At 40.0% G+C, this 72089-nt stretch overlaps 3 protein-coding genes across 5 annotated transcripts; 1 reads left to right on the forward strand and 2 right to left on the reverse strand.

The window, feature by feature from the left end:
• The first annotated feature begins 6213 nt into the window (after positions 1 to 6213).
• LOC133806092 (serine carboxypeptidase 1-like) lies at positions 6214 to 22734 on the forward strand. The gene is made up of 8 exons (XM_062244226.1): positions 6214 to 6625; positions 20289 to 20396; positions 20504 to 20775; positions 20954 to 21193; positions 21326 to 21432; positions 21848 to 21934; positions 22130 to 22235; positions 22362 to 22734. Exons 1-8 carry the CDS (start codon positions 6214 to 6216, stop codon positions 22500 to 22502), a joined length of 1473 nt encoding a protein of 490 aa, XP_062100210.1. The 3' UTR covers positions 22503 to 22734.
• On the reverse strand, positions 22634 to 28287 carry LOC133806093 (uroporphyrinogen-III synthase, chloroplastic). Of its 3 annotated transcripts, none has more exons than XM_062244228.1 (10): positions 28032 to 28287; positions 26523 to 26610; positions 25885 to 25954; positions 25509 to 25627; positions 25025 to 25120; positions 24232 to 24287; positions 23931 to 24016; positions 23496 to 23630; positions 23118 to 23183; positions 22634 to 23047 (listed from the first exon to the last, which is right to left on the reverse strand). In XM_062244228.1, exons 1-9 carry the CDS (start codon positions 28227 to 28229, stop codon positions 23138 to 23140), a joined length of 894 nt encoding a protein of 297 aa, XP_062100212.1. In that variant the 5' UTR covers positions 28230 to 28287; the 3' UTR covers positions 22634 to 23047; positions 23118 to 23137. The 3 variants fall into 3 exon arrangements, with proteins under 3 accessions (XP_062100212.1, XP_062100211.1, XP_062100213.1); XM_062244227.1 differs by having other exon boundaries at positions 22634 to 23036; positions 28032 to 28284; XM_062244229.1 differs by having other exon boundaries at positions 22634 to 23036; positions 25885 to 25951; positions 28032 to 28278.
• Positions 28288 to 31838: 3551 nt separating this feature from the next.
• LOC133806077 (uncharacterized) lies at positions 31839 to 33257 on the reverse strand. Its single transcript, XM_062244212.1, has one exon. The coding sequence runs from the start codon at positions 33255 to 33257 to the stop codon at positions 31839 to 31841; it is 1419 nt and encodes a 472-aa protein (XP_062100196.1).
• Between the last annotated feature and the right edge of the window lie 38832 nt (positions 33258 to 72089).

Here is a 72089-nt window from a genome sequence, read left to right on the forward strand (position 1 = left end):
TCAAACCTGATTGCGCAGTGAAATCGATGCCCCTCTGGCGTTACCAATATCACTCCTGCCCCAGCGTGGCACTCGTTAGAAGAACCATCTGTAAATAATTTCCACGTGGGAGCTTGGTTTTGACATTCAGGCTCATTAGGCTCTTCAATCTGCTCGCCATTCGTAAGTTTAGTGAATTCTGCAATGAAGTCAGCCAGGGCTTGTCCTTTTATCGCTGCTCACAACAAGTAAGATATATCGAACTGCCCAAGTTTGATTGCCCATTTTAACAATCTACCTGCAGCCTCTAGTTTTTGCAGGACTTGTCGAAGAGGCTGGTCGGTCAAAACTGTAATTGGATGAGCTTGAAAGTAAGGTCGCAGCTTCCTGGAGGCCAAAACTAGGCAATAGGCTAGCTTCTTGATGGGCAGGTACTGCTGTTCTGCTCCAATTAGCCTTTTGCTTACATGGTAAACAACCTTCTGCACGCCTTCTTCTTCCCTTACTAAAACGGCACTAGCAGCGTATTCCGTGATCGCCAGGTGGATGAACAAAGTTTCTCTATCGACCGGCTTTGACAGGATGGGTGGTTGTGCCATATGTGTTTTTAGTGCTTGAAACGCCTGTTCGCACTCCTCCGTTCATTCAAACTTTTTATTGCCTCTAAGTCGATTAAAGAATGGGACGCATTTATCTGTTGACTTTGAAATGAATATACTAAGAGCGGCAATTCTTCCGGTTAAACTTTGAACATCCTTATTCTTTGCTGGTGATTTCATGTCGATCAGGGCTTTAATTTTCTCGGGATTGGCTTCAATTCCTCTCGAGTTAACTATAAATCCCAAGAACTTCCCTGATCCTACTCCGAAAGAGCATTTAAGGGGGTTTAGCTTCATCTGATATTTGTTCAAGACGTTGAAGCACTCCTGCAAATCCCTTACATGCCCTTCTGCTTTCTTCGACTTGACCAGCATGTCATCAACGTAGACCTCCATATTTGTGCCGATCAGCTCCTTAAACATGTGGTTGACGAGTCGCTGGTAAGTCGCACCAGTGTTTTTCAAACCGAAGGGCATCACTTTGTAACAGTAGAGCCCTGTATCAGTCTGAAAGCTAGTGTGATCCTCATCAGGGGGATGCATACTAATCTGATTATACTCGGAGTACGTATCCATGAACGAGAGGATCTCATGTCCTGCAGTGGCATCGAACAGCTGGTCGATTCTTGGGAGTGGGAAACAATCTTTGGGGCAGGCTTTATTTAAGTCTGTAAAATCCACGCGCATACGCCACTTGCCATTTGGCTTGGGAACTAGCACGGCATTAGAGACCCATGATGGATAAAACGCCACCCTGATGAACCCATTCTCCTTTAGCTTCTCGACTTCTTCTTTTAAGGCCCCTGATCTATCTTTGTCGAGCAGCCTTCTTTTTTGTTGTACCGGTGGAAAACTCTTGTCGATGTTTAGGACATGGTTGATGACTGCAGGATCTATCCCGACCATGTCTTTGTGCGACCAGGCAAAGACTTCTTGGTTCCTCCTTAAAAACTCCACCAGTGCTTGTTTTGTTGTTGTCTCTAAGTTTTTACCGACTTTCACAACCCTGGTCAGATTTTCTTCATCGAGTTGGACCTCTTCAAGGTCCTTGATGGGCCCCACTTCTTCTTCAAAATCCCCAAAGCGAGGATCTAAATCCCTATCCTCACTTTGGGCAACGCCCTATTTGGTGACATTATCACCCGAGTGGGTCTGAGCATCAGTTGCCATTTGCAACTCTTTCCCGCGAATATCTCTTGATACACCCTTCTTCGCCTTAGTGATCGAGGCGTTGTAGCACTCCCTCGCTTCCCTCTAGTTTCCCAATACGCAACCTACTCCTGCGTCTGTTGGGAATTTCATGGCGAGGTTCCATATCGAGGTGACTGCTCGCAGGTCGACCAGAATCGGTCTCCCAATTACAGCATTGTATGTTGAAGGACAATCAACTACTATGAAAGTAGTGAGTAATGTCCTATTAGCAGGCGTAGTTCCTGCCGTAACTGGAAGCCTAATCGACCCTGTTGGGGCGAGCCCTTCACCAGAAAAACCATAAATGGTTTGGTTACATGGCTCCAGGTCTTTGACGGACAGCTTCATTCATTCCAGTGAAGACTTGTATAGGATGTTAATCGAACTTCCTGTGTCGACCAACACCCTTTTCACCATCATGTTGGCAATTTGTACGTCCACGACTAACGGATCGGAGTGTGGGAATCGTACGTGCTGGGCATCGTCATCAGAGAAGGTTATCAATTCCTCCTCTATACAAGCCTTTTTTGGTGCTCGATCTTCCACACTCATCATCTTGATGTCCTGGTCATGGCGTAGGGTTCGAGCGTATTGTTCCCTTGCCTTCCCATTGTCTCCTGCAGGATGTGGGCCTCCGAAGATGGTGAGTAAAGTGCCTGCCACAGGAGCTGGCTGTAGAGGTGGCGAGCGTTGGCGTGCAGGTGCCTTCTCGTTGCCACCTTGAGCCTCTCGCACATATCTTCTCAAATGTCCCTGCCTTATCAGGAACTCAATCTCGTCCTTCAACTTGTTACATTCTTTGGTGTCGTTCTTGTAGTCGTTGTGAAAATGATAGAACTTCATTGTATCTCTCTTGGAGATATCTTTCCTTATAGGTGTTGGTCGTTTGTATGGCACGCTTGAGCTGGTCGCCTGGTAGACTTCAGCTCGGCTTTCGACAAGGGCAGTGTAGTTGGTGAATCTTGGCTCATACCGATTGCCTTTGGAGCGCTTACTCTCGGAAGTCGAGGGTTCATTGTTCGCCCGCTTTCCACCATTCCTACCATTGCCATTCCCGTTGCCTTTGCCGTTGCCATTGGATTTTTCCGACCCGTTGGCGGCTTTGGCGGGTTCTTTAGGTCCCTTGTCTTTATTCGGAGATTTCCCTTCGTTGGCAATCACATCTTCGAGCTTGATATAACGATCAGCCTAATCCAAGAACTCTTGGGTACTTCTAACCCCATGCTTTCTGAGACTACTCCAGAGGGGTGAATGGCGTCTAACTTCAGTAGTTAGAGCCACCATCTTACCTTCATCGCCCACTGTCTTGGCTCCAGCTGCAGCTCACATGAAGCGTTGGACATACTCTTTCAAGGGCTCTCCCTCTTTCTGTCGTATCTCGACCAGCTGGTTGGCCTCTGTGGGATGTACACGACCCGCATAGAACTGTTCGTAGAATTCCTTCATAAACATTTCCCAAGATACTATACTGGCAGGAGGGAACTTGAAGAACCACTCCTGAGCGGTATCAGATAGTGTCGCAGGGAAGATCCGGCAGCGGGCATCTTCCGACACTTTTTGTATGTCCATTTGTATCTCGAACTTATTAACATGAGATACTGGGTCTTCGTACCCGTCGAAGTTTGGAAATGTAGGCATCTTAAACTTACTGGGGGTTTCGACCGCAACAATCCTTTGTACGAAGGGGGTGCCCCTCCTCCTATCGTACTAGATATGGGACGTTCGTCCCCCGACCAGTTGCTGTACTGCCTGGTTCAGGGCATCAATCTGAGCCTGAACTGCCTCCAGGACTACTGGGGCCGCTGGTGCCGGGGGAGCGTACTCATCGTGCCTCTCACGGCGGTCGTTAAGTACATCCCTAAGATCGTCGTCTCTTCGTCTCTGCTCACTATCTCTTAGTCGGCTAAAGGCGTTCGGCTGCTTAGGCTGCCCCCCAGCATTGAGACTAGCTGGCCTATTTTCTCTAGGTGGGGGGCTTCTACCTCCACCTTTTTCTTCATTTCTCCGGCCAGCATTCCCTCTGCCGGAATCAGCTTAATTATAGCCACGACCATCTCTGAATTGTGGCTGACTATGGCGCGGCCGTCTGTTCACGTTATTTCCTCCTCGGGGTGGCATCTCTCGAGCGTCAGGGGGAGGCCTGCGCTGGTCGTTGGGTCCCCGTGCATTGTTATGCCGTGGGGGGCCCCTGACCGTAGAGCCTGACTCTGTGTTCCTTCTGTTGGTAGAAGGACGCTATCCCCTGCTCGGTAGATTCGGCTCGTCATCCCCTGGGCGTCTAGGGCTGCGGGGTGGTTGCCCGACCCTATTCTGTCTCGGGAGCTGGGGATTGCCTCGACAAGACTGGGAAGGAGGCTGCTGCTCAGAATCCCTAGGTGGGACATCATCCTGGGCCATAGGCGGTTGCTCTGGCCTTTGAGGGCTTGTTGGCTGGAGCGGAGGGCTTGGATTGGGACCTCTTTGAGGTGGTGCGCTTGGTGGCTAATTTAGCTGGGAGGCTGGTACAGCTTGACCCCTCGCCAGTTGGATGGCTGCTTCAAGGGCGGCCATGGCATCCCTCTGCCGACGATCCATCTCAGCCTGCCGCTCACTTAGCTCCTGACGCTGGCATTCTATTTCTCTTTGCTGTCATGCCACCGTCTCCGCAGCATTCTCCTGATTGGCCCTCAGATTGGCCAACTCATCTTGCAACACTCCTAGTGTTGCCCTCAACGTTTTGGAGTCTAGTTCCTCCTCATCAAACTCCAAATGTGATTCATTCTCGGCCACATTTGGGGGAGGAGGTTGGGATGGTGCAGCGCCAGCAACCTGTCCAGTCTTCTTGGATGTTTTCGCCATTAGATTCTTTCACAATTCTTTCCCAAACTCTTAATGAAAGCACCATAATGTTGACCCTCGATTTGGCCAACGACACGAAGTCAAATGTACGACAAAGTATAAAGCAAGAATGAGAAAAATGATCTAACGGAAAGGAAGAAAACACCAAGGAATTATAGTGGTTCGGTCCTAAAGAATGGTAATAACCTACGTCCACTTAGTGATATTGTTATTATTGAATCTCAAAGCAGTGATCAAAGAACTAGGGTCCTTTGAGTTTCACAAACCTTGAATGTATTACAATCAGACGATGTACAATTCACTATAACTCTTTTTTTTCTCTATAGTTAGCACAAAGATTCAGGAATCAAAAGTTCAAAAGTCCCTTCCTTGGGCTATTTCATGCATATTTATAGGCTCAAGGAGGATTACACATGGCAGCGTGCCCTATCTTTCCTTAATAATCACGTATCAAGATTATAATGAAGAAATATTCAACGCAGTTATTATAAGATTACAGCTTAAGAAGGAAATAACTTAAATTATACGACCAGCCTAGTCGTATAAGAAATTAATCCTGACGATGTGGTGTGCTTCTGGTCGATAGTCGAGCAATACTTTCGCCACGTGTCAACCACATGTGATAAATTATTGCCACATCATCAGCAACCGTTTTTTGGGTAAACAATAATAAATACAAAAATGAAGAAAAATAGAAGGAAAAAATAAAAAAGAAAAGGAAATAAAACTGAAAAAATATGAACAAAAAAACAAAACAATACAAATGAAAGAAAAAATAGATAAATGAATAAAAATGAGAAGAGAAGAAGACGAAGAATAGAAAAATGGAAGGAAAAAAAAGATGAAAGAAAAAATTGGTAGAAAAAAAATGGAAAAAAAAAAGTAAGGAAAAAAAGAAAAAAAAACTGAAAAAATAATTTAAAAATGAAGGAAAAATTAAAAACAAAATTACCTTCAAAATAAAAATAAACATAACTAATGATAAAAAAATATGATATTTTCATATTTTAGTTAGCTACTAATTATAATTCTCATACTTTAATTTTTTTTTAATAAATTATTTTATACAAATTAAAAAATATATAATTACCATATTTTTGCGCATTAATTAATAAAAATCATAACTTAGAAAAATTCCATTTTCCAGAAGAAAAGAAAAGCCCACATAAGCGCTTAGCTTTGATAATCATAAATTACTTGATCTCTTCAATAACATTTCTTCCACGTAGGAAAGCGAGCTAGCTAGCTAGGAGGGACGCCATCCAACGAAAAATGTCCCCAAGAAAGTTCCGCCTGCTTTGTGAGAATTATTAGATACCATGACAAAAATTATTTCCTTGGTAAATCCTACATTTAGCTGTAGCGTTAATTTACACATTTATTAATATTCCATTTAGCTATGTTTTTAACGTAATGTTGTTTTGAAAATTTTCATATAAAATACCAATTATAAAAAGCCAGCTAGCTCTCTCTACAATATATATATATATATATATATATGCAGTACTACTCGACCCAAGGCAATTACTACACACATACATACATGTGTATAGATCGAACTCTAAATTTCTAAAGCTACGGTATTATATACAAAAGAGTATTGACAATGAAGCGTACGCAGCTCACATGGCTGCTTCTTCTCTTCTCTTGCAACCAAATTTTGGTTTCTTTTCACAGCTACCACACGTGCGAAGCCAGCCAAATTGACAACCTCGACAAGTTATTGATCAAGTCTCGGAGATCTCGAAACGGGACTCCTCCTCGTACCACTTCTTCGTGGGGTGATCATTTGAATAAGAACCAATTTTATACTCCTGTTTATGTTGGAAAGCAGGAGGGTCAAAAGGATTTGGACAAGATCGAGGGTTTGCCAGGACAGCCTCAGCAAGGAGTTGATTTTGATCAGTACTCGGGCTATGTTACGGTGGACTCCCAAGCTGGCAGAGCCTTGTTCTATTACTTCGTTGAGTCACCTCAGGATTCTTCGTCCAAACCCTTAGTGCTGTGGTTAAATGGAGGTAAATAATATGTTACAATATCACATATTTTGTTCTCTCACACGCCGTGTTACTATTATGGACATATATACCTTCACACACATAATATAGCGAGCGTGCATCTCCTGTATATTTTGACAACACTCGTGCATGTGTTTTAAACATCTCGATAATTTTTTTTCTAATTTTTTTTATATGACAGTGTACATTGTAATCATTTAAGACACTCTGTAAATTTTCAAGAAATTCTAAATAATTTACAGTATCAAAAATAAGAATGCGTGCAATAAGTTGTTTGAACCCTGTTTTCGGTACCATAATTTATTCGAAATTTCTTGAAAATTTATAGGAAGTTCTAGATAGCTACAATGTACACCGTCATATAAAAAAATTTGGATTATATCTCAGGTGCCGAAATAGAAAAATGATGCACCGGTATTATTAAAAAAGTAGATGCATTATAGTCGCCCCCTATATATATGATAGATATGTTTGTATATAAATAGTCGTCATACATATATTATACATATATATAATATCTGCATAATTAGTAGGCTTATAACTCTTAAGATTGGTTAAATACATTGTGACATTGTTTAAGCACGAAGAGGTACTAAAACAATAACGATATCACAAAAGTCAACATGTGAAAGTTGACTTTCAGTATAGGCATTTATAAATCAACTTTTTTGGGTCCAAAATATTTATTTTGAGTATATAAGAGTACCCAAGAAGTTTGGGAGCATTTGGAGGTGTTTTAAGACAAGTCTTGGAGTGCCAAAATAGAGGCGCTGGCGATGCGTTGTGTCACGGGCTGACATTTTGACAGCAGAAATGCCCGTGCGGCACCTTGACTTCTCTGAGCCAAGTTCAAGCTCCCAACCATTCGAATAACAATGGGCACATTTTTCGCGCTACCGTGTGCCTCTGCGCACTTCCGTCTCTCGAACAACTCCCGCTGAGTGATGCTCACAAGCATCTATGAGTGCAACCATGCATCAAGGCTATCTAGCCAAGACACTCACAATGTCCATAGGTTCTCACTATGGCAAGGAAAATCCCAACATTGATGCTCACCCAGACATTCGCAAGCCAAGGTAGCATGTGTGACCAAGAGCCAACACCAAGCTGACGTGTCAACACCTCTTATCATGCCCCATTCGATATTATCTGAATAGCTCACGTCACAGACCAAGGACTCCCATACGTCCATGGTCCATTCCTCAAGGCACTATGCCTTCACGCATGTTGGTAGGCCCTCGAGACTAGCTGCCAGACTAGTAGCATACACTGGACCTCTGTCAAGCATTGCGTACTCTTCAATGCCTATATGCTAGTAAGTCCCACAAATGACTTCCCGTGTCATCTCATGTCAAGACTCGTGGCCATGGCACGCTAAGACGTCTCTCAGAGGTTTGGGTCACGTTCCATGCAAGCAGCATACCGGCAAGCCAAAAGAACCATACCCATAAACCTCTAACAACACACTTCAACGCACTACCGGGGTAGCTCAATAATGTCCATGAGTACTCCTACTCATGGAGACATATGAGTCCCCTCGTGGTCCTCATATGCCCTCCCTTCTAGCCCTCCTAACTAGTAGTAGGTCACTTGATGCACATGCGCCAGGGGGTGGAGGAGAGCTAACACCAGGTGCTCTCCCTACAAAGTGCCTTCTGAGCTTTTAGCCTTCTACCAGGAACATATATGATTTTTGATTGGGAGACATATTTGGCTCTGAGCTCGCCAATTCTCCGAATCTCCCAAATCCGATTGCACCATTGCGTTCATTGACCCTTCAATATGGAACCTACCAAGTCCCGTCCATTTCCGGGCAATGTTGAAGATATTTACGAAAATGTCACTATCGTACAAACTAGGTATCAACATACTCACCAGCCTGCACCCTCACATGCGCACCTGACCTAGCACCAACCTACCTTGTAACATGCCTTCAAGGCTGGCATGTTACACTCTCCCCCACTTCAATTGTCAATGCCCTCATCGACAGACTGCTGGCCAATCTTCCTGCCTCGACTCCTAAGCTCACTCCATGCTTCTTCTGAATCTTAAGTCTGCACTAGTCCCTCTACCACTGTAGAACCACCCACTTGGTGATGATCTCCCACGTCCACCCTTGGACTCGATCAAAGACCCCATGCAACCGTCGCTATTCAGAATTATCCCATGAAGTAGTGCCTCTATACTTGAATACTCCTTGCACACATGAACTCCTCCGAGTCCATCACGACGTCCCTCCAGTCAACCAAGTAGCCCTTGCAACATTGACCCCGAAGCCAACACATCCTCTGAATGAAGCTTCCCCGCCAACTGTCCAATGCAAACTCCTATTGACAAGGAAAAATTTAAGGTGCACCCCTCAGGGTGAGTTTCGCAAACCAATCGTTCCCAATGGCACCTACGAAACATCCTTCATCTGAAGACATGTCTCTCTTAGAAAAGTCCCTTTGGACATGTTGTAAGCCAACTCCATGGCAAACTCAAACCTAACACTCTTGTCATGGGTCAAAATTATGATGCGTCTCTCTCGAGTGCAGCACTTGTGCCAACTGTAGCCTTTATGCATTATCTAGTGCACCCTTGCACACAGACTTTGCGAAGTAGTCTCTCAGGCTTTTGGCCCTCTGGCCTTACTACATACCCATGGCTTGATGCGAAATGGCCACTCTTGACCATAAGTATAACTACTCCTCTGAGCTTCTACAATGTGGTCAATGATCTAACACCATTCGAAACCACTACATTTCCTTTTGGCTCGTGCTCATGTTGACTCTTAGCATCGTGCCTCAAGTTTTGCCCCCAAATCAACATTGCCTAACTCTAGATGTCCTGTTGAATCTTGACCAACTTGACTGCACTCTACCTCACCCTTGATGTCTGAAGCCCAATCTGCTATCTCCCTTCGGCATATGTTCTCTGAATCATTCGGCTTGTGTTCCCATAAACACGTGTCCCCATAAAACACTAAACATGTCCCATAACATGCTGCAAAACATGCCCAATCTTAGTCTCAGCCTATGCCCATGCATACTGTCTATCTGTAGCTTCACTTGGTCACCAGACCCACTCGCATCAGTCATGCATGTCTTCGAACTGTACAACTCATCTATTGTTGTGTTTCCCCCTAGATTCACACACCAAAACTTAACAAGTACGCTGACCCTTCGAACATATGAATTAGTGGGCTCCCCCACTTCAACTTGGGAATAACTTCTCTTCTCGAGGTGTACCTCTCAAGGTATAGCTCGCAAGCTAATCGCTTTCTCTCGTGCGATCCTTCATTCCGTTTATCACTTTTGAAGATGATGTTGAACTAATGCCTCGGTCATTCTGACTCTTTGCCCCTCGACATCTCTACGTTGCCTAAGTACTTGAGTCCTGCTGACTTTCACCTTAGGCAAACGTTGCACTGATGTTACCTTAGTACCTGAGTCTTGACGACTTTCACCCTAGGTAACTGGCTTTGTCTTTGTCTCCGAGTCTCCTTGACTTTACATCCTAAACAACTAACGATCTTCATGATAACTCATCCCGATGCTTTTGTAATGGAACATTGGTCTGCTATTTGGATGTTTGAACCGTGAAGGTCTCTCCCCCACTTCAATTGTTGGTGTCCTTGACAACTTTCCCACACGCAAGAACGTTTGACCACCCCAACTCTTCATGCACACACAAATCTAGAAGTGCACCCTGCAAGATGTGACTCTTGAGTCAACTACTTCATGTAGCACCACTGTTGATTCCCATATGTGTGCACTCTCCACTTAGCTGTCCATCTGATCCATTCTAGCATCTCGCCCCTCCGGGTAGCTTCTTTAGGATCCTATGGTCTCTAAGTCCCAATAGCAAGGCTCTCTAGCCCGCATTTATACTCAAGCAATATCTTGGCCTCCTTAAGCCCTTTTGCAATACTAAGTTTCCTTGACGCAGCCATCCAGCACTCAAGAAACTCTAGTACTATTTTGACCACTGCGCGCAGTTTACTCGGCCCTACTATCCTTTGATGCATATATTCCACAACTCAACATCTCCCACGATGCCTCAGTGTTGCTCACACCAGCTAACATCTCTGTGAGACAACAAGTCCCACTCAATTGTCTCGACACCTCCCTTCTTGGGTGAAACAAGATAACATGCAAACACCTCCAAGTACGACTGCCCTCTGACAACCGCGGCTACTGCCACCTTGGTCTCCATGTGATGCCATTTGGCACATGTTAGAATTTGGAAAGTGGTCTAGAAGTAGAATGGGGTACATGGTCAGAAGCATGAGGTTCCATCTCAAAACCAATTGGTGATGAGTGGAGTAACCCATGCTCTTATTGTTGAATGTACACATACACTTTCTATGTGGAATATTTTTCTCTAACATCCCCCCTCAAGATGGTGGCTATTTTTTCTCACAAATTTTGGACGGCTCAATCACAAGTGGCTCTTTGACTCATTTTGGCTCACTATCCCAGAATCACAAGTGGCTCTTTGGCTCTCTTTTTGGACCGGTTTTGGATTTGGATCAAATACATACTCGTTAGAGTTGTCTTTGGCTCTTGATACCATGTTAGAATGTGGAAAGTGGTCTAGAAGTAGAATGGGGTGCATGGTAAGAAGCATGAGGTTCCATCTCAAAACCAATTGGTGATGAGTGGAGTTACCCATGCTCTTATGTATTGTTGAATGTACCCACACACATTCCATGTGGGATATTTTTCTTTAATAGCACACAAGTAGCAACTGAAGCATTTCATGTTCATCTTTATCTATTCCCCAAAGTTCTCCACTCTCAACCACTGTCATGACTACCAAGCGTTTGACGACCACTATTATGCTTCCACACTCTTGTGTACAAGTTCCCTTTTCAACAACAGCACCCCATGCGACTTACACTGTCACTCAGTCGAACCTGAACTAGTGAACCAAGCATACAACCTTGACTACTCGATCAAACCCTTTCTCATGTTAACGAGTCCCAACTCCAATGTAGCACCTCTCCACAATCGCCTATGGTAGTTGTCTTTCAAGCATCACTGAACTTTGATTCGGAGCAACCATAACTTTCCCCCTCTTTAGGATGTCCAGTATTCCCACGAAGAAGAAAAACCAAGTCTCATCTCGTCTCAACTTGCTGATCTTTTCTAGGTGACTAAACATCTCAGCGACTTCTGTTTAAGCATCCAAACCTTCTGGTCCTTCTGCACGCCTACATCCCCTTTAGGATAGGACAACCAAGTTCATCCCCCACTTGAGATGAACTTGGCTCTGATACCAACTGTCATGGGCTAACATTTTGATAGCGAAAATGCCCGTGCGACACCTTGACTCCTCTAAGCCAAGGTTAGCCTTCCAACCATTCGAATAACAATGGGCACATTTTTCGCGCAACGGTGTACCTCTACACACTTCCGTCTCTCGAACAACTCCCGCTGAGTCATGCTCTCAAGCATTTATGAGTGCAATCATTCATCAAGGCTAACTAGCCAAGACACTCACACTGTCAATAGGTTCTCACTATGGGAAGGAAAATCCCAACACCGATGCTCACCCAGACATTCGCAAGCCAAGGTAGCATGTATGGCCAAGAGCCAACACCAAGCTGATGTGCCAACACCTCTCATCATGCCCCATTCGATTATATCCTAATAGCTTACGTCACAGACCAAGGACTCCCATACGTCCATGGTTCAATCCTCAAGGCATCATGCCTTCATGCATGTTGGCAAGCCCTCGAGACTAGCTGTCAGACTAGTAGCATACACTGGACCTTTGTCCTTCTCAAGCATTGCGCACTCTTCAATGCTTGTATGCTATCAAGTCCCACGAATGACTTCCCGTGCCATCTCGTGTCAAAACTTGTGGCCATGGCACTCCACGACGCCTCTCGGAGGTTTGGGTCACATTCCATGCAAGCGGCATACCAGCAAGCCAAGAGAATCATACCCATAAACCTCTGGCAGCATACGTCAACGCACTATCGGGGCGGCCCGGTAATGTCCATGAGTACTCCTACTCATGGAGACATATGAGTCCCCTCGTGGTCCTCATATGCCCGCCCTACTAGCCCTCCTAACTAGTAGTAGCTCACTTGACACACTTGTGTCAGGGGGTGGTGGAGAGCTGACACCAGGTGTTCCCCTTACAAAGAGCCTTCTGAGCTTTTAGCCCTCTACCAAGAACATATATGATTTTTGCTTGGGAGACATGTTTGGCTCTCAGCTTGCCAATTCTCCTAATCTCCCAAATTTGATCACACCATTGCGTTCATTGACCCTTCAATATGGAACCTACCAAGTCCCGTCCATTTCTGGGCAATATTGAATATATTTACGAAAATGTCATTGTCGTGCAAACTAGGCATCAACATGCTCACCAGCCTGCACCCTCGCGTGAGCATCTGACCAAGCACCAACCTAGCTTGTAACATGCCCTCAAGGCTAGCATGTTACACGTTGCACCCTAGGAGGCAACACGTCGCTAAAAGCTTGAAACCCTTGGCTGAGACGAACCATGCGATGTGTTGCCTAGGCTGTTACGGAAATTCTGTACAATTAATAACCTCAAAAACTCAAATTTAAATGCTCTAATCTCATTGGTTGAGCATAATGAGGGTTCTATACTATTTAAGGGGTTTATATGAGTTAATTGGTGGATTGATCACTCACCTCTCTCTCTTTCTAAAAGAAGAACTCTCTATCTCTCTCTAGCTCCAAGATTAGTAGTTTTCTCCTAGATCTTCATCAAGAAAGCTTGGCTTGTATAAAGTATCAAGGCTTGTGTATCACAATCTCATTTCATTATTGTAGCTTCAAGCATTTCCATAGAGAAGGCTAGGAATAGATATTTTTTGACAACAAATCTTAATTTGTGTCAAGCCTTGCAACTTTTGTGTTTCACATGAAATCATAGCTTGTGATTTTATGTTCTTAGGGTTTGTTCTTCAAGGAAGGTCCACTATAAACTCTTACCTTATTGTGTTTATGTAATTTGTGTTTAATTATTCTCAAAGATTGATTTACTTGTATCTTTTGTCTTGAGTTGTATCACAAACCAAAGGTTATTTATAGCCTAATCCCCAACAATAATAGTATACACTACTAAAAAAATGCAATTTCTCGACGGGTCGAGCCTGCTGAGATTGTACATTCTCGGCGGGCTAGACCCGCGAGAATTTCAGTGCCGAGATTGATAACGAAAGTCTATCTCCGTGGTTTTAGCCTGCCGAGATTGGGCGGTCATTTTTCGACCATTTGTGGAGCAATCTCGATAGACCTAGCCCGCCAAGATAGAGGCAATCTCGATGGGCCTGTTGGAGCCCGTCGAGATTGAATATGAGCAAGTTTTTTTTTTTCTATCTCCCCCTCTTATATTCCATTGATTATATCCTATATTTACATCAAATAGAAAAATAATAGAGTTATTATCTTATAATATTATGCTACATAAATATTAGCTAAAAGCTCGTAGAAAGTGTATATATGTTGTGGATTAAATGACAATAAGTTTGACAACTATAGCTAGTGGTTAACCTATAAAAACTAGGCTAACTGAAAGTCTATACAATAATCATGTTGACATATACTCAATATAAAACTATACATGATACTAAAAAATAAAATTCAATATGAAACTATATATTAGTAGCTTCTTGATAATTCAAAATTGAAATTATAAGGATATGTTAAATACTTACATATTTCGAAAGATAATATTTTGGGTCTTTCCAATCTCTATCCATCTAGAACTAAAATCACCTAAAACAATCCAATACTATTATAAGTTAGTATATATATGGTCTTACTGACCAATTTTTAAATTAATGAATTAGTTTTAGAAATAAGTATGTGAAAATCATATAAGTAGTTTTTAAAAAAAATGGTCAGAGTTTCATCTATTTCTACATACTATCCACAACTTAGCATATCAATGAAACAATCAAACGATATCACACAATAAATTTCATCATTATTTTTCTACAACACACAATTCCACATATCCTAATTCTTCTATACAATTCATTAAACTTTCTCATTTGTAATATATATATATATATATATATCAATATGTTGTAAAGTTTGTGTTTGCGATATCATACATTTCAATCAACAAGCTTTAACACCATCCAAATTTACCTACAAATATAACAATAATTTTTTAAGATATTAACGTCATTTTACAAAAAAGAAAGTTTCTAAAATCATATCTTCATAACTAATAAACTAAGAAAATGGAAACCTTTCAAATGAAAATTACACCACAACAATCAATTTAACATATAAATTTCTTCAACAAAAATCTTAATCAACACAATACAAAATTTACAATATTTAAAAAATTAAATCTTTTTTTTTTAATTTTTGACCAAAAAAGAAAAAATAAATAAAAGATAGTGGAGAAGAGGAGAGAAGATAAGGAAAGAATACAAAAATGATAGGAAAATGAGATGGACTGATTTGGGGTTGGGTTTTGAATTTTCAGGGGCCTATCTCGGCCCCAATAGTCCCCCCCCCCCTCCAAAAAAAAAATACCCAATCTTGATGGGTCTAACAGGCTCGTCGAGATAGGCTTTTTTTTTTCATATATCCAAGTCAATCTCTGCGGTCTTGTGGGTGACCGCCGAGATTGGAGGCTATCTCGGTGGACACACATGGGCCCGCCAAGATTGGGTGGACGAGATTGCCCAACTTTCTTGTAGTGATAGTACTAGCATCATGTATGTACACACACACACGCACGCAGTAAGACTAGAGAAACATGGGTCTGTTTGACATTGTTTTCTGTTTTTTGTTTTCAAAATTTTGTTTTTAGAAATGAGAATAGAAAACAGTTTTTGTAGTTTTAAAAATACAACAGGTGTTTGGTTAATGTTTTCTAAAAATAATTTTTTTAGTTTTATTTTTTTTAAATCTTAAATAAAAATTAATAAATATATTTACAAAGAGAAAATTCTTTTAAAAGTTTGTAATAAATAATGACATAAAGTAATGTGAAAGAAAAAGTGATGAAAAATAAGGAGAGAAATTTTGAGCAAGAAAAATTGAGAAGAGATAAATTGATGCAAGAAAAAAAATAAGAGAGAAAATGGCGAGATTGAGAAAATGGGGAGAGAGAAAATGAAGATATAGGAAGTGTTGAGAAAAAATAATGAGATAATAAGTGATGAGAGAGAAAATAAGAAGATCAAAAGTGACGACAAATAAAATGATGAGATATAAATTAATCAGAGAAACAGTGATATGAGATAATAATAATAATTAAAAAAGTTTGACAAATTTTTTTTGAAAACAATTAAAAATAATTTGTTGTTATTCTCAAAATTTTCTATTTTTGTAACTATTTTTTAAAAATTATTTTCTGAAAATAATCAATTTTTTAGTTAAGTGAGTCTGACTGCGTAGACACTAAACTCAGCAAAAACCAAATGACCACACTATATACTTGGTTTGGATCACAAACGATTACAAGGGAGAGACAAAGCCTAGCCAAATCCACTAGAAACAATCCAGAGATTACACCCTCAATACTCTCCAATTTGCTCAAATCCCAATATACAAGGTCTCCCTCAAACCTGAAAATGAATCTCGAAGGAATTCTCAAATCTCTCTCAAAGCCTTGTAAAAACTTTAAAATATGTTATATATGTTATCTCTAGAATATCTAATCAACTAAGGTATTTATAAAACTCCCCATCTGAATCATAAAGGTCGTTTTAACCTCAAAACCATCCTCAAAATCAAAATTTGTTGGTTATTCTGGTGCTCATTGATGAAACGGCACGTCAGTCGGCTGACTAATTTTTAGTTGCAGCATCTCTTTTTTGTACACCTTGCTTTAATTTGTTGTACCTGGATTTTCGAGAATAATCTTCTTTCTTTTGTACTTGTATGTTAGTCTTATATATAAAAAATATATTCATTGAACACAACGTCTGTACTAACAATGCATTTCCTATTCCTATATATCCTCAGTTAATTAACCTTATCTTCAGAAAACTCAAGAGAACCAATCTTTTCATCCCCAAACTGCCCTTGTTTACTCAATTTTATCAATCCTTTCATGCTCCTATAACCAAGTCTTTGACGTCATAACTTGGTCTTGCCATCCACCTTCGAAATGGTAATTTCACCCACTACCATTTAACCTTGGGCATATAGCTCTTGCTGTAATAAAATTCCTTCCATCACCACCAAAAAATCCTTTGTAACCTTCAAATAAATCTAAACTTTTACCAGTTATAGGAACAATCCTTCAAAGTCAAACTCTTTAGAGATATCAAATACCTTAAATCCAAATCTTGCTTCACTAAGAACTTTGACCAAACCATCCCACATTTTGATGTTGAGAAATCCAATCTTTCACCGAAGAATTGGACAACTTTCCATCGGCTTTGAGATTAAGCTCTTTTGAATAGACAACACCCATGAGTTCTTCCAAGATGAGCGAACTCTTAGCCTTACCATACTTCAAAGTGTCACATAATTGATCACATTGTCTTAGCTAAATTGAGTCATATCTTTCCTGCCATCCCAAGTTCCCTAGATGAGTCATCATCTATCTACTCCCTTCATAAATTCATTCTTCTAGTCAAAGTTCTCAACCTCAAATCTTGATATTATATGTCCACTTGCGAACCAAGATTTTGTAAAGAAACAACTTCAAACTTTTTTCTCTTGTATTTCTTACTACTCTAAGCCATTGAACCTGACTCTAATACCAATTTGTTGGGATCCCCGTGTACACCATGCAAGGATGAAGCTAGGATTGTAATCTAGTGGGAACAAGACTTGTGGTAGTATTAAAATAGGTCAACGCTAAAAGAGCGGCACGACATATGCACTAGCATAAACACAGCATAGTAGACATGATAGGTATGATTGATATGATTATAATAATAATAATAAAATTGTGTAAGTTGGTTAAGCTTTTCTAAAAGATTAAGAGAAATATTGTATTTTATTTTTTGGTTAAGAGTTGAAGGATTCATGGAAATTTTGTATTAGGTTGAATATTTGCATTCAAATTACTTACTATTATTTATTTATTTGAAAAATTATTGAACTACATTAAGATTGAAAATGACAAAAATTAAAATTAAAGATTTTTAATTGTTAAATGCTAAATAATCACAAAAATTTAAGTCAAAACTTAAATAATTATAAATTATAAAATGTTAAATAACAATTTTTTTTAATTTATTATACGATCATTGTCCAAGATTTTGATTTCTTAAATGTTAAAATATAATTTTCAAACTTTGTTAAGTTTTCAAATCTAATCATTAATAATTATGAGTATTTCATAAAATTTTATCAAAAAATTTAAAATATATCATTCTCTAAAACTCTTTTTTTCAATAAAAATATTATTTTTATATTTTAATAAATATATAAATTCTAGCTCTATCTCTAAGACCAATCTCATTCGTATGACTCTAGTGCTTACTTTTGGACTCTATCCCCAAATGGACTCGTACCAACGGAGATTAATTCATAATTACAAACTCATTTTCTTGCCCACTTTTAACACATGTGGGCTATCATTCTCAAATAATTATACAGCTATGCTCAACTCAAACACTACTGCACTAAAACCAGCCAATTCTCTGCATAGCAGGATGGACTTAGAAGAAATTGTTCCCTACTCTAATTGTTTGATTTCATGTCGTTATCAATCCATATATGTTTTGTATATGCATGCATTTTTTTCTTTAGCTAGGGAGATCACGGAATCCCTAGGATTGGTCCACCTAGCATGCACCGAATAGAAATTAAAACTCACCCCAAAAAAATATTCCATGGCCACGGGTTGCTTCCTCGAGCAAGAATTTCTCGGCAATCAGACTCTACTAAGGGTCTCAAAAACACCCATCAGTAGTAGTGCTTCTGGTTAAGATAGATGTACATTTGAGTGCTATACATAAATTCAAGTGCTAATAATTATGGGACGGGCATTATAATATGTTGTAGTAGTCAACGAAGGGCGACGGAATGAGGGTCCACTCACTAGCTGAACAGACTAGACTATATGTGTCTAATCAGTCCCCTTTGAGTTGCTTCATTGATTTAGCCATTAATTTGTTGTCTGAACATGGCCAATTATATATTACCAGCTTCCCAAGTATTGTTGAGCACTACGTATTGTTAATACCCTCGTCAACATCAATTTTCCATTAATTCCAGTCCCTGTCGTATAATTCTAGCCAATACTAGTTGAAACAGAAAATTGTATTAAACAATGTGTAGAATTATATCATAGAAGGATATATGTGAAGTTTTACCATGCTTAATTAGATACGTACGCTAGTTAAGCCTACGTATGACTAATATATCTTTCAAAATATCTAGTCTTTTAACAACATAAGATCAAAGTTAATAATAGATCCCAACTGTCCCGCGAGTTCATAAAAGCTTTGGGAAACGCACAATTTGTGTACCTCCTTTGCAAGTTATACATTAGAGAACTTCATGCTCCAACTTGAGAGCTATTGTCACAGGGCGGTGCTAGCTAAGGACAAACTACGGGTAAATAAAAATAAGTATTTGAATTGTTTTATAAAACAAAAAAAAATAGTAGTTTTGTAGATTATTAGACCCAACTAATATTTCAACTTTTGTGGTAAAATCAGTTTGCTTAACCATCCACCTCATGACTTTATTTATTACGATTGATTATAATTAATATTTAATTCTCTGTAAAAACATTACTAGCACTAAAAAATTGAGAAATATAAAATATCATATTGATTTTAGAGTTAAATTTGTTCTAATTCTCATCTATATAATCATCTTATTCGGTTTTATCCAAACAAAAGTAATTCTTTGAGACTTTTGAAGTTTCGTACTAGTATAGTTTTTAATTTTTTTTAATTAATTTTAAATTGATATAATATTTATTTGATATTTGTAATTGTATGTATGGAATGTCTATGAATACAAATTATATAAACTTAGTAGCTCAAAATTTGATTTGTTATGCTAAGATTTTATGACATTGTGTACTTTTTTTTAAGAAATGATTGTCATTTATTCTTAGTTAATGTTCATAAAAAAAATATTCTTTATAATCTTAATTAATTTTTTAGCCTATTATATATATATATTTTTTTTTCAAAAAAAAATTTGTGCCCAACTGCAACGAATTTCCGCCCAGGGCTATTTAGATTATTGAGATATTATCAATATTGTTATTGCCGTTAAGTTATTCTTAGCTTATATTTAGGATATATGATAATTGTTAATATAGCATCATATCTTCTATCTTAGGAGGACGCCCGCTATTCTTAGCTTAATTATGAGCGTGATTAGTGGCTGGAATTCCGCTGGCTTGGAGGGTTGTAATGTTGGCTTGTAATATGTTTATATTGATGACTTGATGAATGAAAACAGTAGAGATTTTTGTGGTGAAACTTATTATGGTGAAACAATTATCATATAATTAACATACTTTTTTTTTGGTGGGATACAAAACAAGAGCTTTAAAAAACAGCGGTTTAATGAAGTCAAAACAAAGGCTTATACACTGTTGACATCTGCTAACGATTGCTTCTTGATTGTATCATTGAACTCAAATATATGGGTGTATACACGTGTATAGATATATAAAGACATGTAGGTACGTAAATTTCACAATGGTAATGGAAGCTTAATTGCAATTAAATGTCATTTGAGTACAGGACCAGGATGCTCATCTTTTGGATATGGAGCCATGGAAGAATTGGGACCTTTCGGGGTCAATAGCGACGGAAAGACACTATACCTAAATGAGCATGCGTGGAATAAGGGTAACTAATAAGCATTTTCAGTTAATCCAATACACTAGCGTAGTCCGTTAAAAATTCAAGAATAACAATTAGACTAATAAAGGGGTACAAAATATATAACTTGGCAGTGGCAAATGTGATATTCATGGAGTCCCCGGCCGGAGTGGGATTTTCATACTCCAACACATCATCCGATTACACCGTCGGCGACATACGCACGGCGGAGGACTCGTACACTTTTCTGGTGAACTGGCTAGAAAGATTTCCCGAATACAAAACCCGCGATTTCTACATAACCGGAGAGAGCTATGCTGGTCATTACGTACCTCAACTCGCATACACCATTCTCTCAAAGAACAAAGTAACAAATCAAACCGTAATCAACCTCAAAGGCATCGCTGTAAGCTACCATTAATTAATAGTGTTCATATATATGATTGAGCCCCGCCGCTAATCGGCGGATCCTACCCTTATTAGCGGCGTACCATCCCGCCTCTAATAGTCTTAATTCTTGTTGTGATATGATTGATCAATTTAAACTTCAGAGGCGAATTAATATATTTGTAATGGCTTCTTAGATTGGGAATGCCTGGATCGATGATAACACTGGTGAGCAAGGTATATACGAATATTATTGGTCACATGCCTTGAACTCAGATGAAACCCATGCAGGAATACAGAAGTACTGTGACTTCGTTACGGGTAATTTTTCCAGTATCTGTGAGCAATATTTAGGTCAAGGAGATGGCGAGCTGGGAAACATTGACATTTACAACATCTATGCTCCATTGTGTCATTCATCAGCATCAAAGCACTCCGTAAGTAGTTAATATATATATATATATATATATATATATATATATTGTAACGTGTTGCTATTTGATATAGGAGAGAAAGCTACAGACCAAGTCTCAAATAAGCTGACTACCCTACGTGCATGCATGTTCTAGATCAATGATGTTGATCCATGTATCGACAATTATGTCGAAGCCTATCTGAATCTTGGGGAGGTACAAACAGCTCTTCATGCTAAACCAACAAACTGGACAGCTTGCGGGTAAGCTTTAACATTTTTAATCAAATACATATAGCCATTTTTGTCCCTTGAAGGAATAAATGCAGCTATATATTCATACTTGGTTAACATGAATTTGATTTCTTGTTATATATATATATATATATATATATATATCTTTTTTATTTATAAAGTTTTTAGAAATGTATTATATTAAAAATTATAAAAATTTAAGTATTTGACCGGGACGGCTCATTCGAACGGTATTCGTGCCGTCTATGTATATAACAGTGTCACGCAATATGAAAATTTAACTGCTAATCAATTCAAAAATTGTAGATCAAATAATAAATAGCTTAATTTATCATTAAAAACAAAAATCAAAATCCGGGCAAACAGTTAGAAGATCCAGAGATCATAAATGTAACTACTTTCTGCTTCTTTTTTGGGTCTATAGCGACGTTTCTTGGACAGACAGCCCTACCACCATTCTACCAGTAATACAGCAACTTATAGCAAGTGGAATGAGTGTCTGGGTATACAGGTGAGTCTTATTTCAGCATTGTTATTTCCAGCTCATTTAAACAACATTTATATAAATATATATATAGATATAATTGCATTATTTATATAACAAACTGTTGCTATTATGTTTTGAAATTTAGCAGCAAATAGGTTGCCAAATGTACTGTTGTGTGACACGTACAAAATAAATGATTATATACTAAATAATCTGCAGTGGGGACACTGATGGCCGAGTACCAGTGGCATCCTCTAGATACTCCATAAACATGTTAAACTTGCCTGTTGTGAAAGCTTGGCGCCCCTGGTATTCTAGCAATGAGGTAATAATATTTGATCGATACTGAAGGATTCATTTGTAACTAAAAATCTTTTTCTTTTCGCTATAGGCATTTCATTTAAGTCAAAACTGGATCTCAAAACACCATTTTTCCACATCTTGTGAATAGGTCGGAGGTTATGTAATTGAGTACAAAGGATTGACACTTACCACGGTAAGAGGGGCTGGCCATATGGTTCCGAGCTCTCAACCAGAACGAGCACTGACCATGATCTCATCTTTCCTTCATGGGAAGCCTCCTCCCTCCTGAGAAAATCAATCTCCAATAACAGACATAACTATTCTCTCACTGTGAGAGTATCCATTACAAGTGTTACCGACTCAGTGGTACTACTTTTACAAAATCCTGTGTAATAAGGTCAAGAGAGAAATCTAACAATGTGGAGAATAAAAAATTTATTTTCTCAAAATGTACTGCCATTGTAAGCTTAAAACGTACATTCTTATTATACAATGATATGATTGGAAAATGAATTACATTATATTACTATTACCTTATTATTATCAATTAATGGAAATCATAGAAGTAATGGGTGTTTCAGAAACTCGCTTTGAAAAATGAATGAACTACTGGAACTCAGGTACAAAGAATGGTATTTTATCCACAGCATCACCCAGATGACCTCTTCATGATTTTATAAAGAAGACATGCTTCCTAGATTCGACCTCTCCAGTGCAATATAAAATTCAGCACCTTTCTGGCTCTGTTCAGCAACTTGTTTGAGCAGAAACTTCAAATTTTTGCACAGATGTAGTGGTGTCCTACTACTAGGCCTGCCTACACCTGTGAGAAAGCTAAAGAACATCATTAGAAAGGACAGAAAATAAAATTATTCAGTAAAGCAGAAAGGACAAGGCAAGCTACCTTAACAAGTTGTCATTCCCCTAGTGGTGATTCACTCTCAGTGCCTCTAGGATTTTATCCACCCAGCTGCAAACCAAGTCCCAAATGAATTGATGGAAAAGTGTATCAGGCAATAACTAAGAAAGCAGTATTAGACAATGACAAATTCGCTTCAATATCTCATCAAATTTTTCAAAAGTTAAGAAATTTTAAAAATATAGGATTTGATTTCTGTCTTTTTGCACAAGTACTGCCAAAAACATGGTGCAAGCAGTCTCAAAATGTTCCATAGCAAATATCAAGGTATTAACTAAGAAACTGCTACTCAGATCTGTGCTCAATATGGATATAAAGCTCACTCAGATAATCCAGTGAAAGGTTAAAAAAAACAACGATTACCCTTCAAGACCTGGATGTGTTGGATAGAACACATTTCTCAAGCCTAATTTTTTTGCCGCTGAAGCAGTTGTCTCACCAATACATGCAACTGAATTGCTCCATTTATCAGGCTTTGGAATGAGATTGACCCAGGCACTATGGCAAAACAGAGCATATTAAAAGAACTTGAAGAGCATATTAAGTCGAAAAGTAAAAAATTCCCATGTTGACCCTTGTAGTTGCCTCAAAGAAGGAAGAGAGAGAGAGAGGCTCACAAAATTTTCATTACATCACGAAGCAATGAAAATATTTATAGCTAACCGAATAGTTAAAGCAGTATAGTATTCTGTGTAAAATAGCAGCAAATATTTGTTTTAAATATAATGTAAAAGCTGTTCAAAAACAAAATAACTCCAGTGAAAATGTCATAATATAACATTTTGACAGGTGACTTACCGAATGGCAGAAGGTGAAGCTACTGTGACAACAGGGGCTGACAGTGCCTCCTCTAAATCCATTTGGTCAACATCATGAACAGGTGCCTGTAAGAAATTATTAGAAATCGTGCGCTCACTTAAATAAATAGCAAAGTTACAGATCACACATTCTTCCCCGTCTAAGGGATTTACTTCTACGACAAGATAATAATAATAAGTTTAACCAGAAACGTAAATGATATTAAAAGATGTTAAGAATTGTATTCAAGAAAACCCCAAAGAGAATAAAGTTTGCTCTAGCCAACAAAGGTGTAGCATACAGTTGTGTACGTGTTTAGCCTCGTGACTTCAAATCCACGATTCGAAAGACCTGCCTCTGAAAATATAAGTGCATTCAAATTAGACTTAGTACTAGCAACGGGAAATCCAACCAGTGCTAAAATTGAACTATATCAATAGTTTCAATTGAAAAGGAAATTACAAGTCTATGTGATTGTCTTCAATGCAAACTCTTACTATCAACATAAATAACAAAAGAGAGAATATATCTATTATATGTTACGCATAAATAATTAAAAATATGCTCATAACTTTAATGCAAATACATTTAAAATGGCAAGGGAGAGGAAATTTCTAATTTTGTTCACAGAAAACTTTCATTAGTACTCTAGGCTGTCTCAATGTGTATCTGTTTCATGTTTATGAAAAAAGCTTCAAAAGCGTCAAGTGGAAATGTTCTCCGTGATTTAATGTCTACTTTCATTTAGTATGAAAAAACTGAGAGAGTGAAAAACCCTCTGACATAAATCATATCTCATTTACTCGCTTGGAGGTCTTATAATCATTCATTAAATGCCTTGAGCATGTTTTCATTTAACATATAAATTATTTAGTTAATATCCAATCAGTACAATTATACACTCCATACTGCATGAATTTCAGCAGTACTGTAGCTGAAAACTACCATATCAACTATGAAGGATGAGAATTAGACCATTCAGACTTCATAAATAAATTAAAAAATCAGATTTGCTGCGTTAACTTGATTGTAAAAAGGCCAAGAAAAATAGAACGAACAAAGAAAACCACAGTATACAGAAAAATTCCACAAACCTATCTCATGACTGGCCTTTAATGAGGCAGGATATAAAACAGTGCACTTTGTGTTGCCATTTTTGGGAAGCTCCGAAGCCAAAACCTTCCCTGTTGCTGAAGATTGACAAATAACAAAAAGCTATTAGTTTCACAAAATCAGAAGCCAAACAGGGGCCTTAACTTTTCATTTCGTGGCTTGCAATCCAAACAATGGCCAGAGAAGACAAATTTGAAGTGAAACCACTAAAGCACCCGACAGTAATGCTTTGAAAATAGTTTAGCAAAAGAACGAAAACATTAACAAATTCGTCATGAAAAATTCCAGTAGGAAAGGAAAATTTTGCAACTTTAACAGGTTATTACATTGCAACTTTCTGCTTAGTGGAATGAAACCGCAATACTCCAAATATAATTATAAGATTTCCAATCTTACAGTAGTCAAGTGAACCAGGTGACACAATGTAGGTGCTCAACAAAGGCCTGACACATATGACACAAGTACCTTTTGAAGGCATAAATGCAACATTGAGAGATTGCTTTGATGATTGCAGTACTTCGTAAAAAATGCTTGCTGTACCAGCCCCAACAACAGCTACTTTCACATTTGGGGTTCCAGAAGCCCTAAGGAACATATCCAAAGTCAAGATTATCAATTGTCAAGATTATCAATTGATAAGAACCAGAGTAATAAATCATAAAAATAAATAAATAACAATAACATGATACCTTGAATCGATACATGAATAAAGAGAGGGCATACAAAACTTAAAAGCAGAAAGCACAGTTCAAGACATGTTTAAGCAGCAGAGAAAACAAAAAACTAAAGAAATTAAGCATGTATAATGGAAAGTGTCTAGCTAGCCAGTTCTAACCCTTACTTCCATACATCTAAAAAGACTGAACCAGCTTCAGGAGAAGTTATGACAATCCAGTCAAAGGCTGTATCTGCTACCATCAAGAGCCAAAAAAAAAAAATCAGCAAGCAATTCTTGTATAACAATTGTACCAAATTTAACGAGCTTGTAATTAAATAGAAACAACTCACAAGAGAACTTGTTTCCAACTAGCACCCTATCAAAATAATAAATTAAAAGTCTGACCATGCATTACAAAGAAACAGAAAAGGAATTCTACCATAACAACGACTGTGTAATGATAGAAACTTATGAGGATATAGCAAAACCAGCATATGCAACCATTCAACTGTCTGAAGTGCAATCTCATAAAAAAAATATTTATAGACAGGATGTTCCAGACCAAAAAACAATGGCTTGAGTTAAATCAGGTATACGCACAACAATCTTTTTTTGGCTATGAAACTTTTAGGTGGGATTTGTTTACCCCAAAGAAAAGAAAATACTATGCGTACATAACTACTTGACATGGTGTATAAGAGGAACGCAGCCATCATGTGAACCTATTATCAATCCAAAACTCTTCCAATCATGTCCCATACAATGAAATTACCAAAAATATTGCTCTATATATCAAGCAAAGATGAATCTGAAGAGCTTACCACTTAGTACAGCAGAAAGCCTATCCAAATCAGGTCCCTTTGTGTGCTGAATGAGGGGAAGCTCCAAACAGCTAATTCCATGTTGAGCCTGTAGTCAATGTGAGCAATTCTCATAATCACTACAGGGTGTATTTAACCACACAAACAACAAGGTTTCTATATAGTATGACAGGCAGACTTATTTACATGTCAACTTATCATGCTTATACACGATGTCATATACTAATAAAGATGACACCATTGATGGGCAGTTATAGAAAAGGAACTAAACTATACCACATTACAAAGCGAGCTGCAGGGCACGACCACAGTCAACATACATGGCAATAATATGATGTCGCTACATGTCAGACAGGGGAACCATATGACAACTGCCTCTATAGTTTAGCCACATCAGTGGTGCTTTCGACACCAGTCATGTATTCTGACATTTTTACAAATTATAGAGCTTTGCTATCCATCACGGTGGAATTACAAACGTTCGATATGTATTTGTATTATTGGATCTTAAAATTTTACAAGTCAAAAACATTTATTAAAAGAAGTGAATAATTTGGAAAAGTCCAATCAACTAAAACCAAATGCTCAAATTTTTCAATCGGGATGAACAGAGTTTCTGCAATTATAACCTGACATTTTGCACCAATGCAAAAGATCAAAAAAAAGAAAAACAAATAAAAATTTGAAAAAATAAAAGTGAATTTAAATAATAGCTCAGTCTCAAGATGATTTCTTAAAAATTCATATCAAATCAAAGTAATTAATCCCTTTCGGCCAAACTAATTTTCCTTAACTTTCATCAAAAAGAACTTCCATAACTATTACCTGAATATCAATAAAACAAACAATTTTCTCAAAAAGATAGCTGCTAACAAGAGAGGATGGTGGGGAAAAATAAGTCGTGCGTTGCTGAAAAACATGAAATGCCAGTGTGGCAAAGGGGCAGCTGGTGACGGGTTCAGCAAATAAATGACAAAATATAGTGCCTTACAGTAAAACCTCCAACGGTTTCAACACATTAATGCGGCTTAAGATTTTAATGAAAAACTTCAAATCATGATTAAGTAATTCATCATTACTTCGGCTGACTCTAATGCACAATGTAAGAAAACTTTGAATGTAGATACACACCCACCTTAAAAAATAATAAAAAAAAAATCAGCAAAAGTACATAGAAACGCAAACAAAAATAGATAAACGGAATTAAACAGATAAACAATAACACTGGGAATGCGCATTCAGCTCAATTTGATCAAACACCTAATCTGAAAACTTCACATGCAAGAACCGAGGTAAACATATGCCAAAAAATCAACTCCAATACAATATAGAGACCGGTATTATCAAAGCTTTTATTCATTTTGGATCCAAAGCACAGAATAGAAAACCCTAATCATCGAAAAGCTTGCAAACAATGGTCCTAGAATCGCATAAAACGAAAATCTGGAAGAAAAAAAAAATCCAACTGCGATAACAAAAGAGCAAATGAAAAAGGAGTAAGAGAATTACTAGAGCATTGATGAGCTTTCCATTTTTACCATGCTCTCTGGTCACTACGACTTTAGGGTTCAATGTCAAAGCAGAAGACGAAGACGAAGCAGCTTGAATAGTCGAACAATGAGCAAAGAATCGAGTTCGGCGGTGCAGTAATGGACAATGAGGAGGAAGTGAAGCTGGGGAGAGAGAGGAGAGAGAAAGTCCAGCCATTGGAGTAGAAACGTGTTGAGCTAACAGGGCCAGCTATTTATTTCCCAATTAAGTATAGCAACTACCATTATATTAAAAAAATTTATTAATCTAATTGTGTTGATTAATAAATTGTGTTGATTGGTTTATTATTTTATTCATCTACACGACCATTTCTTTAATATTTTATAATATGTAATAAGTTGAGGGCTCAGTGCTTTAATATCTAGTATCCGACTCAAAAGGTCACAGTAGGTACACCTGTAGACGTTAGTGGATGCCACGTGGAAGATTGTGGTAGGGCTGTGTAATGTGGCTCGCCGACACTCTAGCATCCCCAAGGGGCATCGACCGCCACCCATCAGCTTATCATGTGCTTTCTTTTGTGTGCAATCATTTCGCGCCACGTGTTGGCAGATATTGATTCTAATCTGGACCGTAGAAACAAGATAAAGTGTCATGTTAATCTGACGGTGAATAGCTTTATTTTAAAGACCGGGACCATGATTGTAATATTGGTCCCTCTGCATCCCAACTGCTGCTGGATTGGGTGTTGTGCACCCCCGGTACCAACATTTTGAGTAGGTCGTCGCTCCTACATACACGACTCTTCTGGCACTCCAGAAGTCAATTTTTTTTTTTTTTGAATTAAGACCAGATTTTATTATTATTATTATTACGTAATGATAAAACCAAACAATTTGCATTATAAAATATGTTTTTTCACAAATATTTGAGCTCTTCTTATTAATTTTTACGGAATATTTTTATATTTAACAGAATATTTTTATATTTAATAGTAGTTTATAAATATTTAAATTTAAATAAAATAAAAAATTAAAATATGTTATTTTTGATATATTTTACAATAATAATTATTTAAAAATAATAAATAATTAAACAATTAAAATATTATATTTTTGAGATATTTTACAATGATAATTATTTAAAAATAATAAAATCATACGTTTTATAACTTAAATAAAATTTAATTAAGAGTTTTTACCGGCGAAAATACACAATGTTTTCATGTTGTTCCACTTATACACCCAATCTTTATTTTTCGCGGTGAATATACCCAAACCCACATGAACTGTGTCTCCGTCACTACTTAACCCCTAACAGCGTTAAAAACGCTTACGTGGCCAATTGCGTGTACAAACCCAAACACATCATTTAGCCCAGGTAAGTTTTTAATTATTGATTGAAAAAAAAAAAAAAAAGCTTTAAATCCTTAAATACCATATGCACGAGAGATCTCCATTGTAGAAGAAGAAGAAGAGAGAAGAGATGAAAGGGGAAGACCCAAGTGTGTCTTGGGGCGAATCAATAAACCGAGGTGGAGCCAAAATGAGGTCGTCGAGATCTAGGGCACAAGGTGTATTTCAAGCTTGTCGTAAGCATTGTGATTGTGGGGCAGAAACAGTGGAGAGGACATCATGGACCGATGATAATCCAGGGAGACAGTTCAAATCTTGCTATAGGATGAAAGTGAGCCAGTTTATATTTTTTGTCTTCTTTTTCCTTTATATATTATTAGCTTGGAAATAAATTAATTCAAGAAAACTATTTGTGAACAGTGGAATGGGGGTTGTAACTATTTCCAATGGATTGACCCCCCTATGTGTGAAAGGTCAAAGATGGTGATACCTGGTTTGCTAAGAAGAGTACGTGAGTTTGATGGTGATCTAGGCAGATATTATGAATATGAAGATATATATGAGTCTTGCTTTGAACCTAGTGTGGAGCCTTTTCAATGTCAAAATTGTGGCTATATGAATGGAAGTTTGGATGGAAGAGTTCATGCAAGTTCCTGGTTGGTAAAGGGAAATGTGAGGAAGATGTTGTTTTTTTTTTTTTTTTTTGTAATTGTGTATTGGCTGAAAAAAATTATGTAATGTTCGACTTCCCTGTTTATTGTATTTAGTGTTGCTTTCAAGCATAATAAAAATGGTGTATTTTATTTAGTGTTCGACCCTTCCCTGAAAAAAAAATCATGGCTTCATTGAAATAGTGTAAGAGAAATATATTTATTTAGTGTTGCTTTCAAGCATAATAGAGTGATGCACCAAACTAGATATTTTGTCATTGATTAATATTTTCAACTTTACAGAGCAAACATATGACATATTGTTAAGTAGCATAATGTCTACATGTCAAAAGTATTCCTAATGGCCAAGATGTCCCAAAATATTGATAAAGTCAGACTGAATATGTACATGTCAAAAGTATGGTGTACGCCCTGGTTTTCACGCGAGCTGTTTAGCAGGACGAGCCTCGAACTAAACATGATTTAGTCCGAGGCTCCCACAGGCCAGAGGCTCTATTTCCAGGACGGGCCCTTTCTAGCTCGAGGGGGTCCTGTTTCCAGCTCGCACTTGTTGCACCAGGAGCTGGGAATAACATCCGGCGACCACGGACGGATAAGCTCGGGTTATGGATTGCTCCGGTAGCGAGCTTCTCAGGAAGCTCTGACCCTATGGGAAGTCAACACGCAAGATAAACGTGCGTATTCCTGCCATCACGTGTCCGATACCCCTGACTTCTCGGACACGCAGCAGGAACGTGCGTATTCAGACACCCACGGACGAGTTGGGCCGTGCGGCCCATTATCTCCTTCCATACTGATTAGACCACACTTGTGTGTCAGGTTTAGGAATTAATCATGAATATCAAAGACTTGATATGACAAATGGTAAGGTCAAGGGATGACCTCCCTACCAACTTCCAGGTGCCTTCTCCTATAAATATGGAGACCCTGGGAGTTGATAGGGGTTGGAAAAATAGTCTTTTAAGAACTATATACTTTGTAAACCAAATATCCAGAGAATATCAATAATATTGACTAGTGGAGTAGAAGGATTTTAACCTTCGAACCACTTAAAAACGTGTCTTGAGTCACCTAGTTCTTTCCCCAAAGATTTCCTATCTGTGACGGTTCTACTTTTAGTACTAATCTCTTTCTCTTCTTCTCTTAATTATCTGTTGCCGAAGAACCGCGTCAACATATGGTAATGCCTATATTGTATGGCGACTACACCAAAAAGAAAACAAGTTTTCTACATCAAAAGGGTTTAAGATTAAAGAGCAGCTTCTTAGTTGGTCTGAGATGCGGAACCACCATTCTGTTGCTTCTGTCTCTTAGCTCGCTCCTTCCTTTTAATAGTTTCAGTAGTAGGATTCTGAGATGGTGGTCTTCCTCTCTTTTTTTGCCTTGCAGGCTGTAATTAAACCAAAAACATAACTCATCATACTTAAGCAAATCACATTCATTTTAACTGCAAATGGATACAAGTCTGGCATACCGTGTACCAAGATTACCTCCATAGTTGCATTCTTGCATGTTACTCGTGAATGGCCTGTTTGCTTGCAATTGCTGCAGTGATTAACTTGGCCAACTCTCCTAGCCTTTGTTGCAGTAGTAGGTGGTGGTTCATCTGCCTCTTTGTTTCTAGACTTTTTAGGCCTTCCAAGTAAAATTATCTCTGTTGGAGGATGTATCGGATTCAGACCAGTGTCAGGCCACTTATCTGGGCTAGGCATTGGTTCGATTGGTGTCGCATAAGTTGCTTCATATGCTTGCCTCTTGTAGTAGTCATCTATGAATCCAACTGGATCTAGGTTTGAAAACTAGATAGCAGCTAAAGCATGCTCACACGGTATGCCAGACAATTGGAATAGCATACATGTGCATGTTTTCGTTTCCAAGTTCACAACAAATGACTGAGCATTGATGCTTTGCAATAAATTTACCTGGAACTTACCACCTCCAGCAAGCATAGGGAAACAATGCTTAGCAATATTCTTGCTTTTCTCAATGATGTCCATAATTCTTTTGGAAACAGGATGCACCCACTTAGAGACACTCATTCTTCTATTGCAGAACAAACTCATCATCCAATGCCTAATATTTTCTAGCAGAGTGATAATAGATTTATCTCTGGCATCAAGAATGGCATTGTTGAAACTTTCATAGAGGTTATTAATAAGAATGTCACATTTCACATGCTCCCTGAAATGAGACTTGGTCCATTCTTCTGGGTTTTTTTTCATCAGCCATTCATACGCCTTGAAATTCTCTTGCTTAATTTCATTCATCCTATTTTTCCATTCCACTTTAGTTGTTGCCCTTGCAGCGGCCCACATCATTTGCTTAAGTAAGAGTCCAGGGAATTGCTTCTTGAAATTGGCATCCATATGTCTCACACAGAATCTCACTTCCGAACCTTGAAATACAATACTTAATGCCTTTTCTAAGCCCTTTTGCCTATCTGAAATCATTGTTATTCTCTCTGGTTCATCAATCTTCAAATCCTCCTTCAATAAATTTAAAAACCATGTCCAGCTGCCTGTGTACTCCTTCTCCACTACAGCATAAGCCACTGGAAACATGGCATTTGCTGCATCAATGCCAATTGCAGCTAATAACATTCCTTTGCAATATCCTTTTAAAAAACAACCATCCAAGCAGATAAGGGGCCTACAACCATTGAGGAATCCATCTTTACAAGCTTTAGGACATATATACACCCTTTCAAATAACCTCTTTCCATCCTGCATTCTGGTTTTCAATATTGATGTGCTCCCATGATTTGTCTCTAACAGTTGCTTGCAATAATCTTCCAGTATGACATATTGTTCCCTTATAGTCCCTTCTAACATCACTTTTGCACAATTCTTTGCTCTGTAAAAAGTTGACCTTGTTGTTCTTGAAAACTGAGTACGTGTTGTTAGCTGCATGAAACCTGTGTAAGTTAAGTTTGGGTTTATTCTGAACTGTTCAAGATAATGCTTTGCAAGCCAATTGGAGGTTGCATGTTTGTTGTTGAAAACCAATCCACACGTGTGCCTATCCACCAATGTATTTACCCTGAATGAGCTCTTGTCTGACAGTTGGACTCTTGCATAAATGACCCAATTGCAGCCTGCACTCTTGCATTTTGCCCTTACCTTCCTTTGGTCATTGGCCAGCCAAACATACTCCCTGTTAATCTTAATAAAATGCTCCTTCAATGCAGTTCTAAATTGGTCCACGGTAGCAAAAAACATGTCTAATTGAAGTTATCCATGTTTGTTGCATGATTGAATTGGTTGTTGGATCTTTTTCTCCTCCTAGCATTACCATCCTCATCTGAACTAGACAAACTTTGTAGGTCTTCCTCACTAACATAAGCACCTTCATCATCATTTGGATCAGCTTGGCTACAACCGTCTGTAACTGAATGCCACCATGTTGCAGGATTAGCATTAGCAAACATCTCTTCAGCCTCACCCTCATTCTGCATGTACTCCTCCTCCTCCATAACAAATTCAGACTCTTCATTACCTTCACCTTCATTTTGCCCATTCTCATTAATAGCAGCTTCATCATGCTGACTCTCTAGACCCCTTTCACCAACATCACCTTCACTCTGAATATTCTCACCAACATCAGCTTCATCATGTTGACTTGGGCCAAAATCATTATACTCATACTCATATTCGACCTCTTCTCCAACTTGGGCCTCTTCTGCAGCACAATTGAGTTTTGGATTGACAACCACATTGACAAATACATCTGCATCATCAGGCAAGTCTTCAATGACACAACTAGATTGTGTCCATTCCTCTGGCATATTGACAACAAAAAAAGGGTCCTCATCTTCAAAGTTCACAGAGTCAATGTCTACAACTTCAGGACCATCCTCATATCTAATTTCATTGTGATCAAACCAAGGATCTTCATCATCTGATAATGGGTTGACCACTACATTTGCTAGGATAGTTGTATCATCAGGCAACTCTTCTATAGTGCACACCGTCTTCTTAGAAAGTTCTGGGATATAAGGAATTGCATCTTTCTCCTTACTCCATTCCAACTCCAAATTTCTTTCTGGTTGGACCACAAAAATATCCACTTGTCTATACTTTCTCCTCATCATATCTTCAACCATTTCAATAACTTGTTTATCACCAATTACCATTTCAGCAAAATTCAAATTCTTCTCCTTAGGCTTCCACAAAAAACCCACAGACAATTTATACCCTAAGCATTGCACCATCCAATCCAACTCATATCTATTGAAGTAATCAGTGTGATTCCAGTCAAAAAAAGAACCTTTACCTCCATGATACCTTTTGTTGCCAAATGGAGTGAAGAAATTTCCTCCATGGTGCATTGCCACAGTAAAATGGCCCCCACACAGATCTAGCATATCAGATAATAAAAAAATACAAAGAAAGTTAGTGGGAAAATGGACAAACTCATGTGATATACGACAAAGCACATTACCCAAACAAAACAAAGAATATCCCACAAAAGTACATGCACAACACAGTCAGGGGCTTACCATATCTAGGGGGTTCTTCGTCCTCAGTCCGAAGCATGGGCATTTTGTTCTAGTTCCTCCTCCTGCTTCGTCGTCGTCCTCAATCCGAAATGGTAAAAAGCAGGGGGTTCTTCGTCCTCAGTCTTCATCGTCCTCCTCAATTCGAAATGGTAAAAAGCAGGGGGGTTCTTCGTCCTCAATCTTCGTCGTCGTCCTCTGTGATCTTCGTAGTCTCAAGAAATTAGTTTCAGAAAAAACTTTGAATGTGGGTTTGCCTTTTCTACATGAAATGTGGGTATAAAGAAAGCATTCCCTGTTCAAGCCGTTGGAAAACTTTTTTTTTATTTGCAGTTAATATTTTAAAGCATGTGTCTGGGTTTGTACACGCAATTGGCCACGTAAGCATTGTTAACGCTGTTAGGGGTTAAGTAGTGACGGAGACACAGTTCATGTGGGTTTGGGTATATTCACCGCGAAAAATAAAGATTGGGTGTATAAGTGGAACAACATGAAAACATTGGGTATTTTCGCCGGTAAAAACACTTTAATTAAACTTAAACTCACTTATTAAAATAATATCATATTAAATATATAATATAATCTACTGTGAGTTAGCAACAAATTATTTTTAAAAAAATCTAACAAGAAACTTAAATTTAAAATCCATTTATAATATTTAATATTACATTAAATATATAATATATGATTTCTTGTTGTCACTCCTATACTGCACGTTGTTTGTATCTAGTATATATAATAAATGAGAACGTTAAGGAGATGATGTGGCACTCCAAAAACTATTCAAACCACTCTATTTATTTTCTCTTTTAATCTAAATTTTTATTCATTTTATAGATTATAATAATAATAATAATAATAATAATAAATGTAATCTTTTAAATTTAAATGAGATATTTATAAGATATAATTATTTAAATAAAGATAAATATCTCTTTGTAAATCTATATCTCTTCTATATAATAAATGTGTAGATAACGGAAATTCTTGGTTTTAACGGTTTTTCATTTTTTTAATGTTAAATTTAACAGAATATTCTTATATTTAACTGTAGTTTGTAAACATTTAAACTTAAATAAAATAAAATAAATAATTAAAAAAATTAAATAGGATATTTTTGAGATATTTTACAGTTATAATTATTTAAAAATAATAAATAATTAAACAAACGGTAGTTTGTAAATACTTAAACTTAAATAAAATAAAATAAATAATTAAAAAAATTAAAATAAGATATTTTGAGATATTTTACAATGATAATTATTTAAAAATAATAAATAATTAAACAAATTAAAATATAAGATTTTTGAGATTGTTGACGCCGTTTTTCGTCAACTTAAATCGCAGAGCAATTAAACAATATAAACTACGGTGCGAATGAATAGTAAAGATGATCAGGAAGATTTTTTACGTGGTTCAGCAGTTAAATCTGCCTAGTCCACAAGTCTGTATTATTAAGATTAAGAGTTTTCTGGAAATTCTTTAAGGATGAATTACCCAGAGTTTTTTCTCAAGATCTTCGATCCCCCCTTACAAATGGTCCTTCCTTCTCTATTTATAGGGAATGTTACAGAATCCGTTCCGACATATTTCAGGAAGATATTCTGTATATCAATTTCAAATAATGATATTAAATGCTATTTCTTCTATATACAAGGAAACGTCCCCTGAAGACTCGGGAATGAATAACAAACTAAATAATATCCCCTTAATGTTGGGGTTTTACAACAATAAATATGTTCACACATACACAACAGGCTATCTTAGGTGACTTATTGAATCTTCGAGACCAGCGACCGTCCTCGTGACTGTCAAGACTTACGGACTTGTCACGAACTTGTCATCTTACTCCAAGACCTGCTTGGAGCAGATAAATACTATCAAGGCTATCACACTCGAGCTTGCACTTCTTAAGCTCGGGCTGCTTAATTCGAAGGCACTCGATAACAGATGTATCCCGATGTCATGCCATTTCGAGCCTAGAAAGAATCTTGAGGTTACGTCTTCGAGATTGCCATATTACTTCGGAGGTTTTACAACTGGACCATGCAATGTGTTTCATATATTTGGAGCTCATACCTGACGAATCCAGTATTTCGAGGCCATAATCTCTGGTCTCGAAATCTGAGTGTAACAGTTTGCCCCCTCAAAAGTATTAGTTCGAATCCTATGAGAAGGAAACTTTTGAACTACACCCATGGGGAACTGTACCATCAAATATACTCGAGTGTGGACATGCGTCAGTTGGATATTAGCCAACCAAAGTACTGAGTGCCTTGAAACTCTGCCCACGTTCGTTTGCCTAGCATCTTTATGGTATTATCATTTCATTTGTCCCTGGCCGTCAGATTTGATACGGAATTTGGCCAATGGCCCAGATTAATTCGACTCTTAACATTCCTAGGGGCCTATAAATATATCCCCACTCGTCTTCCCCATTTTTCTTGTACGTTCAATTTCTCAGAGAGAAAAAACCAGAAACTTCTTTGCCCAGTTCTTGCATGTTCTCCAAGCCGAGAAGACAAAGCAACGTTGGCATCTTTGATTTTGTGAGATCGTATTTGCAGCCGCTTATACAATCATCAATCTCTCTGTTTCCGTCGATCATATTGTGTAAGTTTTCTGTTCATGGCTTCGTATGTCTGTATATATGCATTGTTTTCATGCGTGCTTATGTTGTTGCACCGTTGGTCCACTCGTTAGTTTAACGCACTAGAATGTTTCTGCTGACGAGTATTAGACTTAAGTTCTAACATCATGGGTTCCAAACCCAGATCATGTGTGAAAGACCCAAATATGGTTCTTTTACTGAGTTTTTGAATTTCAGATGACATATCTTGTACACCAAGATATTGGGTACAAAATTAGGGCTTTAGGAATTTCACGCTTCCCAAAAATATCATCTTTTGAGTAACCGCCACCTTTTTTCCCTGATATATCGGGATCTCCACTGACAAGTCCACCTTCCTTTCCTTCGGTGGAATGTACGCCATGAGACTGGCCTCGTCCTTTAGATCGAGTTTGCCGTGTAACCTCGATCATTCGAGCTTGGGTCTTCTAGTTTTTTCATTACTTCCTGTTCGCTTGGCCCTCACCCTTTTGCTTTCTTGTTAGATGCTGCAGAACTCGGGAAAGTGGTGGGGGCCAAAGCTCGTGATTCCTTACACACAAGTAACTCCGAGGCCGGAGTCTCCTTTCACTCGGAACCAGCTCTTGATCCGGGAGCACGAACTGAGGCGTGAACAAGAGGACATTCGAGATCACTTTTGACGTCAGATAAACGAGGTCGAAGAAGGAAAAAGGAAAAAACTAAGAGTCGCCCTCTATCCAGATCCAGACCCCGAGCCTAGACCGATCCCCTTCGGCCCTACTCTCAGGGTGACAGTTGCTTTCAAGCCGGGTGATCTCCAGTTCTCGTAGATGGGGGAACCTTCTACCTCGCAGCCAACCTCTGTACCTACCCTGAGAAGGGAATTTTTCGAGGCCGAGCACTACTGGAGCTCGATCTCATCATTAGGGCAGATCTCTGACATTCTAGCCCTTCACAACATTGGACTATCGGGCTCACTGAGGTGTCGAGCTCCGACCTCCCACGAACGAAGTTTCCGCGCTCCGGGAGATGGGAATCATGACAGTAAGCTGAGGTATGCAGCTTGGAGCCAGGAGCACATGAAGGCAGGGGCTGTACTGCCTTTGAAGTCCTTTTTTAAAGGCTTCTTGGATTTCGTTGGGCTGGCTCCCTTCCAGCTCAACACCAATTCTTACAGGGTTCTGTCCGCCCTGAGGTCTCTTTACCACTAGCTGAAGTGGGAAGGACCTTCACCTGAAGAGATCTTATATCTCTTTTGTCTGAAAAGCAATCCCTCCCGAGCTCAGGGAGGAGACGACTTCTATTACCTCTCGAGCTATCCCAAGGAGACGAAGATCTTCAAGGATCTTCCCAACCATCCTCCGGACTTCAAGAAGGCCTTCTTCTGAACAGATGGCCTAGCTCCATCTCGATATTATTCGTCCAGGTGAATTCGTAAGTATTTAAAAATTCTTTCTTTTTTTTGTGCTCGAGTTTTTGTTTAAGCTCGTGCTTAGTCATAATACGTTCATTTTTCCAGCCAACTACCGTCGTCCCACCCCCTCCAAGGAGATGACAGAGCACAATGAGGCTTTACTCTGACTTCCTTATGGCAGGAGGTCCCTCTCCTATCTCCTCCATGAAGATAAGCTCTGAGCCTGCGACCTCTTGGAGGGGGATCAGTCTACATTTGAATGGTCCAATAAAAAGTATACCCAGTGGGAGCTAGTGCCTCTCCCAACTGGCAACCTCCCCTCGAGGCAAAATGCTAAGCCTCCATCTCCAACTCATCGTCGCAGGAGCCCGCAATCGGGGAACGAGGCTAACGATGAAGCCTCAAGCTCGAGCTCGAGTGACAGAGGTACAGTCATCCTTAGCTCGGATTTGTGGTCTCCCTCCTTACTAAAGTGTAAACACAATAGATTAATATTATGCAAGGATGATAGGGACCATTTCTATGTATGGACTTGGGTAGATGAGAGGGTTTGATAGTTGGCTTGAGAAGTATGACACCATGTATAGTCTGAACGAAGTATGGGACGGAATAGCCGTTCAATACGGGATGGATGACTATAGAGACCTTTCGAGGTTGACTTCCACTTATAGGGAAGATACTTTCCCTGCCTCTTCTAAAGATGGGGGAATTACGTGGTCGCCGAGCACGAGCTCGGGCGAGAGTTCCAGTTAGGTTTCTTTCCGCTTGTCTTTTCATTCTAACTTTTTTTTTTTTTTGGAATATCTCATAATGCGATGTGAATGTGCAGGCGACATGGATTTCGACCTTGACAACGTACTTGCCGGCGGCGGAGACCAAAGGAGTAAGCGCCCGAGGGGGTCGTGGAGGTCAGACCGACCTGCTAAGGTCCTTAAGAGGACCGAGAAGACACCTCCTCCACCAGCTCCAGTTGCTCCAAGACCATCTGTGAGTCCAACTCCTCAGGTCGAGTCGTCGTCTACGACCTTGCCTCTCGCTCCTCCTTTGACCCAGGTCGAATCCACACTTGGCCCACCTCCGAAAAAAACCCTCAGCCTCCAAAACTCATCTGCTTTCAATTTTTACTCACATCGATGAGTATGTAATTGATAACGTAGTCGGACCTCACGGGGCTACGCTTGGATCGGACGTTCTGTCTCGGGTGGGCCAGAGTTTTGGCAGCTTCGACGCCCCTCATTGGCAGTTCTTGAATAATGCTTGAGACTGCAACACTCTTTATGAGAAGAGCATCGAGCTCACTGCTGCGGTAATCTTTCTCATCTCGCTATTAGCTGCTTTTATACTTAATTCATATTCTAATTTGATTTCTTTGTATGTCAAACTCTTGCTGTCTCGGCTCAACTTAACTATAAGTTGAACAATGAGGTCCACTTGAGCATGTCTTTTGCTCAGGATTCGAAGGATCTCCAACTCACGCTCAGTGATGAGCTCAGGACCACAAAGGCAAAGATGGAGGCTGAAGCTAAATAGCTAAAGGCCAAGACAAACGAGCTTGAGGAGCTGAAGGCCTGGCTCGCGGAGCTTGAAAAGATGAGTGCCTAGGTTGCGGAGCTTGAGAAGATCAATGCCAAGCTTGAGGAAGAGAAGGCCACCATTTTCGAAATCATGGAAGGCGAAAAAGCTCGTCTTCTTGCAGAGTTTAAGGAGAAGAAGGATCGAGCGGTTGACCTGGCCATGTACAGAATCTGGGCCAATAATGTCGACCTCGACACCAGCTTCTTAGGCTCTTTTGAGGCAGAATTTGTGGCTAAATGGCAAGCTTGGCTTGATGAGGAGGAGGCTGCTCGGGATGAGGTAGAGAGAGCCAAGGAGGATGCTGAGAAGGCCAAGGAAGATGCTGAGAAGGCCAAGGAAAATGCTCCTTCTTCCTAGATCTTGCTTCGGGGCTACGTCCCTTTGAATACCTTGTAATAGTTTTTGTGTTTGGTTGTTTGCTTTTTGTGCCCATGGGGCTAAGACAATGTTACAACTCGTGAAAGAGCTGGCTTCTTATGAGCTATTTTCGAGCTCATACTAATGATATTTATGATACCATTTTCTACTTTGCTTTATTATACTTGCCTTACATTTCTTATGTTGAAATATTTTACACATTTTATATTAAAGTGTCTTATATGTCTGTTTATTCATACAAACATATGGTGGATTTAAGCCCGAGGTTCAATGCATTCATGCATAGTTTGCTCGAAATATCCGCATCCGATCTCGTTATTTTGTCAAGGTCGGAGATTACTTTTACCATGCACCCGAAGGCACTTGTATGGCGCATAACGTTAGTGGTTTAGTTATATCTTACTTTTTTAGTTACTTTTCCTCGTCCTCAAGTAGCTCCCCGAGGTTATGAGGTCGAAACTATCATTTTGCAAGATATTCCAGCCTCGATCTTGACTTAACGCGAAGTGGGTTTATGTTCCAACTTACTGTCGATTAGTTTTAGCTCGTTTGTTCCAAACCTATTAAGGTCGTGTTTGGTTTGTAATCCATACACTTATATTTTTTATCCGGTTCACATATTTTGTTACATCCCAACATTTGGTTATGTCCAAACACTTATATGTTTTTGATAGTTTGGTTATGTCCAAACTATCTTAGCTCACGCGTTTGGTTATATCCAAACGCTTGTATGGCTTTCGTATATGCTATTTCATTTTTTCAAGCTGATGGTATATGTACCACTAATGCCCCCTTAATATCCTATGAGTGTGACCATAGGTTATTTAATTAAGAGAGATTGCAAAAAATACAGCATATTAAAACGAAATCAAACTTTATTCGAATAATTTATTAATCGGAATACAGTAAAGATTAAAAGGCATGGTTACAGGTGACATCATTCCTACACTATTGATATTAAGGTCATAGATGTTCACCATTCCATGCTCGCGGTACCAAACTCCCATTCAATCTTGCCAACTTGTATACGCTAGGTCGGATAACTGATTCGATCTGATAAGGTCCTTCGCAATTAGGCCCGAGCACGCCAGCCATTGGATCCCATGTCGCCAAGAATACACGCCTCAGCACCAAATCCCCCACACTGAATTTTCTATCTCAAACCCTTTTATTGAAATACCGGGTAGCTCGCTGTTGGTATGCAGCATTTTTTAGCTGGGCTTCGTTCCTTTTTTCTTCAATCAGGTCCAGACTTACTTTGAGCTGAGATTGGTTTGAGGCTTGATCATAAGCAAGAGCACAAATTGTGGGAATTTCGACCTCAATTGGCAGCATAGCCTCGCAACCATATGCTAGAGAAAAGGGGGTATGTCTTGTTGAAGTACGGGCCGTGGTTCGATATGCCCAAAGAACTTGGGGCAATTCTTTGGACCATTTCCCTTTAGCTTCTTCCAACTTTTTCTTCAGCGAACTCTTTAGGGTTTTATTCACAGCTTCGACCTGGCCATTCGCCTGGGGATGGGCCACAAAGGAGAAGTTCTTTATTATTTAATTTTTTTTGCAAAAGTTAGTAAACAGATCGCTGTCGAATTGAGTACCTTTATCGGCACAATCTTCCTTGGCACCCCATATTGGTATATGATGTTCTTTACCACAAATTCCAAGACTTTCTTCGAGGTGATTGTTGCCAGGGGTTCGGCTTCGGTCCACTTCGTGAAGTAATCTACGGCCACTACTGCGTACTTCACTCCGCCTTTGCCAATTGGCAATGAGCCTATGAGGTCGATTCCCCAGATTGCAAATGGCCACGGGGAGGTCATCATAGTTAGCTCGGAGGGTGGAGCTCGAGGGATTGTTGCGAACCGTTGGCACTTGTCGCATTTCTTGACATAATCGAACGAATCTACCTTGATGGTAGGCCAAAAGTACCCCTGGCGTATGATTTTCTTGGACAAGCTATGCCCCCTAGTGTGGTCTCCACAGAATCCTTCATGAATTTCTTCTATGATTTTCTTAGCCTCGAGTGGAGTCACACATCGGAGTAATGGAATGGAGTATCCTATTCTATATAGCCTTCCATCTATAATGGTGTACCTGGGGATCTAATACATCAGTTTTCGAGCCTTGGTCCGTTCTTTTGGGAGAATGCCGACCACAAGGTATTCAACTATTGGGGTCATCCAGGTTGGCTCAGAATTTATCATGCAAACATCTTCCTGCTCTGGCTCGGTTATACTGGGTGTCGTTAGATGTTCTATCGGCACGATATTCAACTCGTCGACCTTGGTGGATGTAGCGAGCCTGGCTAAGGCATCTGCGTTCGAGTTTTTTTCTCGGGGGACCTGTTCTATCGCGTAGAACTCGAAATGCTCGAGTGCTGCTTTTTCCTTTTCTAAATACGCAACCATTCTCATCCCACGAGCCTGATACTCTCCTAAAATTTGATTAACCACCAACTAGGAGTCATTGTAGCAATGTATCACTTTGGCCTTGAGTTCCTTGGCTATACGAAGTCCTGCCAGTAGAGCTTCATATTCAGCTTCGTTATTCGATGCTTCGAAGTCAAATCTCAAAGCGGAGTGAAATCGACTTCCTGCTGGGGTGATTAGAATTACACCTGCCCCCGATCCATTTTCATTGGAAGACCCGTCATCGTTAGTCACTCCAGTGCATTCCACTATGAAGTTTGCCAGGGCCTGTCCTCTTATGGTCGTCCTCGGATGATAAGTAATCTCAAATCGTCTGAGTTCAACGGCCCATTTTAGCAGCTGAACAGAGGCTTCTGGCTTGGATAAGACTTGTCTTAGTGGTTGATCAGTCAATACATGGATGGGGTGCGCCTGGAAGTAAGGTCGGAGCTTTTGAGATGAGTGGATTAGGCTGAGAGCCAACTTCTCCATCAAGGGATATCTCGATTCTGCCCCCAGTAACCTTTTGCTGACATAGTACACAGGCCTTTGCACTTTCTGTTCTTCTCGGATGAGTACGGCGCTGATGGCGTGCTCGGTCGTAGCAAGGTACAGGTACAGAACTTCTCCCATGATGAGTTTTGACAAGATAGGGGGTTCCGCGAGGTGCTTCTTGAGCTCCTGAAAAGCTAACTCGCATTCTTCTATCCACTCGAACTTCTTGCCACCCCTCAGAAGGTTGAAAAATGGAAGACAACGGTTTGTAGATTTCGAGATAAACCTACTCAGTGCCGCCATCCTTCCAGTCAAACTTTGGACATCCTTATGCTTTCGAGGTGAGGGCATATCAATCAGAGCCTGGATCTTGTCTGGATTTGCTTCTATTCCTCGGGCATTTAAGATGAAGCCTAGGAATTTTCCCGAAGATACTCCGAAAGAGCACTTTTGAGGGTTGAGCTTCATGTTATACCTCCATAACACGGCGAAGCATTCTTCGAGGTCGTCCACATGGTTTTTGTTATGTTGGGATTTAACTAACATATCGTCAACATAAACTTCCATGTTATTGCCTATTTGTTCGGAGAACATCATGTTTACGAGTCGCTGGTAAGTGGCTCCAGCATTCTTGAGTCTGGATGACATGACATTGTAGCAATACAACCCTTTGTCCGTCACGAAACTCGTATGCTCTTGGTCAGGGGCATGCATGGCAATCTGATTATATCCAGAATAGGCGTCCGTGAATGACATAAGTCCATGTCCTATCATGGCATCTACGAGCTAGTCGATCTGAGGTAAGAGGAAATAGTCCTTAGGATAGGCCTTATTGAGGTCCGAGTAATCGATACAGGTCCACCATGTCCCGTTAGGCTTCGGAACTAGCACTGGGTTGGCTACCCAATCGGGGTAGAAAGCATCCCGGATGAATCGGTTTTCTTTCAACCTATCGACTTCCTCTTTTAGGGCATTCTTCCTGTCGTCATCCAGTAGTCTTTGATTTTGCTGCTTCGGGGGGAAGCTTTTGTCAATATTCAAAGCGTGGCTCGCTACATTCGGACTTATCCCTACCATGTCTGAATGCGACCATGCGAAAACATCCTAATTCTTTTTCAAAAAGCAAATTAATTGCTATTTCGTTTCTTCGGGAAGGTTTTTCCCTACCTTTACTGTCTTCGAGGGGTCTGCTTCCTCGAGTCTGACCTCTTCAAGCTCTTCCAGTGGTTCGAGGTCAGCTCTTTCCTCTATTCTTGGATCGATTTCTTTGTCTATTTCGAGGATTGTCCCATCCTTATTCTGAATTATGACGAGTGTTTATGCACTCGTCTGCTTCATTCCTCTAATGGAAATTGTTGACGCGGTTCTTCGCCAACAGGAAATTAAGAAGATAAGAGGAAGGGATTAGTGCTTATGTTGAACCGAAATAGATGAATGATCTTTTTGGAAATGGGCTGGTGACACAATTACGTTTTTAGGTGGTTCAAAGGTTAAAATCCTTCTACTCCACCAGTCAATATTATTGCTATATGCTTGGTATTCTTTACAGGGTATTTCTTACACAATAGAATCCAACCCTTTGTAACTCCCAGGGTCTCCATATTTATAGGAGAAGGCGCCTGGGAGTTGGTAAGAAGGTCATCCCGTGACCTTCTTACCTATCATGTCAACTCTGTGACATTCATGATTAATTCCTAAAACCTGACACATAAGTGTGGTCTAATCAATAGGTAAGGGGATAAATGGGTCGCACGGCCCAACCCAGTCGTGGGTGTCTGAATACGCATGTTCATGCTGCGTGTCCGAGAAGTCAAGGATATATCAGACACGTGATGTCTGATCTATGCACATTTACCTTGCGTGGTTGACTTTATAAAGGGTCACAGCCTCCACCTCTAGCCCGTACCACGAGCTGAATGCTTCCCTCGACCTGTGGCCGTCAAAGTCCACACTCAGTCTAATCTTGGCGAACCCTTAGGTTATCTCCAGCTGAGGAGGTAGGATCTTTCTGTGGCAGCTCCGATCTTGGGGATGTCCACGTGGCAGACATGATTAGGCCGTATCTCAGCTCGCTAATAGCCCGTGGGAAAACCAGGGCGTACAGAAATGCTATAGCATTCCCTCCCTGCCAGCTGGTCTCCCTTCAGTGTCCTGATGGCACTAGAAGTCGGGAACTTGATGGCCAAATGCCTCACAGACGAAACTGCCCCCAGCCCTGCTAGGGCAGGTCTTCCGAGCAGCATGTTGTAGGCTGATGGTAGGTCCACTACTACGAATTCCATCATCTTGGTTGTTGAGACTGGGAAGTCTCCTAAGGTCACAAGGAGCTCGATGGAACCCATACAGGCAATCCCTTCTCCTGAAAAGCTGTACAACGTTGTTGCACAGGCCTTTAGGTCACGAAGCGCGAGTCCCATCTTTTCTAAGGTGGCTTTATAAAGGATGTTCACCGAGCTCCCGTTATCAGTCAGGACTCGGTGAACCCTCTTGTTCGCGAGCTGAAGGGTGATGACCAGTGGGTCATTGTGAGGAAATTGGACATGGGACGCGTCGTCCTCCGTAAAGGTTATAAGTTGAGATTCAACCTTTTGGTATTTTAGAGCTCTAGGTTCGGGTTCATAAGGGGACCATCGCCAGTTTTTAGCTCATTTACTTATCCCTTTTGGGCATTCCTGCCCGATCCTGCAAGATGAGGCCCGCCGGAGATGGTTACGACATCTTCTTCATCAATTGGAGGGGGTCTCTCGTCTTCCCTTGCTCGGGAGTTACTGTTTTGGGTAGGCGGTGGTGCAACTGTCTTCTGGCTGGTAGAAGCCTGATTGTTGTTCTGGTTCCTTACATACTGCTGAAGTATCCTCTCAAGATCAGACCTTCGATCTCGTCCTTCAGCTGCCTGCATTCATCGGTTGTGTGTCCGGTATCTCTATGAAATCTGCAGTATTTGCTGGAGTCTCTTTTGGATTTCTGGTTTCTCATGGGGTCTGGACATCTAAAAGGGACCTTCATTAGCCAGGTAAATATTCTCCCGAGACTCGTTGAGCTCGGTGTACACTTTGTACACGGAGAAATACCTTTCTCCTTTCTTCTTCTTTCCCCCTTCCGCCTCGGGGTTACTTCCTTCATTCTTCTTTTTCTACAGGGGGTTTCGAGGCTAATGGGTCCCCGGGTCGAGGCAGAGTTCAAGTTTGTCGTTGTAGTTATGGGGTGAGAGGCCATATTCAGCGTTGACCTCACCTCCTCTAAATTGACAAACCTCTGAGCTCGTCGATTAAATTCGGTTATGGACCTCACAGGTTTCCTTTGCATATCTTCCCAGAGGGGACTTCCCGGCATTACCCCGGCTCAGATAGCCATTAAATGGCCGCTATCGTCTACATCACGAGCTCGGGCGACTTCCAGATAGAACCTTGTAAGGTAACTTTTCAATGTTTCATTCGATTGTTGCCGGACATTGGTCAAGGCGGACGCCTCGGGTCTTATTCTGATCATGGCTCTAAATTGCTTCTTGAAATCTCTAGACAACTGTTCCCAAGAAGTAATTGAATGCCTCTTATATTTTTCGAACCAATTTTTTGCTGGTCTTATAAGCGAAGCTGGAAACAGCATGCATCTGAGCTCGTAGCCCACATTACTTGCTCTCATAATAATGTTAAACATACTTAAGTGACTGTACGGGTCGGACTTCCCCTCAAATGGTGGGACATGAGGAATCCAAAACCCTTGAGGAAGCGGAGTGCTGGAAATATGGGGGGTAAAGGGTTTGAGTTCCTCGTCAGACTCTTCGTCCCGATCCCGTCTTCGTTCATTCTGTAAGAGCCTGAATGCTTTTTCTAGTTGATCAATCCTCTCCTGGACTGGATCCACGGGGGGTCTAACCTGAAATTGGTTATCATTGATCACAATTCCAGGTTCGCACCTTCGCATGGGATCCTTGCGTCCATTTAGGCGATCCCTCAAGTTTGGGTTCGAGAGGTTACCATTACCCCAATTCTGATTCAAGTGTTCTCGTAAGTAAGGGTGGTCCCTTTGATTCTTAGTATTTCTGTGTCCTCGGTCATACATACTGACCGATCTTGTGTCTTCTGAGCCTTCGCTGGCAAGGCTCGCCGCATAGTTGTTTCGAGATGGCTTCCTTTCAGGTTGTCTCGTCTCTATAGTGTTAGACCGAGACATTTGGCTTCTTGTAGGCTGGGCGCCTCTACGTTCTCTAGCAGTTTCGCCATTCCCATGTTTCTGTCCAGCCCGCCTTTCCCTATCACCCTAAGTCGGTTGTGTGTTTCTCTGAGGTGGTGATGGATATCTTATCGGCGATGGTGGGTGTCGTATGGGTGATGGTGGCTGCCACCCATTTCGGTGCCTGGAAGGTCCCGAGTTCGCCTGTGCTGGTTCGGGAATGCTCTGCGCATTACTAGGATTCTGGGTCCGAGCTGCTGCAGGGTTTTGGTTATTCCCAGTTTCGGCTGGTAACTCAACAGTTGAGTTCACAGGAGCTCCGGGCCGGGTGTTTCTTCGGGGCCTGGAGGGAGCAGGCTGTTCAGCCAGTAGCAGAGGTTTCTCCATTCTTCATGTGGCAGCATTTTTACGAGGTCGGCCTCGGGGCCTGCAGGGAGGAACATGAACATCTCACGGAGGTGGAGCTTGGGCCTCAGGCGGAGGCGGGGGCTGAGCGGCCTGCACCTCAGCAGTCAATCTGGCCAGCTCCTGGTTGCGTTTCTTGGCCTCCGCCAACTGCTTTCGCAATTGACGGTTTTCAAGCTCCACAATTGGGACATATCGCTCAGGGTTATAGTACATGTCCTCGTCATCCCTGAGGGCCGGTGGTGCAGGTGGTCCTCGAGAGTCAGAGGATCCACTCCTTTCATCCGGGTTCGGATTCATCATCGGCTATTTCCCAGGGCACCACGGACCGCTCACTTCTTCTTCAGGAATATTAGGATCATTCGCGGCCATAGTTGGTTCAGGGAGGCTTTTTTGATTGACTAGACTCAGATTCGTATTGCTTAATGCGCTCTCAATGAAAGCACCAAACTGTTGACGCTGTTTTTCGTCAACTTAAATCGCAGAGAAATTAAACAATATAAACTACGGTGCGAACGAATAGTAAAGAGGAACAAGAAGATTTTTTACGTGGTTCAGCAGTTAAATCTACCTAGTCCACGAGTCTGTATTATTAAGATTCAGAGTTTTCTGGAAATTCTTCAAGGATGAATTACCCATAGTTTTTTCTCAAGATCTCTGATCCCCCCTTACAAATGGTCCTTCCTTCTCTATTTAGAGGGAAGGTTACAGAATCCGTTCCCACATATTTCGGGAAGATATTCTATATATCAATTTCAAATAATGATATTAAATGCTATATCTTCTATATACAAGGAAACGTCCCCTGAAGACACGGAAATGAATAACAAACTAAATAATATCCCCTTAATGTTGGGGTTTTACAACAATAAATATGTTCACACATACACAACATGCTATCTTAGGTGACTTATTGAATCTTCGAGACCAGCGACCGACCTCGTGACTGTCAAGACTTACAGACTTGTCACGAACTTGTCATCTTACTCCAAGACTTGCTCGGAGCAGATAAATACTATCGAGGCTATCACACTCGAGCTTGCACTTCTGAAGCTCGGGCTGCTCAATCCGAAGGTACCGATAACGGATGTATCCCGATGTCATGCCATTTCGAGCCTAGAAAGAATCCCGAGGTTACATCTTCGAGATTGCCATATTACTTCGGAGGTTTTACAACTGGACCATGCAATTTGTTTCATATATTTCGAGCTCATACCTGACGAATCCAGTATTTCGAGGCCATAATATCTGGTCTCGAAAACTCAATTCTACCCTGTAACGCCCTACTTCCATAGAGCCGTTACTAAGTGAGTTAAAAATGTGCCATTAGCTCATTAATCGAGGTTTTAAGTTAAAAGTGTATCTAAACTGAAACAAAACTCGTTTAAAGACATTAAGTATAAAACAGTTGGTTATTCATTGAAATCTTAGAAAGTTTTACAGTTGGGATCCCAAAATACTGTTTAGAAAATACATTACAGATCAAAATATACACATGGTCGACTTAGGCGACAAAACAACTATTACGATACATTTTCCCAAAAATAACCCTGGCCATGGCAGCCAGACAGACCGAACATGTACCCGTCGCTCCACGCTCTCCGTACTCATGGTTGGTTGACCTTTCCTTGTCCTTACCTGCACCATAGAGCACTCGTGAGCCAAAGCCTAGCAAGAAAACTCAACACAAAACATATAACATATGCATAACACTTTACAGTATACAACAAAACAGCCAACGGGCTAAACACATAGCGGCCAACGCCGTCCCAGGCACTTTACCATGCCCTGGGTTCATGGTCTTCACCAAGAGGGTGGATCCAGCTGTAACGCCCTCCTAATCAAGGACCGTTACACTGTGTATTTAAAATTGTGTTAGACCTGCTGATCAAGTCATTTGGCTTAAATTGTGTAACTAAGGTTAGTGACAAGGGTTAGGGTTAAAAATTTTGGTCAAAGAACCATTGAATTTTGTTTCAAAAGTGTTATATAATATGGGATCCCAAAATAATACAACACAACTGTTTATGTAACGCCCTGGATAACCAAGACCGTCACACTGTGTGTTTAAAGTAGTGCAAGACTTGCTAATCAAGTCATTTAGACAAAGTGTGAATTCAATGTCATCAACAGATTAGGAATAAAAGATTTTGGTCACAAATGGGCTATTTTCATTAAAAATGACAGTTTAATACATGGAAACTCAAAACAGGTTTTAGACGTCTTAGTTACAGCAAATTCCAAGAGTTACAAGTAATTCAAGCCACTCTAATGGCAAAATATACATTTTAGGTTTCCGTCCCTGTACAATTCCTCGACCGTGGCGGCCGAGCAGCTGACAATGTACACCTCACCCCCAGAGCTCTCCAACTCATGGTTGATTTAGCCTACCCTTGCCTTTACCTGCACCACGTAGCACCCGTGAGCCGAGGCCCAGCAAGAAAGCATGATAACATAGCAAGATCAACATCATTTATCAAATATTTCATAATGCACAACCAGGAATTCAGCATTTCATAACATCTATCCAATCAGTGATATCACACAACAGGTTAACAGTTTGTCATCCAAACAGCCAACGAATCACGTTCATAGCACAATATTCACGATCATAATCAACAGTTCATCACATCATCAAATGATATTCAGGGTCAGCGCCCTTAGTCGCACCCTCTATTTAATACACTGTCTTCGGCTCTCTTGGGCCGCCCCCAGTGTAATACTCACTAACTCCGGCCAGCTTAACCGAGCTCAGTGATAGATAAGCTGCCTCAGCTACCAGTGGCCGAGCCGCGCCCTGTGCGCAAATATTGATTCCGACACTCTTAGGCTGGTTATCGCATGTCCCATGGCATAATAATACCATCTCATGACATGATATTCAAGTGTAGGGAGCTCTTAGTCCCATCGTGTCCACATGGTTAATCATATTCACATAACAATGCATACAAACATAGGGAACACTTAGTCCCAACCTAGCCACATAATCAGGTGCAGCTTTCTTACCTTTGGCTTTCAAACGAGCTAGTTATAAGCGATGCTCCTTGAGCGCGATCCGATCCCCGAGCCCTAGCTTAGCACCTAGTCACAACCAAGATAAAGGATACCATTAACAATCTTAAATGAGCTTCTAAACCAAGTTCTAGTCCTCGGAACATTGAACTTCACCAAATATGGTAAAAGACTCAACCCCGAGCACCCTAGGTTAAATTCCCAAGCCTAAATTCTCAAAATCCCAAAATCCCTTAAGCGCCGCGGCATGGGCCATCCATGCCGCGGCATGGCCCCTAACAGAACCCTCCATGGGCACAAAAACTGTTAAGGGCCGCGGCATTGCTTGGACCATGCCGCGGCCCGCCCTCCTTCCTCAGCATGCCCCAACCTCGAAGGGCCGCAGCTCACCAAGAACCATGCCGCGGCCCGACCCTTCGAACCCAGAAAAATCCACCATTTTCAATCTCTAAACCTCATCCTAAGCCATCCCAAAGCCCCCAACTCAAAACCAATTAATAACAACATCATTAGAATAATTTAAACAACGCAATCCAACCAGAAATCCAGCCTAACACTCACCAAAATCCCAATTCCAATTTATGAGATTTCAAACCCACAAACTCAAAGCCAGCCATGGTATTTCTAGAATTCAACCATTAAACTTTAAATTGAAACTTACCTTAGTTGCAGTATCACCTCTCCACAAGTTTCCCTGACCTAGCTTCAAAGTTCCAGCCTCAAATTCCACCCTAAATGCCAAAACCACAAATATTCAAAACTCAGCCATTTTTCTTAAAGTTCCTAACCACAGAACAAAAATCAATGCTTACCTTGGCTCTAATTCAGTCCTTGATTAGTTCTTGAGCTAATCCTCTAGCTTATCCCCTTCAATTCCCAGAAATTAGCTGGTTTCCCTTTACAAAATCAGAGTTTTTCTTCCTTAAGAGGGAGAGGAAAGAGAGAGAAGGGAGAGAAGGCTGAAAGGTCGGTTTACATTTTCTATCTAGTATTGTCTAAGTCTTTCCAAGTATATCCTTAGGTTGTTAGACTAATCCCAAAGCTTGGGGTACCAGAAACGTCCCCGAGGGCAAAATAGTAAAATTCCCCAATACTCCCGCCTAAACATTCTATCCTCAAATATATCTCCATATATTTATTTTCATCACCCGATATTCCAAATCACTATACGATACCTAAAGTACCCCTGAATTTCCCAAAGTCAAGCATTAAGCCCCGTTGTGACTTTCCTGCTATCTAGCTCCCTAGGATCGCCCCAAGTCACCGGCTGCATATTTATCCACATACTAATGTGGTTCTCACATATTTCACATATATATATATATCTACCTATCCACATAATAATGTGGTCTCAACAATTTATCACACACAATTACGTTTATGCCCTAACGGGCCAAAATTACGATTAAGCCCTTACCAGTCGAACAGGGCCCGCATGCTCACCCAATACTCATAAACATGCATTCTCACACTATTGATTCACATAACCTCCAATTATGCCCTCCCGGAACACTAATCAAGGTCCTTAAGTCTTATTAGTAATTTTGGGTCGTTACAGTTTAAAAGGGTAAATAAATAACAAAAAGTTACATCAGCCGGCCTAAGCGGCAAAATAGGGCTATAACCCTAGTTCCTCTAAGATACCCCGGCCGTGATGGTCGAGCAGCCGCATATGTACACACCACCATCGAAGCTCTCCAACTCATGGTTGGTCAATCTTTCCCTTTCCCTTACGTGCACCCCTTTCCCTTACGTGCACCACAAAGCACTTGTGAGCCGAGGCTCAGCAAGAAAATAGAACATGCAACAATAGAGAATATAACTTTAAAATAACTATTCAATAAAATTAGTAATATCCACTCATAACCAATATCTTATAAATTCAATCGCATGATCATTGTATCAACCTGAGGCCGTCGCCCTATTCAGTTGGCTTTTAAGCCAACTCTCGGGCCTATGCCCTAGCTACGTGACCATAGAGTCACCTGGGGCCTCGCCCTTAGCTCTGTCCCACTAGCCATAGAGCTAGCCAAACCCCTGTGGTTCACCTTTGACCTTAGAGTCGATCAATGTAATAGTACGTTGCAGGTTTAGGCCAATGCCTCTCGGCCAGCGCACAACGCGCTATTGCTGTCCTTGACTTATAAGTCAAGCCCTGATCTAGGATTACATACTTTACTTATAAGAAATAGATGTGGATAGGCACATCCCAAAAATTAAGCACATATTCATGCTAATCATACAATTCCATTGAATAACCATACCCACGATACCAAACATAATCACATAAGGGGCCGCATGCTCTAATCATAGAATTCATGTAACGAATATAAGCACTTAAGCATTTATCAAAAAGCCTTTAGAACAATAGCCTAACATAATCAATTCAGGGGCCCAAGCCCTAACCATATTCAAATACGATAGATGGGCCAAGCCCTAATCACACACAACACGTTCTGGGTGCAGTTTTCTTACCTTAGGTCCAAGTAAGCGTAAACGAGAATGACCCTCGAGCATGATCCTAGTTTCGAGCCTTTAGCGAAACCCTAAGCCACAACCATAAAATAGGATTCTATTAATATCGATTGATCAAAGGCTTCTGGACCAAGTCCTAGCCTCCGGGGCCTCGAGTTCCACCAAACCGGGTAGTGGAAATAATCTCGAGCCCTAAGGAAAAGTTCTATTTTGAAAACAACCTCCCAAGGCAAAACTGCCCAGGCGGGTCGCGACTTGCCCCTTATGGGTTGCGGTGCGCCCCCTGACCAGCCTCTCCCTCCTCTCTGTCTAGAGGCACGGGCCGCGACTTGTCCTCTCAAGTTGCGGCGCACCCCCTAGGCAAAGGCCTCCCCTGGTACATGGCCCTGGCTGAGTCGCGACTTATCAAGAACAAAGTCGCGACTTGGCCCCACGAACCCAGAAAATCCTCCATTTCCAGCAGCCAAATTCAATCCTAACCATACCAAATTTCACCCCAAAACATAATTCAATTATCCCAATCACCCTAATATGTTCCCAGCAACAAAACCCACAGAAAACTAGTCCCAAAACTCACTACTTTACCAATTCAATATTTGAAATGCAAAGGCTCAAAAACACCTTAAAACAACCAGACATTTATAGAATTTAAATGCTTAACCATAGGTAAGAGCTCACCTTTACTGAAGAATAAATCCACCAAATTGCTACTGAGTTCTTTCCCAAATCCTTAGCTTCAATTCAAGTGGTCCTAGCCCAAATTTCCCCTTAGTTCAAGGGTTAGCTTAGGAAAGCTTGTGAGAAACGTGAAGGAGAAGGAGGGAGGGTCGGTTTAGGCAATTTTCTAAGTGTTTCTTTTTGTTTGTCTTATCTAACTCAAGTTACTTAAGTTAATCCCAAGGCTCGGGGTACCAAAAATGTCCCCGAGGGAAAAATGGTAAATTTCCCCAATATTCCCTCCTAAACTCTCTAACTTCAAATATATCTTCAGTTATTTATTTCCATAACCCAAATAAATGTCTATTACCCAAAATACCCCTTGAATCACCCCGAGTCGGGTATCGGGTCCCGTTGTGACTTTCCTGCTAACTTGCTCCCTAGGATCGCCTCGTGCCGAGTAACCCAAAATAACCCACATAATAATGTGGTCTCTCATATATATATATCACATATATGCACATAAATACACAATTATGCCTGCAACGGGCCAAATTACCGAAGTCGCCCTTCTAATAAGAAGCGGGCCCACATGTATATTTAATACCCATAAATATGCACATCAAGTCATATTATCATGTAATTCATATAATAACAATTAATATAGCAATTAAACACATAATTTCATATATTGCCATCACGACCCCCTAATCAAGGTCCTAAGCCTTATTAGGAAATTTTGGGACATTGCAACTATCCCCTCCTTACAGAAATTTCATCCTCGAAATTTTACTTGAACATCTCAGTCCTCCATAATACCTTAACCAAAGGTATGGTCTTGTTCCTCGGGACCTTGTCCTTCCTGTCAAGAATCTGAACTGGTTGTTCTTCATAAGACAAGTCTGCCTCCAATTCCAAATCCTCATAACTCAGTACATGAGTTCCATCTAACACATACTTCCTCAACATGGAAATATGGAATACATTATGCACACTGGATAGTGCAGGGGTAAAGCCAACCTATAGGCCACCTGCCTGATCCTCTCTAGGATCTCGAACGGTCCCACAAATCTAAGGCTCAGCTTGCCCTTCTTCCAAAACCTCTTCACCCCTCTAAGAGATGAAACCCTAAGGAAGACATAGTATCCCACCTGAAACTCCACGTTCCTCCGCCTCAGATCAGAATAACTCTTCTGCCTACTCTGAGAAGCGAGCATCCAAGCTCTAATCTTCTCAATCGCCTCAGTAGTCCTCTGGACTGCATCCGGACCTAAATATCTCCTCTCACCCATCTCATCCCAGTGAATGGGCGATCTGCACTTCCTACCATATAGCATCTCATAAGGTGCCACTTCGATGGTAGACTGATAACTGTTGTTATAAGAAAATTCTAGCAGAGGAAAATATTTACTCCAGGACACTTCAAAGTCCAACACACACGCTCTCAGCATGTCCTCCAATATTTGGATAGTCCTCTCAGACTGACCATCGGTCTGAGGATGATAAGTTGTGCTGAACTTCAACTGTGTACCCATTGCCCTCTGAAAACTCCCCCAAAACTTGGAAGTAAAGATAGCGTCCCTATCAGACACGATAGACCTTGGAGTCCCATGAAGGCGAACTATCTCTCTCACATAGAGATCTGCATACTGATCAACTGTGTAATTCATCCTCACTGGTAGAAAATGAGCTGATTTCGTGTACAGATCCACAATGACCCAAATAGAATCTTGCTGGCCCACTGTCCTGGATATCTTCCCACTTCCACTCTGGGACATCTAGAGGCTGTAATAGTCCTGCCGGCCTCTGATGCTCAGCCTTGACCTGCTGACAGGTCAGGCACCTAGCTACATACTCTGTCACATCCCTCTTCATCCCAGGCCACAAATATAAAACTCTCAGGTCCTGGTACATCTTCGTGGAGCCTGGATGAAGAGAATACGGGTGGTTACAACCCTCAAAAGTAAATACAACTGCAACTTGCCTAAATGGAAAAATATAATTTTTTTGGCTCTAGGCCCTGTAAATCCCTTGGTCGTGGCGGTCGAGCAGCTGCCGATGTACACACTGCCCCCAAAGCTCTCCAACTCATGGCTGGTCCAGCTTTCCCTTGTCTTTACCTGCACTGCATAGCACCCGTGATCCAAGGCTCAGCAAGAAAACTAAATTCAACAAGTATAGATAACAACAGAGTGTGAATAGTAAACTTTGATCAACCAGTTCAATCAATAGCAAAATACAAGCAATAAGCTAGGCAACAATATGTTATATTATTTCATATAATATAATATTAGATTAAATAATGTGACAAAATGTGATTTGTCATACCTTGTAACATATTATTGAGAGTCACAAAAATTGGACACATGTGTGTGCCCAAATGTGACATATCTTGGAGTTACAAAATTAGTTACAAATTTGTAACTCCCAAATATTATCCAATAATGTGTATATTATATGTTACACATTTGAGATTGGATTTCACAAAGCCATGATGAAATATGGCTGTTGGAGACATGTTTTTAACTCCCAATAGGTGTTTGGAGGTTACAAAATCACGTGGGAAAGGATTTGGGGCGTTTTGGAAAAATGACTTTTTTGTGCTGAAAATGGCTAGTGGTCAGTGGCCGCGGCCTGGAGGACAGAAGACAGTGGCCGCGGCCAGTGAGGCTGACAGCCTATATGATTTTTCAGTTTTTTCCAAATTGAACGGTTCTAACATCCCAAATAACTCCCAAATCTCCATTTTAATTCCATAAACATCCAATTAAGTATTGGTAACAGCCATGGGGGTTGGTAGAATTTGAAATTCTAAGGGGTATCTCAAACTCTATAAATAGGAGCCTAATGCTCACTTGTAAGACACACCATTTTCCATCCACAAAGCACTTGGCTGGAAAATACACCATATATGCTTGATAATTCCAGAGAGTTATTTCCTAGAGAGATCCCTTAGTGCTTAGACAATAGGGGGAAATAAGCTTTTGGACAAAGGTTTTTAACCTTGTTCAAGTTGGTGATCCCCACTACTCTACACTTTGGTTGTGTGAGAGTATGTTTTTTCATTGATCTTTTCATTCTGTTGTTCTTCTTGTATTATTGGTGTATTGAGTTTATAATCCTCTACTTCTATTTCTATTTACATATTCATTGGTATCTTTTGTTTTAGGGTTTTAGTTCTTATTATTCTCTTCCTTCTCTTATTTCTATTTACTTGTATTTTGAGCAATTGAGTTGTAATATTTATTTAATCAATTACCTTGTCTATTGTATTTTTTGCATAGAGTTGTATTTTGTTTTTTCCACTTTTTCATTGAACAATAACATATATTCTCTAACAATCAAAAGCTTAATTTCCTTTTCAATGGAATGAGAAACCATGGAGATCATACGAGGATCCAACTTTGAAAAGATGGTAAGATAAGGTAATGTTCTTCTTTGGTTTTCTTAGAAGATCTAATGGTTTTCATATAGTAATAGAAATGAGAAGAAGAAAAGTTTATAAATGAGGTTCATTGTTTTCTAATCTCCTTTGTTTTTCAAATATAATGTTAGATTAGAAGATAATTTAATATCTTGAGTTTTTGTTATATGTGATTAATATGTAAATAATCTAGTAGATTATTGAGTAATATGCTAGCATGTCATAGAATTGTCTTATTTTGTGTTCATGGGAAATTATTAGAATGACAACTATATGAGTTTTATATGACATGTATAAATATATTGATTTTGTGAATCAATAGAAATGTGAAATCATGTGTGTATGATATTTGTAATTCATGTTTTTATATTAATAAAGAGCCATATTAGTATGATATTAGTCATGTATGTTGACAACTATGTGAAATTATGATCATGCAAACATTTGTGAGATGTTAATAGGTTTTATCCTATATTATTGTTAGTATGTAATTTGTGAATAAAAAAAAAAATTTGAGAAATTGAAATTCTCAATTAAAGTGTTGAGCATCTCAATTATGAGATAAGAAAAGATGAACCTAAGGGGTTTACATCTTTTGATAAGTGTCTTGCCATTGCAAGAAAAATGGATCAAAGTGGATTCAAAAATTGTGGGATGACATGTTGACTCAATAGACTTATAGTCTAGAGTGTGGTCAAATGAAATATATTTGAGAATTATTTAGTGACAATAATTGTTAAATATTAAATGAGGAGACATTTCAAAATTGGAGAAACAATTTTGAATCTTTACACCAATGGTGAATAAAAGAGAACTTTATTCATTTTGTTTAAAGATGGTGACATGTTTAAATTAATCTCAATGAGGAAATAATTTTAAACAAAAACATAAGAAATCAAAGTGTTTAAATAAATCAATGAGGGTTTATTTTCTTTGATTTAAAGTATTTAAAAATTGACATCTTCATTTTGATTTTGATGAGAAAATCAATGGATGTCAAATTGATGTTTTCAAAAGAATCTCAAAGAGACTCTTAAGAAATACACAAAAGTTGTTTAAGTGATTTTGAGATTATTTAGACAACTAAAAATGAAAATTTGTGATTATTTGTTTGAGAAATTCTCACATTACATTTGTGTTCACATTTTATTTTGTGAAATATATAAAAGAAAACAACCAAGTGAAAATTACTTTCAAATAAGTGTTTCTTGCTTTAGAAAGTAAATAAATCAAGATAAACATTGAGGTTTTATCTCGAGAGTTTATCATGTGGCATAGAGGACTCATGATGAACTTTGAGAATCATAGGTCTAAATTTATCTTGGAGGATAAATGACAATAGAAATGAAGAGATTTATATTTTAAAGTGATATTTTATTATCATTATGTGAGAAATGTGGGGGTGATGCTCCAAAGTTAATCAATTGATTAATTTGGTCATCCTATCAAATAGGTGATTTGGAATTTCACATTCGAAATCACATTGGCTATATGTGTGTAGAACAGACAAATCTAGACATGTTTGGTGTCTAAAGTCATTGTTTGTAATATTTTGATTCAAGAAGGAATCAATTTAAAACATAAAGGAGAATTTTAGAAACAAAGAGGTTTCTAGAATTAATATTCAAGGAAAATGTTTATCTTGGATATTAAACTATACAATAGTGGGGGTGTTGACTATGGTCAAAATCACTATTTTAAAGAGGTAACTATTTTAATCAAACTATGGCTAGCAACAAAGTTTGAATAAAATAAAGAGAGTTTTTAAAGTATGCATACATGAGAAAAGAAAAAATTCAAATGGAATCATTTCTACATCTCAAGGGGTGGGACTTAGACTCCCTAAAGAGATTCACGGTTGATGGTAACCTATCTTAATACTAGTCACCAAACTAGTATTAGGTTCAATAGGTAATAACAAGTCAATCAAGTGAATAGTAGTAGTACTCAAATTTTGTCCTATCTGAGATATGAGTACTAGTGTGTTACCAAAATGAGGGTTAAAACTGAAAGGTTTTTTAATAGAACTCAGTCTTGAAAAGACAAGTATTTTAGGGTAACAAAATACTGTAAGAGTTCTACCTATATAGACCTAGGGGTGGTGCTGCCCCTCATGAGAATTGGGAGTCATTCTCAAGAAAAGTCTATGAATGGAATGTGCACATGGCCATTAACGGTGCAAAAGCGAGACATTGAGGTCTCAAGTGAACACAACAAAGGTGTGTGTGTTATCACCGGTTTGTTATCAAGGGATAGTGGTTCAATGCTTCAGCAACCAAAATTTCAACAAACTTTGTGATAATTACACTAAGGTAAAATTCAAGTCGAAAGACATTTTACTTTATGCACCAATGCAAAGATTTCTATAGAGAGTGATTATTTAATCAAGTGGGGGACTATTATATTTTAATATAATGTTTGATTGATTAAATAAGTGTTACAAAAAGTGATTATTTAATCTAGTGGGGGAATGTTATATTATTTCATATAATATAATATTAGATTAAATAATGTGACAAAATGTGATTTGTCACACAAATGTGATTTGTCACACCTTGTAACATATTATTGAGAGTCACAAAATTGGACACATGTGTGCCCAAATGTGACATATCTTGGAGTTACAAATTTGTAACTCCCAAATATTACCCAATAATGTGTATATTATATGTTACACATTCGAGATTGGATTTCATAAAGCCATGATGAAATATGGCTGTTGGAGACATGTTTTTAACTCCCAGTAGGTGTTCGGAGGTTACAAAATCACGTGGGAAAGGATTTGGGACATTTTGGAACGTTTTGGAAAAATGACTTTTTTGTGCTGAAAATGGAGGACAGAAGCTAGTGGCCGCGGCCACTGAAAAGTCCTGGCCACGGCCAATGTAACGACCCCAAATTCACTATTAAGGCTTAAGGGCCTTGAGTAGTGTGCCTGGAGGGCATAATGGGATTCTGTGTGTGTCTTTAATGAGTTTTATGCATGATTATGATTTAATGCATGTTACATGACTATTTGATTATTTAAGATGCATGACTATGTGAATTAGTATGCATGTAGACCTGATTATCTTAGAATGAGCATAATTGTAAGTTGGCCATTTTAGGGCATAACTGTGATAATCGTATTATGTGATTTGTGCCATGTGAGTGCGGTGTTTTTATCAGGATGCACGCATCGAGACGGTCCTAATGAGCCAATTAGTCTAAAGTCACAATGGGATTTTGTACCCGGCTCGGGAGGAGCCTAGGGGTACTTTGGGAATCTTATAGGTTGAGTTGTGAATGGGTGGTTCTAGTTACTGGCAATTGAGTAACCTGGGTAACCATTTGTAACTGCTGTGAGTAACAAGTTTTAGATAGAAAATGGTAGAAATGAAATAGAAATGAAAGGACTTAAGTACCCTTGAAGGTTTAGTTAGGAAGGGTTATTAGGAAGGGGGTAAATTGGTCATTTGGCAAGGCAATTAGACAATTTTCAGCTGGGTTTATGGGGTATACGGTTTGGGCATTGGGTCATTTGGCGTTTTTGATAAAATTGGAAGAGAAGAAGAAAGAAAGGCTAGGGCAAGAAGAAGAAAGAAGAAGAGGTGTAGAAGGGCTGAAGTGGGAGCTTAGGAGGAGAACAAGGGAACTTTTAGGGTGGATTCTCCACTTGAGGTCTTTGGGAAGCTCGGGTTAGAGGACCATGCTCGCGGCTTTAGTGCATCAGGAAGCTCGGAATACAAGTAAGAAAACCGTAACACCCGAGAATAGGGCATGGGCCCACTGTCTGATTGCAGGGCATGGCCCTAGATTGTATTATGTGCAAATGTGTAATCTTAGATGAACTGTTATATGTTTGAATGGTTATTTCATAATGTATTATATGTGCGATTATAATGGAATGAACGGCCAAGGCCGAGAGCGGCGAAGGCCGGGTACGGCCTTGGGGCCGGAAGTAACGCTCAGCACATGGGATGCTATAGCCAGGGTGGGACCCAAGGGATACATGAGTTATCCTACGGTGAGGACCGAGACCCCAAGCTTTGGTAAGGCCTCGGGGGCGGCGTGGCCGTGCTTGTTTAGTCTGATAGTTTTCCTTTTTATCAATGGATTATGTCAGCTATATTAATTGCATATGTTATGGACTATTTGGGTTTTCTTGCTGGGCCTCGGCTCATGGGTGCTCCGTGTTGCAGGTAAAAGCAAAGAGCCAGTCAACCGGCCATGAGTATTGAGAGCGTGGGGGCGGTGCGTACATGTTTGGCCTGCCCGATTGCTTTGGTTGGGGGCATTTTTGTATATGGTTGTATTTACCATTCTTTTGATAGTTGATCAAGTGTAAATCTATTTTGAGTTGTAAATATTTTGTAAACCTTATTTTGGGATCCCAGATGTTTTATACTTAACGTTTTCAATGAAGCTAAACATTTTAAAAGAGTACAGCCTTTAACTTTGATTTATTCACACTTTTGGTTTTAGAAACCACTTAGAGTCAGTCAAAAGCACGATTTTTGTCTTAAACTCACTAGGTAGCGGCCCTAAGGTAGTAGGGCGTTACAACTCATTGTGACAGTCAAAATCCCGTGATCCGTAAGGGGAAAGACCGGGTAAGCTGTTCAATCCCACATCGCCTGGGGAAGGTCAAGTGTAATGATTCTAAGACTTTGTAGGTATTGGACTACACAGTTGAAGAGGGCTTAAATGGATTGATGGGTACTACCTATATCAGGAAGGTGCATCTTCTTTTCGGTAGCCCATCACTTGAGAACTCCATGGTTAAGCGTGCTTGGCCTGGAGTAATCTAGGGATGGGTGACCTCCTGGGAAGTTTTCCTACGAAGTGTGCGAGTGAGGACAAAGCACGCTGGAAAGACTTGTCTTGGTTTGTAGGGCCAGTCGTCATTCCAGAAAGCAACCATAGTGATGTGGGGCGTCACAGCCAATGAGGCTGACATCCTATATGATTTTTCAGTTTTTTCCAAATTGAACGGTTCTAACATCCCAAATAACTCCCAAATCTCCATTTTAATTCCATAAACATCCAATTAAGCATTGGTAACAGCCATGGGGGTTGGTGGAATTTGAAATTCAAAGGGGTATCTCAAACTCTATAAATAGGAGCCTAATGCTCACTTGTAAGACACCATTTTCCATCCACAAAGCACTTGGTTGGAAAATACACCATAGAGGCTTGATAATTCTAGAGAGCTATTTCCTAGAGAGATCCCTTAGTGCTTAGACAATAGGGGGAAATAAGCTTTTGGACAAAGGTTTTTAACCTTGTTCAAGTTGGTGATCCCCACTACTCTACACTTTGGTTGTGTGAGAGTTTGTTTTTTCATTGATCTTTTCATTCTGTTGTTCTTCTTGTATTATTGGTGTATTGAGTTTGTAATCCTCTACTTCTATTTCTATTTACATATTCATTGGTATCTTTTATTTTAGGGTTTTAGTTATTATAATTCTCTTCCTTCTCTTATTTCTATTTACTTGTATTTTGAGCAATTGAGTTGTAATATTTATTTAATCAATTACCTTGTTTATTGTATTTTTTGCATAGAGTTGTATTTTGTTTTTTCCACTTTTCCATTGAGCAATAACATATATTCTCTAACACAATAGACAATTTAGTTCAAACATATAATTCAATCTTAATACAATTAGTTAGGTGCCGGCGCCCTTAGGCCGAGCCCTCTAGTTATTTAGTTGATCCTAGCTCGCTTAGGCCGAGCTACGTTCAACACGCTTACCATTAGCCTCGTCTCCCTTAGGCCAGACTTTCACATCAAACATAGTAGGTATACAAGTTGTGAAACATAAAATCGAAAGCAGCACGAGCTAATCTGCCTATCCAGATATTTCCAATCACTATAATCTCACATATGTTAATTTACAGGAGATCTCAGCCCCATTCACAAGTCGGGTGCATTTTTCTTACCTCGAGTCCTGAGTGAAGGATGTGGAGCGGTCCCGAGCACGATCCTCAATCTCGAGCCTTAACAGTAATCCTAGTCACAAGTGACAATGGATAGCTAATAAAATATAATCCAATTAAATACTTTGGAATAAAATACTAGCCTTCGGGACCTCGATTTCTACTAAACCAGGTAGGAGAATTCATCCCAAGTGCTTGGATTTAAGTTCCTGAGCCCAAAAACATATTTTGGCTAAGACTTCCTAGGCGGGCCGTGACCTGGCCCTAAGGGTCGCAACGTGCCCCCAAGTTAGAGGCGCCAGTCCCAAATCTCAGAGGTAGGCGGGCCGCGACTTCTCCTATAGGGCCGCGACGCGCCCACAAAACAACAAGCCCCTTAGGGCTTCTGGGGTCACGCGGGCCATGGCGCGCCCCCGTGAACCCAGAAATCCTGGGGCTTTTCCTATGTTTTCTCCCAACCTAATTCATCAAAGTCTTTCCTAACATGCAACAGAACCAAAAATTGAGCCTCTATACCTCAATAGTCCACTCAAAGCAACATAACCACCTAGAATTCTAAATAAATCCTCCTAGGAACTCAGAATTCAACAATTCCCCTTTGAAACTTAAAAGCTTAAAAACACTTAGACTAACAATGAAATTCCACCATTAATTCATAGCTAAAACCTTACCTTGATGATGACTCTACCCCTAAGCTGCACCTCAACTGGTCCTAGCTTTAATTCTCCAATCCCCAAGCTTAAATCCCTAAGCCTTTTCTTCCAAAGCTCCAAAGTTCTCAAGGCACAAGAGAGGAAGAGGGAGAATGTGAGAAAGAGAGAGAGAGAGCTGAGAAATGTTCCACTGAGTTCTGGTTATTTCTTGAAATTTAATCTGACTACATCCTTTAACCAAAAGACCAAAATGCCCCTAATGATAACTTAGCCCTTTGTTGCCCATAAGGGCGAACCAGTCATTTGCCCTATTTCCCGCTAATTCCTCGAGTCATCCTACAAATTCCCAATTAATCCCGATATGCCTAACTAACTACCAAATACTTACCCGTTAGTCGATAAATCCCAAATTTACGTTAAATTTCCCAAAATACCACTAGGCTCACCCCGAGTCGGGTATTGAACCTCGTTGTGATTATTCCGCTAATCTGCTCACTAGGATCGCCCCAAGCCAAACATTGAAAATATATCCACATAATAATGTGGTATCAATCATTTTACCACATATAATCACATTTATGCCCGCAATGGGTCAAAATTACAAATATGCCCTTATAAACAAGAACGGGCCCACATGCATATTTAATACACATAAACATGCATATATATATATTCATATTATCATATAAACCATGTATGCCACGTAGTCACACATTAAATCAATTAATCACACACATATATCCAATTATGCTCTCCCGACATGCTAATCAAGGCACTAAACCTTATTAGCATTTTTGGGACGTTACACCTGCACCACAAAGCACCCGTGAGCCAAGGCTCAGCAAGAAAAATTAAACATGCTCATAAGCAGTTAAAAACATATTACCAAATCATAATAAGCATGCCTAGCAGTAATAATCCTACTCATGCATGCATACCATTCATATAAATGACTACAGTGTCATATGGGGCCAATAGCCCAAGACAAATGATCAATGAATCATATTGGGACCTAATGCCCAAAATACATGATTAATGAATCATACTAGGGCTCAATGCCCTATTACATGATTAATAAATCATACTAGGGCTCGGTGTCCTAGGATATAGGATTAATGAGTCACCCCGGGAGCCCTTTGCCCTATCCTCTGTATAACCAGTCTTGGAGCTGGCTGTAATGACCCACTAATCTAGACTATTTGGACCATTAACGAAACTATACATAAAACTTACATTTTTACGAAAATACCATAATTTATTGAATAACTTGCAAAATAAGAGTTATTTACAAAGTAAATACCAAAACGGATATGGGATCCCATTGTCTTTAAAACAAAAACATAATTTAAAATAATAAAAGATTACATAATTAGTGCGGAAAATACATATAAAAAGACATAAAACCGAAACTACATCCTCGAATCGATTAACGCTCGGCCCCTTGACTCCATTCATCATCGATACACATCCTCCAAGCGTCACGAATCTTACCGCCTCTAAAGCTTATTTTCCTGCACATAAAACAGAAAGGAATGAGCCTAATGCCCAGTAAGGAAAATCTAACACAAAGTCATATACATAATTTCATAAGAAAACATAAAGACTTAACATAACACATATAACATACACTTATTATAATGGCCATTATTACTTGGGGTCCCATAGACTAAACAAGCATATGCCCATGGGATTAATGGGGTCCTACTAGCTAAGTAGGTCATATGCCCATAACCCATTTGGGGTCTTGTTAGTCATATGGGTCATATGCCCAAGCCTACAAACATACACATATACATATCATAACACTTTTAATAACATAAAACATATAGATAACATAAGCACATAACATGTTGATTCTAGCCTATTTTCCTTACCAAAGTTACCTGGATTATGGACTGAGTTGGGACTTTTGGAACACTCCTAAAACCATAAGAAAGAGTGAGTCTAAGAAAGGAGATGAAATGAAAGAGATGGAAAGACTAAACCATAAAAACATACTTACCGACTTATATGCTTAAGAGCTTGGATTCCCTAACCAAAATAAGAATAAGGTTAGGGGACTGAGTAGAAGGTTTTGAGAAAGGAAATAACATAAAATACAGAAAGGAACTAGAGTTTTGGGTTTACCTCAAAGATTGCAAGAACAATCTAACCTCCATCAAAATACTATAGAACTCACTTCCCAAAGTGTTTGATAAGCTTATGATGTTTAAGCTTATAGTTTTTCCCCAAACCAAGTGTTTACACTCTCACACTCACTTAACACTAGCAGCTTCTGAACTTAGAGCAAATGGTGAATAATGGCTGGGTACTAGGTCCTATTTATAGAGTTTGGAGATGAAAATATCTTGATTTTACTTGAATAAAAATAATGGCTTTTTAGGTGAAAATCATTTGAATAATCGTTCAGCAGAGGCTGAAGACTCGTTCAAAAGATGCTGGACTTATGAAGAAGTTTGAATGGCTGAAAGGAAAAGAATTCAAAAACAATTGAACATATGCTGAAGGAGGCGATATATCGCCCCCTGTAGGCGATATATCGCTTGGGCCAGTATGCCCGAGGCGACCGTGCATCGTTTCGTGTTTTCCGTATCTACGTGTTGCGATATATCGCCCCCTATAGCTGCGATATATCGTCACTCGCTGAATATTTAAACACGAAATTACACATTTTTAGCTAAGTTTGAATGGAGTAAACAGCCTTGACTAAGCCCTCAACGTACTCAAAGCTGCTGACTGACCCTATAACATTCAAACTTTACTCCTTATTAGATTTAATCCTCCAAAATACTTAATCCTTAATTACCATTCATAACATGTGCTTCAAATCCTATTGGTTGATGTCTAAACCTTATAATATAATAAATATGATCCTTAATATCAGTCACTTTAATCAAACCTTAGGTTATACTTAATATTCTTAAACTATAGATTAAACTTAGAAAATCTATAAGTACTACTATGAGTGTCCAAGTAATTCCCGGTCTGAACCAAAAATCCATAGTAACAAAGATAATGCTATAAATACTATCATACTACTATCTATCTTAGCTAAGTAAAGTTCTTGGACTCTACAATTCTCCCCTACTAAAAAGAATTTCGTCCTCGAAATTTACTTATCACATAACTCCGGATACCAGCCTTGCATGTCCTCCTCTAACTCCCACGTTGCCTCGCATTCAGAACTATTGCTCCATAGGACTTTGACTATAGGAAGGCTCTTAGACCGTAACTACTTCATCCCTCTATCTAGGATGCTAACCAGTCGTTCCTCGTAACTTAAGTCTTTCTGGAGCGCTATGGTATCGTATTTGAGGACGTGAGATGGATCTGACACATATTTGTGTAGCATCGAGATGTGGAAGACGTTGTGACTATCGGCTAGTGCTGGCGGTAGGGCTAGTCTATACGCAACTGTTCCCACCTTGTCCAATATCTAAAAGGACCTATGAATCGGGGACTAAGCTTGCCTTTCTTTCCGAACCGCTTGACACTTTTCATAGGAGATATCTTCATGAAGACTTGATCTCCAACTTGGAATTCCACATCGCGTCGCTTGGTATCCGCATATCTTTTCTGACGGCTTTGAGCAGTCAACATACGCTGTCTAATAAGTGTTACTGCTTCTTGAGCTTGTCTAATAGCTTCGGGCCTTAGAAGTTGCCTTTCTCCTACCTCGTCCCAGTGCAACGGTGATTGTCACCTTCGTCCAAATAGCAACTCATAAGGTGCCATTCCGATCGTTGACTGGTAGCTGTTGTTGTATGAGAACTCGATCAGTGGTAAGTACTTTTTCCACGATCCTCCGAAATCAAGTACACATGCGCGTAGCATATCCTCTAAAATATGAATCGTACGCTCGGACTGCCCATCTGTCTTAGGATGGAAAGCTGTGCTAAGGCTTAATTTAGTACCCATAGCTTGCTGTAAGCTTCTCCAAAATCTTGACGTAAATACTGATCCTCTATCTGACACTATCGTCTTGGGGATTCCATGCAATCGTACAATCTCCTAGATGTAGATGTCTGCATGTTGGTCTGCCGTATATGAAGTCCTAACAGGAAGAAAATGAGCCGACTTGGTTAGTCTATCTATGACTATCCAAGCGGAATCATGCTGCTTATTCGTCTTTGGCAGACCCATTACGAAGTCCATGGCTATATCGTCCCACTTCCATTCTGGTATGCTAAGCGGTTGCAATAATCCTGCAGGCCGCTGATGCTCCGCTTTCACTTGCTGGCATACCAGACACTTAGATACATACTCCGCTATGTCCTTCTTCATCCCTGGCCACCAATAGACTGCCTTGATGTCATGAGTCATCTTGGTAGACCCTGGATGAACTGAGTACGGAGTATTGTGCGCTTCTTCTAGGATCGTCTTCTTAATACTCTGATTGTCCGGCACGCATACCCGATCCTTATATCTCAATAAACCTTGACTGGATATTGAGAAATCTGTAGTCTTGCCTTCTCTGACTGCATCCATGTGCGCTGTTAGTGTGTCATCATGCCTCTGACCAATCCGTATGTCCTCTAACAGATTCGATTGGATAGACAAGTTAGCCAGCTTGCCTACAATCACTTCTATTCTGGCACTAATCAGCTCCTGCTGTAGCGACTTCTCTATTCCGGCTAAAGCTGCTAAATTTCCATAACTTTTCCTACTAAGTGCATCGGCAACTATGTTTGCCTTCCCCGGGTGGTATAGGATTTCGCAGTCGTAATCCTTTACTAATTCCAACCACCGGCGCTGCCTCATGTTAAGCTCCTTCTGAGTAAAGAAGTATTTTAAACTTTTGTGGTCCGTATAAATCTCGCACCGTTCTCCGTAAAGATAATGGCGCCAGATTTTTAACGCAAAGACCACCGCTGCCAACTCCATATCGTGAGTTGGATAGCGTTGTTCATACTCCTTTAACTGACGTGAGGCGTAGGCTATCACCTTGTCATTTTGCATCAGTACGCATCCCAATCCTAACTTTGATGCATCACAGTAGACAACGAACTTGTCGTTGGGTGTTGGGACACTAAGTACTGGTGTTGAGCAAAGCTTATCCTTAAGCAACTGGAAGCTTTCCTCACACTTATCATTCCAGTTAAACTTTTGTTGCTTCCGGGTCAGGTTGGTGAGTGGAGTGGCTATCTTAGAAAAGCCCTCTACAAACTTTCTATAGTAACCTGCTAGCCCTAAAAAGCTTCTTACTTCTGATGCGTTCTTTGGTCTAGGCCAATCCTTCACGGCCTCTACCTTCGATGGATCTACTGCAACTCCGTCTTTCGATAAGATGTGCCTGAGGAACGCCACTTGTGAGAGCCAAAACTCGCATTTCTTGAACTTCGCATAGAGTTGGTGCTCCTTTAATCGCGTCAAAATCATCCTCAAGTGTTCCTCCTGCTCTACTTCATCCTTGGAGTAAATTAGAATGTCGTCGATGAACACAACGACGAATTTATCCAGGTAGTCCTTGAAGACCCTATTCATTAAGTCCATAAACGCGGCTGGCGCGTTAGTAAGACCAAAAGACATAACCAAGAACTCGTAATGTCCATAACGAGTCCTAAAGGCTGTCTTAGGGATATCTTCTCCCTTTACCTTGAGCTGATGATACCCGGACCGTAGATCGATCTTAGAAAATACAGTCGCGCCTCGGAGTTGATCAAACAAATCATCAATCCGAGGTAGCGGGTATTTGTTCTTAATTGTTACTTTATTCAGCTCACAGCAGTCTATGCACATGCGCATACTTCCGTCCTTCTTCTTCACGAATAGTACCGGAGCTCCCCATGGTGAATGGCTTGGCCTAATGAAACCCAAGTCTAGGAGTTCTTGTAGCTGTGTCTTTAACTCCTGGAGTTCCGTAGGTGCCATCCGGTATGGTGCCTTAGAGATAGGCTCGGTGCCCGGTACTAATTCTATCGTGAAGTCTATTTCTCTAGTTGGCGGCAATCCTGGCAAGTCATCGGGAAATACCTCTGGAAATTCTTGTATAACTCGAACATCTCCATCCTTAAGTGGCGTCTCCCTTTCCCCGTTCGTGATGCTGGCTAAGAACGCTTGACATCCTTTCTCTATCCTTTGTTGAGTTTTGAGAGGTGACACTAACGGTGTGCGTAGTCCTGAAGCTTGTCCCATGAAGCACAGTTTCTGGCCGTCAGGAGTCTCGAACATCACCTTCTTGCGTTTGCTGTCGATCGTTGCTCCATGCCGTGCTAACCGATCCATGCCTAGTATTACGTCGAAGTCCTTGATCACTAGCTCTATCAGGTCTCCTTCTAGTTCTATGTCCTCAATCTTGATCGGTACGCCTCGTACTATTCGTGATGATAGAACTACTTTGCCCGAAGGCAACTCGGTTACAAACCTAGTTCTAAATCTTTCACTAGGTTTGTCTAGTTTTTCTATCATTCCTAATGAGATATACGAGTATACTGCTACCAATCAAGCGATACTAGAACATATACTATCAAGGATAGGATCTGACCTGTAAATCCTTGTTACTAGCATGGGTTCCTCCTTGGGTCAAGACAAAGACTTTTGTCTGGAATAATCGTTTAATCCCTCTTCTCCTTGCTATCATTCATCTGAATCCTTTCTACTTTGATTGCCGTCTAAAGAACGTTGGCATATATAGTGTTTCCCGGGTTCTCTAACTTAACCCCTAATTCCATCTTTGGTCTAAGTCCTCTGACGAACTTGGTTAACCTCGTAAAGTCGGTTGGGACCAACTCTGGTGCAAGCTTGACTAATCTGTTGAACTGACGAGCATATTCTTCTATCATTAGCGATGACTGCTTGAGGTGTAATACTTCTTGTGGAACGGCTCCAAAAATCTTGTCCATATTATGGTGGTGACATCGTTAGTCTGCTGAACTAAGTCCCACCATATTCTGGCATCCGTCCTGAGTAATGACGAGACGCAGGATATGCGGTCCGTATTACTGAGGTTCATGTGCATAATAATTTGCTCCACATTCCTTAGCCACTCTTCTACCTCAAAGGGGTCTATAGTCCCTTCGAAGTTTGGAGCGTGCTGCTTGCGGAACCTTTCATACACTGACTCCATATTCGGTACTAGATGTGGCGCGTAGTTCGTCACTGGCCATCCCCCATATGGACCAACTTGTTGGGGTGCTAGGGCCATTTGTTGTAGCTGCGGCTGCGGTTGCGGCGGAGGCTGAGGCTGAGTCTGCGCCTGTTGACGCTGTTGCTGCAAGAGTTCCTCGACTTGTTGTCGCCGTCAAGCAATTTCCGCGGTGTTGTCAGCTGACGGTGTCGGCGCGTTGCGGCTAGTAGTAGCACGCACTCCTCTTCTGCGAACTGAAGGGCATCAGTGGTCGTTGGAACAACGTTGGAGGCGTTTCCGTTGGTGCGTGCAGATCTTCACCAAAAGTTCTAATAGTAGCGAACTTGTTAGAACTTACCCTAATAGGCTCTAAGGCAAAAACTTATTCTAAAACAAACATTTCTCGGACCTATTTATTATGACTTCTTATGAAAAATTATATAGGTCTTTATTTATTATTAGAGTGGGTTTCTATACTTAGAAAAACAAGTCATCTTTATTTTCTAGGTGTGTTTCTAATCATCCTATATGACTTAATTCTCAGGCTCGAAACTTATCTTTGTTCCAAAGTTAACCATATTGAGGGAGGGCTGGGATCAGTAAAATCGTTCCCACTACTAAGGCCCCCTAACTCTCAATAAGGAAACTTGGTTCATTGATTTGTATCCACCTTCACTGAACTTAGTCATTATTCATTTTATTTATTACTTATTATGATTGCGAAAATAAAATCAAACTCATACATGATGATAAAATAACATGAAATTAATTTGGAAAAATAATTTTCACTTATTACAATCATAAAATAAAGAAATAAACAAAACAAACAATGAAAAACTAGCTATTCCTAAAAATCGGGATCTTCTACATCCGATCCTTCATCTAGCATATCATTATCTATCTCCTTATAA

The sequence above is a fragment of the Humulus lupulus genome, chromosome X (genome assembly GCF_963169125.1).
Source record: "Humulus lupulus chromosome X, drHumLupu1.1, whole genome shotgun sequence".
Lineage (NCBI taxonomy): Eukaryota > Viridiplantae > Streptophyta > Magnoliopsida > Rosales > Cannabaceae > Humulus > Humulus lupulus.

Excerpts from the sequence above, each read along its gene's own strand:
- LOC133806092 (XM_062244226.1), top strand. The coding sequence starts at position 6,214 with ATGAAGCGTACGCAGCTCACATGGCTGCTTCTTCTCTTCTCTTGCAAC. Across the intron at positions 21,194-21,325 it reads CATCAGCATCAAAGCACTCC|ATCAATGATGTTGATCCATG; the intron begins GTAAGTAGTTAA and ends TGCATGTTCTAG. Across the intron at positions 21,935-22,129 it reads ATGAGTGTCTGGGTATACAG|TGGGGACACTGATGGCCGAG; the intron begins GTGAGTCTTATT and ends AATAATCTGCAG.
- LOC133806077 (XM_062244212.1), bottom strand. The coding sequence starts at position 33,257 with ATGTTTTTTGCTACCGTGGACCAATTTAGAACTGCATTGAAGGAGCAT.
- LOC133806093 (XM_062244228.1), bottom strand. The coding sequence starts at position 28,229 with ATGGCTGGACTTTCTCTCTCCTCTCTCTCCCCAGCTTCACTTCCTCCT. Across the intron at positions 25,628-25,884 it reads GTCTTTTTAGATGTATGGAA|GGCTTCTGGAACCCCAAATG; the intron begins GTAAGGGTTAGA and ends TATGTTCCTTAG. Across the intron at positions 23,631-23,930 it reads GCTTCACCTTCTGCCATTCG|TGCCTGGGTCAATCTCATTC; the intron begins GTAAGTCACCTG and ends GTTTTGCCATAG.